General features: G+C 38.1%; 2 protein-coding genes across 4 annotated transcripts; both read right to left on the bottom strand.

Annotated features, from left to right (window-relative positions):
• Positions 1-25152: 25152 nt before the first annotated feature.
• On the bottom strand, positions 25153-29177 carry LOC113410350 (P2Y purinoceptor 1-like). 3 transcript variants are annotated; one of them, XM_087959352.1, is made up of 2 exons: positions 28961-29177; positions 25153-28196 (listed from the first exon to the last, which is right to left on the bottom strand). In XM_087959352.1, exon 2 carries the CDS (start codon positions 28178-28180, stop codon positions 27104-27106), a length of 1077 nt encoding a protein of 358 aa, XP_087815478.1. In that variant the 5' UTR covers positions 28181-28196; positions 28961-29177; the 3' UTR covers positions 25153-27103. The 3 variants fall into 3 exon arrangements, with proteins under 3 accessions (XP_087815478.1, XP_087815477.1, XP_087815476.1); XM_087959351.1 differs by having other exon boundaries at positions 28738-29087; XM_087959350.1 differs by having other exon boundaries at positions 28863-29087.
• Positions 29178-54143: 24966 nt separating this feature from the next.
• Positions 54144-67956, bottom strand: CCN5 (cellular communication network factor 5). The gene is made up of 5 exons (XM_026665026.2): positions 67797-67956; positions 64859-65075; positions 61764-62018; positions 58776-58966; positions 54144-56088 (listed from the first exon to the last, which is right to left on the bottom strand). Exons 1-5 carry the CDS (start codon positions 67839-67841, stop codon positions 56065-56067), a joined length of 732 nt encoding a protein of 243 aa, XP_026520811.1. The 5' UTR covers positions 67842-67956; the 3' UTR covers positions 54144-56064.
• Positions 67957-72089: the final 4133 nt, after the last annotated feature.

Genomic DNA, 72089 nt, shown 5'->3' with positions numbered 1-72089 from the left:
TTATTTTGGGAAATATTAGTGCATGCAACCTTATTTTCTCATTTCATAGGCCAAAATAATATATAGCAAATTAAATTTTAAAAAGACCTTTCACTTTCTCCTGAGCTTGACATGAATATTTCACTGACAGGTGTTTGTATAGTTTGGTGCTGAGTTTAGGAGCCTGCATTACTTTTCTTTGTAACAATGCTGTGTACCTAACAGAATATTAGAATTTGTGATTATAGTACCATTTCATATTTTACACTTATTTAGGAATAATTATTCATTGCATTCATGTCAGGATTTTCTGACAGAAAAAGATGGGATTCAAATTACTACATTCAAGATTGGAAATAGTAGAACTGCCAGAGGTTTTTTTTTAAGAATTATATTCATTAAATAAATTAACAGTCATGAAGCTTCATAAACAAATATACTGAAAAGTCAGTTATCAAAGAATTAATTAATCAATACATGAAAATATTAAGTATAATTATAACTGCCCAAAAAAACAAAAAGCAAAACAGGTCAAACTAGCAAACCAACATATGGGTTGAAAATTCAGTCTTATAAAGAACTTGAGAAGGAACTTCTGGAGCCATTGATGAAATTTGAGAAATAAAGCCAACATCTGTAGAAGAAAATGACAAGCAGAGCCAGGGGAAGGAGTCAAAGAGGGACATAGTCTAGAATCCCTATGTAGGCAACAAGAGGGAGAGGTCTGAATACACACACCCCTTGAATGCCATTGAACCTTATCTTGTCTCACCCAGGTGCAAACCATTGGACTGAGAAGATTCTTGTTTATAACCTTGAGCAATAAAATAGCTAATTGAATTCTTCAAGTATGGGTCTGGTTGTTCTCACATGACAATACCACCCACATGGGAAGAGGCATTCATAACTCTGATTTACAAAGAAAGAAATTGAATGTAGATTACAATTTTTTTATAACAATACTAGCTGCTCAGTTGAAGAAATGTGCTTCAGATATAATACTGACTGATAATACAGTCTCCATTCCAAAGAGAAACATCAAAGTCAACAGTAGGCTCACAATCAAGATAATAGAGCAGAAGGGAAAAGGAAGAAAGCTGCATTGATCTTTTTTGGTGTGGAAAAAAAAACCTTTGATAATTTGTAGTGGCAATTCCTGTTGGCTGTACTGAATGAGATAAATCCTGGAGAAGAGTTCCAAGTTTACACCAGAATCATATACAAATGTCAAATAGCAAAGATTACGGTCAATGAAGCAATCGCCACAGATTTTCAAATCAGCAAATGTCCAAGGCAAGGATGTCCACTCTTTCTCTTACTATTTATCATTGCTGTAGTATTGTTGGCAGAAAAGGCTTCAGGTGATAAATATCAATTCTCAAAATCCATGGAGGTAGAATATTATCTCAAATATTAGACAGGTGATATATTGTAATATTAACTACCACAATATCACAAAAATCAAATAATTTTATTCATGTTGAATATGGAATTATATTGAATAATATTGAAGGTGGATTTCATTATTTCATTAATGAAAAACAATTCATAGTTTTGGAGAATTCTCTGGGTACAAAATTAACATCCCAAACCCAAAAATAATTACAAGATATGCAGTGTAAGAAGTTACTTTCTGCAGGAAAAATCTAACTGTCAGATAGCCAGTCAGAGAGATAGCTTGGTCTTCATTTGACAGGTAATAATCAGAAAATAAAATAATTCTGTTAAATTATGGTAAGAGATCAAGAGAGGTCTCAAAAGGTGAAGGAACATGGTTAGGAACAATTGCAATAATTAAATGAATGTATGCCCCAAACAGATTATTTGTTCCAAATGGTGTCAATCTATAAAGAATTCAGATGAACATTTCTTTAAAATCACCTTGTGAGCTCTTGAACCCAGATTTTCTCTGAGTTCAATATTGCTATTATGTAATGTGGCTGTGGTTTATTAATTGGCTGGGTTTCCATAGTTCTTTGAGCTAAATTATGCCTTATGCCATGATTATATATTGAATGGATTAAAATTGATAAGATTTATTCATCATATTAAATCAGAACACAGGAGCTGGGTTCTCACAAACAAGACATTAAGCCACAAACAAGCTTAGTGTCTGGTATGAACTCAGCTTCAGTGTATGAAGGATTGCAATTTGTTAGCTATGGGTTATTAGTGTATTGTATAAACCCAACCATTGTGCTTTCTAATCATCAATGGTTAAATAAATTGCACAATGTATGAAGCCACTCAAAGGACTGCTGCTGTGGGGTTGTGGTGGAAAAAGTTCTTAGAACCAAATGCATGAAGATCTGTGGAAATGGATTTCCTTTTGATGGCATTTCTTCCCATACAAAAATCCTCTGGCTGATACACAAAACTATTTTTTCCCTTAGCTGCAGTGACAATTTTCAAACAAGCTATATAAGTCTGCTTGTTCTAGTGACTAGTCAGTTTGAATTTCCTTGCAGCACTTTGTTCTTTTCCTTTAAGAGGTGGGGAGGGGAAATTCCTCCCCACCCTTGCAGTGGCAGCCATCTGCTCCAGCCAGGTCACAGTGGGCTATCAGCAAAGTGGTAAGCAAATAATAGTAATAGAAAAGGACTCTGCTCAGCTTCCCTTCCCCCACCCTGCACACTGTCTTTCAGAAACTGATCTATTGCTGCTATTAGTGGAATTAGATGCGATGACACATTGACATCAAACCTTCTCCTGCTCCTGAGTTAATGGAATGGAACCAAAAACCCAGTGAAGCAGGCAAGCAGCGTCCTCTTGCTCCTTCTATTTATACTTAGTAAATACAGTGCTACCACAATTATCAACCGTTTCAATGAAAATAATACCAAAAGAACTCATTGTGTTTCTGTAGGAGAAAGATTGAACTGCAAGTTTTCTCCCACTCTTAAATGGACTGATTCTTCAAGGCCATTAAGAATTTTTCTGGTCTCTGATGCTAGATGAAATAAGGGGTACCCTTTAGAGGGGTATTGAAATGTTTGTTTGCTTTTTCCTTATGCACAGATGTGTCCTCCGAGCATCTGTGTCACATTAGACCTTCTGACTGAATTCATACAGGATGCTATACCACAGGGTGTTAAGTAAACCAAAATTGGTTGGATTCACACATCATGCTAAGCCATTAAGTTTAATTTACAAACCAAAATGGCTGGATTCTTGCAACACACTAAGCCGACAAGAAACGGACCACATTGTGGCTTATCACAGTATGTGGAACCAGCAACAAGATCATTGTCGCTAAAAATAAGAATACCAGCAGATGTATCAGATATGAATGCAACCATTGCATATAGTCTGGTGTGTGTGTGATCAAACACTCTGAATATTAACACTTTGGGAGTAGGCAGAAGCACCTCACTGACCTGGTTTGGGCTTAGAAATTAAGATGGGTTAAAATTTGGATGGGATGCTTCCAGATATTAAGGGTTGTAGACTGGGCTGACTAGTTCAAAGAATATTCTGGAAGAAAACACCAGCAAATGATTAATTCTGCCAAGAAAACAACAAGATTCAATGGATGAAATCACCACCAGCTGAACTCATCTTGAAGGAGACTGTACTTTATGTCAAAAAAAGGCTAGTAGAGAATTTCTCCCTCTCTTCATATAGGGAGGAAGCCGAATAGCTAGGGGGAAATGACCCACAAAGAAATGGGTTCAGCATCTCAACACTTCCTTTTCTCCATTTAAATACACCAACACTTACTTTTAAAATCAGAAACCATTTCCACCAAGAGCTCATGTATGGATCTGTTTTTAGTCTGCACTTTGAAGATGTTTTGCTTCTCCAAGAAGCTTCTTCAGCTCTGAAAATTGAGAAGTTGGAGCTGTGCTTTCTGCAGGATGTTTTCTGCCCTGTGTCCCTTCACTGTTGAAGACAGGCGCAGGCTGTTGGGGATGAGTTTGTGCTGTCTTCATCTCAAACTGAAGCACAAATGGTTCCTGTAGTCTGCAATTTTTTCTGGAAATCCATTCATACTCCCACACCACTCGAAGGGTGTTTCATTCCAAAAGGCATACACTCAGTGTCTATGGAGATTCTCTGTCATCCAGGTCACGGTTTACAACCATGAGAGAATATGCAGAACTGTATGATGTTAGCAATATATACACTTAATAAATATAATAAATAAATGATATAATAAATATAATAAATAAATGATCATGAAAATGGGAAAGGAAGATTCGCCCGTCCCTTCCCAGTTGGGACCATTCAAAATCGCCTCTTTTTCGAGCGCTTTCAGGAACTCAGGTTTCAAAGGACCAATTGCTCTAAAGAATTTACTAATTTGCCCTAATGCCGTTTGCTAAGCCACACCACATTTAAATATTGTCCCAGGTTCAAGGTTGAATTGAAAAATAGCAGAATAGACAAAACTCTTATTTTGAGCTACTGCATTGCCTATTGATGAGTTTGCTCTTTTCTCCTGGAATCACCATATTGCAACCTGGAGATCAGCAGTATTTCATCTCTCTGCTTTCTCAGCAAAGATGTAAGCAGCCGCTAGGATTTGTCCAATCTCCATGCAGTCCCTGCGTGATATCGGTTATGAGAAAAGCCAGGCAAGGCCAGAATTCTTTCCAACTGCATCAGCAAAATGTAAACTTCACTACCTGTTCCATATTTCAAGAAACCATTCTGCATTCAGGATTCAAATGTAATTTCCCTTTCCAAGCTAATAAAGAAAATTGTTCCTCCCCCTTGCTCCCCCCATCACTTCTTCTGCAGGAGAAGCGTACAGTAGATAAGATGCACTGCAAGTGCACTGAAAAACTTCAGTTTAATCTACTGCATTTATTATGGTGTAGTATCCAGGCTAAACAGCTCTTAAGACAGGGGTGTCAAACTCGAGGCCCGGAGGCCAGATCCGGCCTGCGGGGTGCTTAAATCTGGCCCTCAGGGCCTCCCTGGAAACAGCAAAGGATCAGCCCGCAGTGCCTCTGCCACGGAAAAGAGAGCTTGGGAGGGCTGCACATGGCCCTTCCAAGCCAGAGGTGGTATTCAGCAGGTTCTGACCAGTTCTGGAGAACCGGTAGCGGAAATTTTGAGTAGTTCAGAGAACCAGCAAATACCATCTCCGACTGGAGATTTTACAGTATCCTTCCCCTGCCATGCCCACTAAGCCACGCCCACAGAACCAGTAGGAAAAAAAATTGAATCCCACCACTGTCCCAAGCTCCGTTTTCATTGGGTTACAGGAGGCCATCACAGCTGAAAATGGAGCTGGAGAGGGGCACAGACAGCCCACCTGAGTTCTGTTTTCACTGGCAGAGGGTTGCAGGAGGCTGTTGCAACCAAAAACGGAGCTTGGGAGCCCATTTTCACTGGCAGAGTGCTTGGTCCACCACAGGCACCCCTGAGATGAGTGATGTTGAGATAACCACGCCCACTCTGGCCACATCCATCCTGCCCTCCCCCCCCCACTCCAAGGTCAAGCACAACCTTGATGCAGCCCTAAATGAAATTGAGTTTGAAGAGGTCCCATTGCCATTATTAAATACCTTTATTAAATTTAAAACATTATAAACTGTGGTACAATTCATATTTTGATACTTGTATATGAACATCATACAATAGATTTCTCATCTTAGAAGTTTTGAATTGACAGTTTAAGCCCCATGTACTTATTTATGTTTGTTTCATTACAGTCATAAGGTCAATTATCCTCTTAGCTTGGAAGAGAATTTCTCAGTTATTCTGCCAAATTTTGATCACAGTAATTGTTCTCTGTACAATAATAAACAAGAATGCACTGTATCTTCTGCCCAAAGGATAGGGTTTATAGTTCAGCAAAAGAATACATGAGCCATATCTTCAAAGCCCACCAATTCCATCCAGGTTTAAAATTAGAGGGAGGGGCAAGATGCTTTCGGTAAGAATTCCTCTTCACCTACACCTTGTTTCTATTTCACCTTCACAGCCTTCTCAAAATACAACTTAAGTTTTACTTGGGAATTCATTTTCAAATCATCAATCATTGTTGGCATTCTCTGGAATGTTTTCACTTTTCTGAATTTTTCTTAAACTGTGGGTGTGATCTAACCAAAGCAGAATCAAACGGTAGGATTCTCATGATTTGCAGGCTAAACATGTGTTTGACTTTGTGCTTTTACATCACATTACAAACTCATATTCTACTTGTGAGAAATTAAAATTTTAAGATCCTCAATAGTATTATCAAGGTAGTATTAGATTGTGGGGAATTCACAAAATTGTTGTTGTTAGTTGCGAAGTCGTGTCCAACCCATCGTGACCCCATGGACAACATTCCTCCAGTCCTTCCTGTCCTCTACCATCTCCTGGAGTCCATTTAAGCTCACTCCTACTGTTTTAGTGACTCTATACAGCCACCTCACTCTCTGTCGTCCCCTTCTTCTATTGCCCTCAATCGTTCCCAGCATTAGGCTCTTCTCCAGTGAGTCCTTCCTTCTCATTAGATCGCCAAAGTATTTGAGTTTCATCTTCAGGATCTGCCCTTCTAAAGAGCAGTCAGGGTTGATCTCCTCTAGGACTGACCGGTTTGATCGGCTTGCAGTTTAAGGGACTCGCAGGAGTCTTCTCCAATACCATAGTTCAAAGGCCTCAATTCTTTGGCATTCAGCCTTTCTTATGGTCCAACATTCACAGCCATACATTGCAACTGGGAAAACCATAGCCTTAACTATAGGCACTTTTGTTGGCAGGGTCAGTGGTGGGATTCAATTTTTTTTACTATGGTTCTGTGGGCGTGGCTTGGTGGGCATGGTAGGGGAAGGATACTGTAAAATCTCCAGTCAGAGGTGGTATTTGCTGGTTCTCCGAACTACTCAAAATTTCTGCTACTGGTTCTCCAGCACTGATCAGAACCTGCTGAATACCACCTCTGGGCAGGGTGATATCCTGCCAACAAAATATCCTCATATTAAGCCCTTGCATTTGCAAAATAAGCAAGGGCTTAATATGAGGATATTTTCCCATTTCCAGTGGGAACTCTTGAGTTGTAACCCACAGAATTAATTAGAAACAACAATTTTGAGAGCTACAAAAGGATTTGTCAACTCCAAGGTTTCTGCTTCTCTTCTCTACTTGATGTCCACCTAATCTGTTGCCATCCCAAATCTTTTGCAGAATATCGGGTTAAGAAGACTAGTTTAAACTCTGAATTCTGCTTAGGATAATCAGGTAGCAGATGGCAGAAACGATCTCTGCTTGAGATCCTGAAGAATTGTTACTAACAGTAGTCGAAACAAAGTTTGGATATCCAGATAGGATCAAAGTTCCATTCTAATTGAATTATCAGTAAACCATCCATACATCACATTGTCTAATTCTCAGCTGTTAATTCTGCTTGCTCTTTAGCTGTCCTACAATCATTGTTTATGCCCCCAAACCATTGGCACAAATCTATAAACTACTATAAAGCTTGAAACTTTCTATTATGTACTGTTTCTATAAACAGCTACCCTGTTATTACTTCCTAGTTCTACTAATGTGGGTGATATGTCACTGTGATTATTGTTCATTTAATTCCTGTTGTTATAGTTACTGGAACATTAACTCATCCTCTTGCATACAAATTTGAATCCTAAAATCATTGCTAATTTTTTAAAGAAAAGTGTAGGTCAAAAGCAGCCTGTTCTGCTACCTAAACAGATGGCTCAACAAGATGGGGGTAATATATTCAAAACCCAACATTGCAATGGATGTTATTATGTGGTATGATATGATATAGATACTAGTTTAAATGAACTAGGAGCACAGGAAGATACGTGTATATTTAAATATATTTTAGCGCAATGGATACGAGATGATGGATGTATCCTGGAAAATCTTTCCATCTTGCTTTGGTCCAGACCAGAATTTTTTAGAATCAAGATCTGAAATCTAAAAAAAATGGGCTGGAAGGACTGGGGAGAAAAGTATTCTTTGAAAATGGTGAAGTGATTCAAAATGAGTTGGAAAATTAAATAAAAGATAAAATAAGTGGACTGAAAATGGGCATTTTATGTATTCTTGGATGACCCGAAAGACCAGGTTAGGAATAGAAAAAGATGGATAAACATCTATGTGGTTGTTAAAACTCAATAATGATTTGATGAGAATGCTATTGTTTAAAAAAAAAGGAGTCACTATCCACTAAGGGTCTCTATAGCAAGGGAAGTAGGCGTAAATGACAAAAGGAGGCAGAGCAGAGCAGGAAACAGACCTCCACAAATTTGACTGGAATTCTACTTTACTGATGTCAAACTCAAGGACCGCATCCCACATCTGGCCCATGGGGTACTTAGGTCCAGCCCGCAAGGCTGGCCTTCAAACAGCAAAGGACCGGCCCGTGGTGCCTCTGTCAATGAAAATTAAGCCCAAAGGGGAGGGTGTGTGCAGGGCTCCCGCAGCCCATTTTTGCTGCCAGAGGGCTGCAGGAAACCACCATGGCCAAAAATGGGGCATGGGGGGGGGGCTCGCATGGCCTCCCAGGCTCTGTTTTTTGCTGGCAAAGGGCTATCAAAACAAACTAAAAACAAAACAAATGGAGAAATGTTTCCCCTTTTGCATTTGAGCATTCAAGAAGAGACAGGAAAGGAGAAAGGGAAAAAGGAAAGAAAAGGAAAAAGATGGAAAGATGGAAAGAGAGCAAAGAAGGAAAAATAAGGAATGAGGGAAAGGAAGAAGAAAGGAGAATGAAGAGGGAAGAAAAAAGAAGAAAACAAAGGAAGGAAGGAAGGAAGGAAGGAAGGAAGGAAGGAAGGAAGGAAGGAAGGAAGGAAGGAAGGAAGGAAGGAAGGAAGGAAGGAAGGAGATTATGAGAGTGAGGGTGGATCTCAGGGAAGTCCTGCCTTAGCACTTGGCCACCACAGTTGCCTCTGACATGAGTCCTGTGTCACGCCCACCATGGCCACACCCATCCCTGGTCATGGTCATCATGGCCATGCCTACTCCCCAGCCCTCCAAGATCAAACACAACCCTGATGAGCCTCTCAATGAAATCGAATTTGACATTCTTGATGTAGGCTATCACAAACAGAATCCTGAAAGCCTAAATAAGTTTTCCTTTCCCTCTCTCTTACACTCTATTCAATTAGGGTGTTCTATTCCAAAGTCCATTCTGCATTTTGTTCCAAAGTCATATCTGTGTCATATCATGACACAAAAAGGCCATGACTTCCATAGTTAAGTCAGACATAAGGATGCAAATACTAGAGATGGGAATTACATCATGATGTCACTACATGGATATGGTCATTTTGATGTAATCTTGGTTTATCTAATCTAACCTTGGTTTGTTGCAGATCGATAGGCTGGTGTGCATACTTGGAATGTTGAGAACATTGCCAAATGTTTGCAAAGGCTCTGCCAAGGATCCCCAACGACAATATATTTTTGACAGTCTGCCACCAACAGCTGAACTTCCTGCCACATTCCCTGTTCTATACCTTGACCTCCAAAATTAAATATAAGGGCGTGGTTTAGTTTACCAACTAAAGACATATTAAGTCTCCAAACACAATAAACACCCATTTCATGAAAGACAGACTGGATCACTAACCAAATTGATGAGTATTCATTATTCTCAGGATCATACACTCATAGGGCTGGAAGGGACCTTGGAGGTCTTCTAGGCCACCCCTACTCAATGCAGAAGCCTTATACCATTCCAGTCAAATGGTTGTCCAGTCTGTTTTTTTAAATCTTCAGTGATGGAGCACCCTCAACTCCAGGAGGCAAGCTATTTTGGTGATTAATTGCTCTCATTGTCAGAATGATTGATTTATCCACAGATATTCTTTCATATTAACTTATGTGTCCCAAAATGTTTTCACTCTCCTCAATCATCCCTTTGCTATTTTGTCATAACACCTTTGTCTGACATACCCTTTTTATTCATTTTCTTATTTTCCTTTTCCTCCTTCCATTTCCCTCTCCCCACCTCTCTCTCTGTCTCTGTGTCAGTTTCTGTCCCTCTGTTTCTCTGTTTCTCTGTGTCTCTATCTCTGTCTCTGTCTCTGTCTTTCTCTGTCTTTCTCTGTCTTTCTTTCCCTGTCTTTCTCTGTCTTTCTCTGTCTTTCTCTCTCTCTCTCTCTCTCTCTCTCTCTCTCTCTCTCTCTCTCATACACACACACACACACACACACACACACACACACCTACTATTTACCTTTCCTTCCTGACATTGACCCTCAGCCCTCTTCAACCTTGCTTTGGCCTCCTCATCTTAGACAACTCTTCCTGACTTGTCCTGATCTTTTTCCATTCTTCTCGTCAAAAGTATTGCCTATCCTTTCTGTCATCCTCAGCCAACCTGGTCATTGTTGCACTGGCTGAAAATGATGCTAAGATAATGCAAGAAGATGATGCAAGATAACATGTCTAGTATGCATCATTTGGGTAAAAGGTTGTTGGGTGTCCTAACTGGATGTAGTAGCCTGGCTGTGACCTGATTCACAGTAGTATGTATTGCAGCATCTTATGAACCCAACTATTATGGTTTGCAAGCCATAGTTTAAGACTTAGCAAAATGAACTTATACTACAAACCATGATTAAATAAACAATGACATGATGTGCTGTATAAATTGAGGCATCAGAAGAATCAAGATGTGTCCAAAACTACTCTAAGCCCTACCAAAGGGACAGGACTTTGAATATGAGGTTGAGACTATCATGTTGCCTTTGCAGAGACTCCTGACGTATTCAGTCACTGACTACTTTTTATGACATTTCTTCCACAAGTATCTGAGCTGTATGTGGGCTAAAGTATTGCTGAATAAACACAGGAACAAGGCTATTTTAGGTCTGTTTGTTTGTTTTCAAAAATAGTTAGAAAAGCTAGAGTGCCTTTAATCAAATTCCCTTCTCTGATTCATCAGTATAAACAAATTGCCTCTTATATCTGCTAGGTTATCCTGACCTGTCTGTCCTTTAGGATATGTAGTTACAAATTAGTTAGTGTTATTTCCTTCTTCATACCATTTACAAAGGCATCTTGCAACCTTGGCAAAGCATAAATAGTAGCCATATTCAATTACCTTCTCAGAAAGATCAAAGAAACCCAAAAAGACGTATTTCCAAAGAATTATTCTCTCTGCTCTTCCAGTTACTAGTTCCAGGAAACATGACACACCTCTCTCTTTGTTATTTATTATTATACAACTCAATTTTCTGGAGAGAATAATTTCAAATGATATTGGCACACATTATATTAGGCCACAATTTGGTTATCTGGTTCAGTATGTCTCATGAAAATTGTGTTATGACAAATGTCACAATGCTTGTTAAAAGCAAAAGTAGATTGAATTTGTAAGAATACAAGACAGAGTTCTCATGTAGAACTTTTCTATATTCACTTCTGGCATATGTGCCAACAAATAAAATATAGGACATCAAAACAGCTTTTCACATTCCACATTCCACCCTATCTCTATTCTTTATACTGCCAAACAATATTATTCATGCAAATGAAAACATAGCATAAATAAATCTGAAGACTGCAATAAATTCAAAACTGCAAAAATACCATTAAGTTTAAATGTCTTCCCAGTTGCCAATGAGATGTTTTAATTACACATCATAACAAACACATGAGGTTTGCTTAATTGTGGTTGGGGGGGATGACAGTTTCTGAGATACAAACAGGTAAAACTAATGTGTTTAACAATTCCATTTAAAGACTGGGTGTATTCACACACTACTGACTGTATTATTATTTTAACCATGACTTGTTAAAGAGCCTGTCTTGCGGACAAAGTAATGCTTCTTTGGTCAATTTCTTATTTGTTTTAGGTACATCCATGGATGGTTAAAGACTTGGTGGGACACAAAACTAAGCCAAGAATGCTGAAAGCTCTGCATCTTGGTTCATCCTGGTTAAAACTCCAAAACAGGTGATTCACCAACAGATGAACAGTTGGTCTATCTAGAAAAGTAGGCAGTGCTTAGTGGCAGTTAGCATGAGTTTCTCAAAAATAAGTTGTGCCAGACTTCCGGTGGCAGGACAGGGACGTGTAGAGGTGTAGAAGCCCGGCTGCAGTTTCAGTGTACCTCTTCTTGTGCTTGGTGCAATCCCTAGAGGATACCCGAATCCCGGAGAGATTCGTGTCGGTGTGGGGGAATCTCGGGTTGCAGTGTGGGGGAAGGCAACCCCCTGGCAGCGAAGAGAAGACCTCCAGAGCCCAGCGCGAAAGAGCCAGCCACCTGCCAATGGCGGCTCCAAAGTCCGGACTGCCTCCGATGTGAAAAAGCGAGTAAGTGACAGTTTGTAAGATTGGTGGAGAAAGAGGTGGCAGAAAGACTTTAATGGTGAAGACTGAGATCGGCGAGTGATTTTTTTTTCTTTTTTGTATTATATCTGTCGGAAGCCCGAGAGAAAAGCGGCTAAAAAAGCGAAAGTTTGACTAGCGTGGGTGGAAAGACTCGGCAGACGGAAGTGAAAGTGTGGATTATAGCGTTTGAAAGGAGAAGAGTGTGAACTGAAGAAGAAATTGTTGGAAAGACTAGGAGACTGGTGGAGAATTTGAGTTCTTGAGTGGATTGTTATATTGATAAATTTTCTAGGTTTAAAACCTGAAGAAGAGCGAGGCTGCTGAAGAAAGGGAAACCATACACCATACGAGATACATTGAATCTTCGAAGTTATTGCAACAAAACAACAGACACTATTTGCTCAATAGACCTTTAACTGATTTGGAGGAGAACTTTATTTGATTCTAAACTGACTGAGGTGAAAGCAGTAAGTGAAGGAGATTAAGATATTGAACTTAGAAGCATTGACAAAAAAAAAAAGGTAATTTGGAAGTTTTGGAAGAGACTGATTGCTGGCAGCTATTATTCAGCACTTTTCACCTCCCTCCTTCCGGTGTGTCTGAAGAAAACTACAAAATCCCAAAAACGGTGGATTTAAACCTGACTCTAAAATTCCATTTTCTTACCACTCTACCTTATTTCTTTGCTTATTTCTTTCCCTTGGTATTACTCTGTTAAACTTTTTATCCTGTCTATATTTACTGACTCTTTGATGTTAAGGCGAATTCCTGTTCTCTTTTCATTTTCTCTTTACAATAGCTATAAATTTATTTATTTAGAAAAGGTATAATGATTGCTAGACTGAATTGCTAACTGATTTAATTGTTGTGAATAATTAGTAACAATAAGGATTGTCATACTCTGACCAGTTTGATAGGGAAAATAGTAACAAGGTTAAGAATTTTATAATTAATAAGTAGAAGATTAAATGTTAAACAGTAATTATTAAATGTTAAAGTAGTACAATTTAGTGTGTGAATATAATCAACTTATTGGGGGAAGAGTAATACTATTTTGGATCAAAAATATTGGTGACTTAGAATACTTAGTATATTTAATACCAAGACAGGGTTAGATAAGATTAGATAATATATATATATATATATATATATATATATATATATATATATATATATATATATATATATATATATATATATATATATATATATATATTTACAAAACCTATAATCTTATAAAATTGAAATCTGGTTGGACTTGATATATTACTTGTTATATATATTTGTTATATATATTTATTATAGAGAATATTATATAGTGTTGGATAGTGTTCTATAGATTGTTCAAAATTACATACCTGATTGAGGACATAAGACCAAAAATAATATATATTTATATATTTTAGTTTCTAGTTAAGAGCACAGAATTCAACTACTTAGTAGATAAGTAGACCAAGTAATTAGATATTGAAATTTTATCATAAGGGTTATAATACTGAATGGTAATTTGGGACAACATAACCAATATAATTCAACAGCAAAAACAAATACTAAAAGAAATGACTTCTACAACAACCACGGCCCTGAAAACGGGAAGGAAGACTACCCTGACTTTAACAACCACTTTGGCAACAGCTTCCCCTACAATTCAAAAAACCATAGAAGAATCACTAACAGGAGAAAAACAAACCAATGTCTCGAATGCTAATATACAATCAACTTTGTTAACTTTGCAAGAATCAATGTCAAAACTTCAAGAAATAATGATTAAAAATCATAATGAAACAAGAGCTGATATTAGTGAATTAAAAGAAGAGATGGGAAAGTTAAAAGCCGAGATGAAAGTAGACATTCTTAAGGTAGAGGACAAGATTGGAACACTACAACAGGCTATGGAAAAAAATGAAATAATGATAAAAGAAATAGAGACAAGGACGGAACGAATGGAAAAGAATTTGGAAAGGGTAGACGAAGAATTAAAAAGTGTAAGCAAAGAAATGGAAGATTCATTGGTCTACCTAGAAATGGATAAGGCGGCTGCATACCTGAGATTCCAGAATGTGGAGGAATCTAAGGAAGAAGAACTGGAGCAGCTAATGGCAGAAATATTGGCTGAACTATTAGGAAAAGATAGACGACATACTCAAGGAATTTGATGAAGTCTATAGGGTCAGTACCAACTATGCGAGATGTCATAAATGCCCGAGAGAGGTACACATTCATTTTGCGAGAAGGAGTGTGCGAGACATAATACTTAGACTGTCTAGAGATGGAACAATAATGTATAAAGGCAAAGAGATTTTGATCCTTAAGCAAATTCCAAGAAAAGTAAGGGAAATAAGACGAGATTACAAATTTCTAGCCAGTTATCTAAATCAGAAAGGAATTCTATTCAAATGGTTAATCCCGGAGGGGATGTTAGTAACTTGGAAAGAAAGAAAAATCAAAATAGATTCTATGGAATGGGCACAAGACTTTTATGAACTTGTAGTAGGCACGGAAGATCAAAATAGGCACGGAAGATCAAAATAGTAAGGAGGAATTAAAAAGAAATTCGCAGGAAGACCGAAATCACCATAGAAATAAAAAAGAAGGACCCCCCCAAATCCAAGGGAACGACTATCCACCTCAGGAGAGAGAAGAATCTATTCCACAACAACCACAAGGAGAGAGCGGAATTATCACAAGACAAAAAGCGAAACAGATCTAACTAAATGTATGAAGAAAAGAAACTTCTATCCATCAATATAAATGGTTTTAATTCGACAGCTAAAAGGAAAAGGATAATAGCTAAATTAATTAAACAAAACACCGACATAATATGTTTACAAGAAACTCACATAAGGAAAATAGATGAAAGATATTTAGACTGCCCTAAACTAGGGAAGTTATTTACGGCACCAGCAGATAAAAAAATAAAAGAAAGGAATTGCAATATACGTGAAAGATGACTTAAAAGCAGATCTAATTTGGTCAGACCCGGAAGGAAGAACTCTGGTTTTACAGATCTCGATTAATACTATTTCATATCTATTGGTAGTAATTTATGCCCCAAATGAAGACCAGAAATAATTTTTTAAATATTTACACCAAAAAATAATAGGATTTGAAAAAAGGAACATCTGTATTATAGGTGATTTTAACTCTATTGCTGATTACCAAAAGGACCACAGTAATGCGAGGAAGAACAAAAAAGGAAAAAGAGAGTTTCCCAAGACATGTAAGGAAATGATGAAAGAATTAAATTTGGTGGATTTATGGAGAAGATTAAACCCAGAAGAAAAACAATTTACATTTTACTCTAACCCGCATCAAATATGGACAAGAATAGATATGGCGTGGATGAATGGGGAAATTGCAAATGAAATCAAAGGAATCGAAATTTTACCAAATGAATGGGCTGATCACAACCCAATTCAAATAATTTGGAAAGGTAGGAAAAAACCAAAGAAAAGATGGACATTAAACATCCAATTAATAAGAGAAAAAGTGTATATTAATAAGCTTAAAGAGGAATTAAATTATTTTCTAAAGGAAAATGATAATGATGTAACCTCGAAACAAAATATCTGGGATACATTGAAGGCAGTTATAAGAGGTATAACAATCTCTTATAATGCCATGAGAAATAAAAGAAAATATGCTCAACAAAATAAATTACAACAACAAATTAAGGAATTAGAAACTCAATTACAAAAGACCCCTAAAGATCAAAGAGTACAAAATCAGATAATAACAGCCAAACATAATTTGAACTTAATGGAACAAGAAAAAATGGAAATAAATTTGAAAATGACTAAACAAATTTATTTTGAATATGCAAATAAACCAGGAAGATGGCTATCTTATAAACTTAAAAAAAGGAAAGAAAAGAGATTTATATAACCAATTAATAGATGAGAAGGGTGACATACAACAAGAGATAGAAAAGAAAAAAGACATTATACACAAATATTTTGAAAAGTTATATAAAAAAGAAGTCAATGAGGATAAAATAAGAAATTACTTAGAGGAAACGAAAGACAAAGTAATTGGAGATGAACTGATAGAATTATTAAACAAAGATATTACATGATCCGAACTGAAATCAGCAATAGAGAATCAAGGGAATAATAAAACCCCAGGACCAGATGGGATCCCGGCAGAATTATATAAGGCAATTGCGGAACAAATTGGACCACTGATGATGGAAGTGTTTAATGAGGTATTACTGGTAACTAAGATGCCTGACTCGTGGAGGGGAGCATTGATTTCGCTGATCCCGAAGGAGGAATCTGACCATAGATACATTAACAACTGCAGACCAATTTCATTCCTAAGCACCGATTATAAAATATTCTCCTCTATTATAGCTAACAGACTAAAACAAGTTTTAAATCCATACATACATGAAGACCAAAATGGATTTCTCCCGACTACACAGATAAAGAATAATTTAAGAACAGTAATAGATGTTTTAGAATTTTATGAAGCCCATCCTGAGAAACAATCTGCACTTATGTTTTTAGATGCAGAAAAGGCATTCGACAACTTAAATTGGCATTTCTTAATTCAAAAAATTTATAATATATAATTTAGGCACCAAATTTGAAAATATCATAACAACAATTTATGATACACAGCAGGCCAATATCATAATAAATGGGGAACACACTGGTCCAATAAAAATAGAAAAAGGAGTCAGACAGGGTTGCCCTCTTTCACCTCTTCTCTTTATATTCGCTTTAGAAACACTCTTAACATGAATTAGGCAAAATCCTGAAATTAAAGGACTGAAGATTAAAACAGAAGAATACAAATTGCAAGTGTTTGCCGATGATATGGTTTTCTTTTTGGAGGAACCAATAGAAAAAGGATATAAATTGATAAAAGAACTAGAACAATTCGGTGCAGTAGCAGGACTTAAAATCAATAGAAAAAAAACAAAATTAATGACTAAAAATTTAACAGAAGACCAGAAAAAGGAATTAGAGGTAAGTATGGGAATACGGGTAACAAAGAAAGTTAAATATTTAGGAATATGGCTAACACCACATTGTAAGACACTCAAAGAGAATAACTATGACAAATTGTTGAAACAAGTAAAGAAAGATTTAGAATCATGGAGTAGGTTGCAACTTTCACTATTGGGCAGGATTGCTTCTATCAAAATGAATATTTTTCCAAAATTCTTATACTTATTTCAGACGATTCCAATTAAATTGCATAATTTTTTTTTTGAAGAACTTAATAAAATAATAATCAAATTCATTTGGCAAGGAAAGAAATCTAGAATTAATGTAAAGGCATTACAGGATTTGAAGAGTAGGGGGGGATTGGCACTTCCAAATTGGGAACTATATTATACGGCAGCTGCTTTAGTATGGTTAAAAGATTGGGTGAACTTACTTAACAAAAGAACGCTATTATTAGAAGGCCACGACTTGCAGAGAGGTTGGCACGCCTTCTTATGGGAAGTGGGGAAACCCAATCAGTCATATTTCCATAGACACTTAATTAGAGATTCACTATTAACCAATTGGAAAAAAGTACGGAAAAAACACTATTTAAAAGTACCGATTTGGTTATTGACAATGGAGGCAATGATTCACCCAAACAATCTGGACATTACTAAAATGATCAAATATAAAGATTTATTAGATGCACAAGGAAAATTGAAAACACGAAAAGAACTACAAGAGTGGGCATTTAAAATAGATCAGTGGGTATATCTCCAAATTCACAGTAGATATAAACAAGATAAAAAAGATTTTGGAATTAATAACAAACTCCAGTACTTAGATAAAATTTTACTAGGATCAAACAAAAAAAATATAACTCAATTTTACAACTACCCACTGGAAGTAGAGTTAGAAGAAGAGACAGTCAAAGGGAATATGATAGCTTGGAGTAGGAATGTTGGACGGAGTATCACATTAACAGAATGGGAAAAGATTTGGAACAGAAACAACAAGATCACAAAATCGGCAGCTTATAAAGAAAACGCTTACAAAATGTTTTACAGATGGCACCTTCCTCCTTTGAGGTTAGCGAAGATGCACCCCAACACGAGTCCAAAATGTTGGAAATGTAAAAGTATAGATGGAACCTTTTTTCATATGTGGTGGTCGTGTAAGGAAACCCAGAAATACTGGCAAAGAGTTAGAAAGTGGCTAGAAGAGATAACAAAAGAACAGATTGAATATAAACCAGAGTCCTTCCTGTTAGGGATTTTTGATAAACAGCTACCTAAAAAAGTGAAGTATATAACAATACATATCTTAACAGCGGCCAGGCTAACGTTTGCTCAGTGTTGGAAACTACCTCACATACCTACAGAACAGATGATCATCCAGAAAATCTCAGACTGTGCAGAAATGGACAAACTAGCCCTAAAAAATAAAGATTCTTCAATATATTATAAAAATTGGAATTGCTGGTATAAATGGTTAGACCAAAGATAGACTTTATATTATAAAGCAAAAAAGAATGGGAAAAACTTATATGAGTGTAATCTAAATATAGATATGGATAAGATGTGCGTATATGATATAAATTAAGAAGAGAAAAGATCTTACAAACTGTCAAAAATGAGAATGTTTTTAAGTGTTCACTTTTTCTTCTTTCTTTTTCTTTCTTTCGCTTTTCTTTTCGCGTTTCTTTCTTTTTTCCTTGCTCTTTTCTGCTTTTTCTATTTGTGTATGTGTTGTTGATTTGTTTTTAATTGTAAATTTAATAAAATTTGTTTTTAAAAAAAAGTTGTGCCAAAGTAACCTGAACCTTTTTGATAGAGTGATTTATTTAGTTAATAGAGGAAAATGATGGGTGTATCTAGAAGACCTTGGGAAGTCAATGGAAACATATGACTAACTTAACCAAAAGCTTTTAAGATTTTTCAAGTCAAAATCACATCTCCAGAATCTCAGTCTTGTCAGGGAAGACAGCATTATCTGGATGGAACGAAGAAAGGCCATCCAATAAAGCTGACCTTGATTTGGGATATTTTTGGTCTCTGTCTCTAGGAATTATTGGCTAGATATTGGAGGGCTGATCATATTTTAGGTTCCCCTTTTCACACAGCTGATAAGTCCAGTCATTTAGTTCCTTAGGCATTCTTCAAGGAATGAAATCTTAAGGAATGTCCTCTTTGTTGATATAATTGAAAGAGGACATCAAAAGTCTCTTGCTGAAATATGCTTCATAACAGAAGAAATACCAAGGGAGAATCAAGGGAGAATCTTCAATATTTCAGTGGGCACTTGTCATCTATCAAATGGTATTTAGAAATCATGGAAGTTGAAAAGTGCTTCATTTCTTAAGCTAATGTTGAAAAATGAACATTTAAAATGGAATTGGTTTTTAAAATTCCATTTGCTTTTATTGAGGCAAACTATTTTTTAAAAAAATCTCTGGCTCTCAATTACACATGTGGTTTTATATTCGTATGACCTTGTTTTTTGAGGAAGTTATAGTCTTCAGTATTTTTTTTATTACAATTTCACTCTGTTCCTCATTTTCTGTTCTACTCCCTGCTCCTCTCCATTTTTTCCTATAATTAAATTGGCCCTACAAAAAAAACTTCCTCCATTAAACTTAGTTTGTTCTTCTCTGGTTTATATAATATTAACCATAACAATTCCTTATTGTATTAATTTGGATTTTTTAGGGTGTACAATATATATTTGATTATTGCCTATCTTCACAATTTATAGATTTGTTTTTAATTTTATGGCGATATTTTTTTTAGAATAAATCTTATTCCCCCACCCTCCTTACTTTTCTGGCTTGTTCTTATGGACTTATGTTCTTATGGGCTGTGAAAGGATATAGAACATGATTTATTTTTCTTACTTATTTTCCTAATATTACGAATGTACAATGACAGTATCCGCCGTAACATGCCAAAGACCTGGGATTTCTTACCAAGTATAGAGGAATCTTATGTCTCATGAGCACCTCTGGTTGCTATTGTCTAAGTATGTCAGCAGCCAGGCTGAGGTGAAAGGAACGGATGTTGCTCTGTACTCACACCCTCCAGTTGTAAATAAAAGCTCTGGGCATAGTTTCCTGCTGTGGTTTTACAGTCATCTTCTCTCTCTTATGAGCACTTTGAGCCTGTGTTATCTGGTATATATTATTTCATTACACACTAAGCCTAGAAGTTCATAAAGTACATACATTACAAGGAATGCCATTTCAATAGAATCTACTGTATAATTACCATCGTTTACTTAGTATTTTCAAACCAGATTTATTGTTCATGGAGCAATTTTTTTCTTTTCTTTAATGACTACTAAGCTGATTTTACAAGTACTGTAGTCCATGTTTAGCAACTGACTTGGCCATCAACTGTTCATAAATGCAATAGGGATTTTAAAATGTAACTTTGTGGCCAATCCTCTCATTTACAATCTTCACAGATCCATAAAGCAAAGGAAAGCTGAAGTAAGGCTTTAAACGCTTTGTACTTGCTCATTTATTTGTCACCACATCAAGACTGCAGCTATGACAATCCAATATCTGTCTGGATTTTTTTAAAAAAGATGTGTTGTCGAGCTTCAGTTGGGGAAAACAGAATTTTAGACAAGATAAATGCTTAGTCTGATCCACTGACTAGAGCAATTGTGTTCTTGTTTGTTAGCCAAGTGACCAAATAAGTCAATTTCTTCCCTATGTAAGCTGGATCTTGTAACACTCTATAGAAACCCAGACCAGTTGGCTTGTATTCATGCAGCTTTGAAGCAAGTGAGGCCCAGTCATGTTGCTCCATAAATGGTAAATATTTATTTGGTTACTATTATTCTCTGATATGAATAGATCTGGTTTATTTTCTGGAGACCCAAGGAAGATCTTATAATTCATACAACGACAGCTTGATATGATGAATCTTCACCCAGTTTCCCAATCTTTGGGGGTGTTGGAAGTTAAAACCCACCCCTCTCCTAGAAAAATGAAATATTTTGGGATATATTAAAAAGGCAGAATATTTCCCCTAAAAGAGATATAGAAATTCAGAGAGGCAGAAACTCACCCCCCCCCCCACCTTTGTTAATGGGCTATTAAGGTCTGGGCCAGTCTATTCTACATAACAAAGACCTACCTGCTTCAGGCAGAGCCATTTAATTGCCCTTTTTGCACCACACAGCAAGTTTCACCCAAACTGTGCACACAGGCAATCTACAAAGCTGGCTATGACCTCTGCCAGCAACCAATCAGGATACTCTTCCTGTGCCCCAGGAAGTTCAAAGCCCGCAGACGGCATATAAAACCCAGGCACTCTCAGCATCTCTGCCCTTTTTTTGCCCAAGATCTCCAAGGCATGTGATCCTGTACATCAATAAACCATCTTTCCAAGCAGTCACCATGTTTCCAGTGTCCAACTCTGATTATCTCTAAATTGTGTCTTTTTCCCCATTTGGAACTGAACCCAGAAGGATATTTCTTCCAACAGGGGGAAATAGTTTGGTAAGAATTATTGGTTTAGTAAATATTTACCATACAAATTTCTCCTGATGTTCAGAGCCAGCTGTGGAAGAAAACTTATAGGAAAAATCAAACATTCATCACGGACTTCAGTGTCTGCTGAATATTGCCCTATTATCTTTTCCTTTCTGTCTTTGCAGACAGTTTATAAAGTTGTGGGTCTTATTTTTCCTATCACGATGATGTGGAGAAGGCAGTTATGAAGTCCCTAAACACCCTTGCCTTATGGCCTCTAAGATCACTGTTACTGAATATTTGTAGCATGGTTCCCATCATTGGGATGGATGATGAAAAACAAAGGGACAAGGAATGTGACTTTTGAGAAGACGATCAATGTTTTACTTGATAATTTATTATATAATGTTCCCCTGTACATCAGTGTTTCAGTCCATGTGGAGACATGAAGAGCCACATGCTCCTCCGTTCTACCTTTAAAGGGAATCTTGGTTGACAAGGATTACAGGAAATCGTTGTAAACCAGAAGATTGGTTAGGTACAGGAACTCAGTATAAAGAAATCAATTTCCTCACAGGATCAAGAAAAGACAAAACTCTTTTAGTTCTGTACAGAAGCAAATGAGTATGCCTCTGCATTTCACACCAGGGAGTATGACAGAAAGTTATTTTTGTACAATTTGCCACAGGAAACAACAGTAAGAGCATTGCTGATTGATTACAAAGTTATTTGATAGTCACACCAGCACATAAGGCAAAGCCATCCCATAATACTCTATTAGATAGATCTACTTCATTTTCCATATAAGCTCATTATCACTGGGTGTGTTTTTTACTATAATAATGATAAATTGTGTTCATTGCCATACTGTATGCCCCTAACCACTGCTAGCTAAATATCCTGTCACCTCCCTTAATTCCAGTAGCAACTTACTTGCAATGCATCGTAGCTGAGTATTAAAATCACATCCTGTCAGCTAGTTTGTGAGAAACATTTGTCTATGGAGTGTTTATGTAGCTCTCCCTGGCAGATGTTAAAGAAATTTTACTTCTTACAGTCAAAGAAAAAATTAATCTAGCTAGCTAGCTTACAAAAGTATCTAATTATTTATTAATAAATTAATAAAAATTAGACAAATATACAGTTGTCCTACACATTAATCTACCCCATTCTGAACACCCTGGCATAGACTCCATCGCTTATATTTCACTTCTATCTGATTACGACTCTGATATATCTTCTTTTTGTTCTATTACACTTATAGTAATCTTGTACTAATTGTACTTTGAATTGTACTAATCTAATCTTGGTGAATCCCTTTATTATTTGTCTATGATGTTGTTTTATAAGATTGTTTTAAAACAAGATGGATCAACAATATCAGTATTGCAGGTCCAATTGGCAAAAGAAAGCTCAGGACGTATTTATTCTGCAATGTTTAGGCAAGGGCTAAAATGATGATGATTGTATGTTTTTATTTATATCTGTAGATTTATATATCTATGATATATAAATACGATATGCATATTTTCCTGCTTGTCCTACCAGGACCAGTAGAAGATCCCTATTAAAGATTGCCATCTGGTGGGACCAAGCAAGATAGCTTGCTCTGTCATGGTACCTGTGAAGCATCATAGTCTTTACTTCTCGGAGATCAGACATGGTTCTGTCCCTGGGAAAGGAGGGTTGAAATGTATGATAAAACCTGTGGGTGCCAAATATCATGAAAAACGCTACACACCCTAAAGTTGCCAACTATATGAAACTGTCATTTTCCTGACAACAGTGCAGAAGTGTTATGCTATTACTTATTTGTCAATTGTTCTTGTTATGACACAGGTGGTCTAGGCAAAGCAGGACTCTCTAGAGCAGGGGTCCCCAACCACCAGGCCCCGGATCGGTCCCAGTTCATGGATCATTTTGTACCGGGCTGCCTACTTTGCTTGGGCGCTGCCATCTTGTTTCAACGGCGCTTGAGAAAGTGCTTCCGGGTGAGCTTGTCAGTCGTCGGTTGGAAAGCGGCGTTTGGGTGCTGAAGGAATCCTCACGCCTTAGTTTCGTCAAAGGGGGGGTGCGGCTTCGAACGAAGAGCCATCCCGATGGCGGTGGAGTCTCGTGTTACTCAGGAGGAGATTAAGAAAGAGCCCGAAAAGCCCATCGACCGCGAGAAGGTACAAAGGAGGAGTTGAAGGTGGCAGGGAAAAGTGGGGGATGGCTGGCTGGCCGGTCGCTTGGCTCTCCTTGCCTTGGTCGTGTGTGCTGATGCCGGTACTGGTCCGTGGATCATTTTGTGATGCCGGTACCGGGCCGTGGTACAAAAAAGGTTGGGGACCACTGCTCTAGAGAATCCTTTATTAATCTCAATAAATGGTCCGACAACTGTTAAGACTCCACCCTGCACTACCCTGAAGGCAGCCACCCTCAGTCCCCAAACAACAGCCCCTATGTTACAAAGAAGTTCTACAGAGTAGGAGCATGCACAACAGTGCAAGGTCCAAGGTTCCAAGTCCAATCCACCAGGCTAAGTGATTCCACGAGGCAAACTGTAGTGTATAGGCAAAAGTCCAGGCCCAAGACAAATGGTAGTCCCCAGGGCAAAGATAAGGTATAAGGCAAAAAGCAGTTTTAAAGGCAAAGCAAAGCAAAGAGTCTATAAGACAGTCCACAAGACAAGGGCAAAGTCCAAGACAAAAGGCAGATCACGGTTAGATAAACCTCTCCAAACATGCCAAGCAGAGGTGGTGTTCAGCAGGTTCTGACCAGTTCTGGAGAACCAGTAGCAGAAATTTTGAGTAGTTCAGAAAACTGGAAAATACCACTTCTGACTGGAGATTTTACAGTATCTTTCCCCTGCCACGCCTACCAACCCACGCCCACAGAACCGGTAGTAAAAAAATTTGAATCCTACCACTGGTTGACTAGGTTGTCATATAACAAATCAAAATGTGGCTTGTAGCTTAACTCAATTTGGTCATGGAAAAAAACCCACTCCTCTGTTTTTTAGTAGTTCAGAAAACTGGAAAATACCACTAGTAAAATCTCCAGTCAGAGGTGGTATTTCCTGGTTCTCTGAACTACTCAAAATTTCCACTACCGGTTCTCCAAAACTGGTCAGAACCCGCTGAATACCATCTCTGCTAGTCAACATGTCACAAGCCCCAATCATGTTTACAGCACTGAAACTTGAAGCTGCCATAAAGTTGTGTGGAATATAACAAAACAAAATAACAAAAAATAATTTTTCTGAAACAGTTCATCTGATTTGTCAGACTTGGTTACTGAAATCCAGATTTTATTCAGTACTTCAGAATTAGAAATTAAAGGCAACCACACTGGATACCAAATGCTAATATAGAAAACTAGGGGTCAGGACGGGGGAAAAAGTCAATATGGTGGATTTTGTTGCAGGATTGAATGGCAACTTAATTTTTTTGACCCCTCCCCCATGCAGCTGCAGCTGTGCTAAAGGCTCCTGAAACTAAGAGGATTGGGTTGAATCTCTAGCATTTTATTCACTTTACTGGTTTTATTAGAGCCAACATTTACTGATACACTTATTGTCAGTTTAAATGTTAACTGCCTAGTGATTTTTTGAGACATGTACAAAATTTAGAGAACGAATAGGAATAATATGAAGAAGCAATGATGAATTACATGCATTATTACATCCTCCTACAAATAATATTAATTATGAAATTTGTGTCATTTGAGCCATGACATCATACCATTTTATCACATATTACTACTCACCCATCCTATAAACTTCTGTGCCATTTATGTATTCATGTACATTGATCTGATCTATGTTTCTCAACTTTGGCAGCTCTCGTGCTTCCAGAATTCTGGGAGTTGAAGCCCATACATCTTAAAGTTGCCAAGGTTGAGGAACACTGATTTAGATAAAAATCCTGCCTTTGTATTACCCAGGTTAATCATTTCCTTTCTTTTCCAAACTTTCATTCTATCACTCTAAATTCTGTTTTATGATTCTTTGTCTAAACTGACTCTCATATTTAATTTTGGATCCCTAGGTTAACTCAGCTCCTTAAAGGAGCAGAAAAAGAGTGCAACTGAAAAGTTATATGTAAGTCAAATTTAATTCTTCTAGTCACATCACCTTGAATTGTTATTATCTATTCATCACAGTCTGAAGTTGTAGCTGCCAGTTCTTTAGCTGTTGTTGGCCATTGTACACATCAAGTTCTTCTAGTTACTAACTGCCCAACTCTAAGCAATGTACAACAAAAAAGATAAAACAGGTAAAATGTTACATCAAAAAGTTATATTCATTAAAATGAATGATAGGATAGTCACCGTTTCTTTCTTTCTTTCTTTCTTTCTTTCTTTCTTTCTTTCTTTCTTTCTTTCTTTCTTTCTTTCTTTCTTTCTTTCTTTCTCTTCCTGTCTGTCCATGTATCTATTTATCTACCTACCTACCTATATCTATCTCAAGCAAATTCATTTTAGAATTTTTCTAAAGATAACAAACTATTCTGTTACAGTTTTGTAGTTTACATTTTCCCCCATCCCCACCTTGATATACAGTTCAAGATGGGATTAAACTATTAATCATGGAACAAGATAATACAGTATATGTTGCAATACTTGTGGTTAAAGAGTGAAAGTGATATATGCAGAAGTTTGTTCCTCCAAATACCATAGCTACTATTAGTGTAGTCACTTATCCATATATATATGGATGTGTGTATGTGATCTATATTAAAAGGTATTTATGTGTTGTGATTTTGTGTAATATACCATAATGTAGCCTTTCAAAAACACATCCATACATTTCCAGCTTTTCATATAAGCCATTTTATACAATTTTATACAAGCCATCAGATACCAAAGTTCATCTCTCCCAGCCTAAAACAGTTTTTAAAAAGTTTTGCAGATTATACTGGGTACCTGCCCCCAGTAAGGAAAAACAGACATTTCATTGGAAATGCTAACTAGCCAGCTAGGTAGCAATAGCTATAGCTATATAGATATACATTAATGGCAGCTGAATAAATCTTCTGGTTTGAGTTTTAGCAAACACATACAGAGAGAAAAAAGAGTACTATTATACATAACGTATATGATGTTTTCAATCCAACAACTTTTAAATATTCCAATCTCTTCAGATGACCTCTCACTGAAAATGCATATATAATAAAGTAATAAAGGCAGGGCTATGCATCAAAGTTAAAGATTAATTCAGGCAAATAATAAAACCACAGGCCCATAAATGTAGTTGTTCATCTTTCATAGCCTGTTCCATGAAAATCTATTCATTCTCACTCCACATCTTCTGCAGGTTTGCATAGCGCTTCTAAATTGTGCTCCAAACCCAATTTTCAAATTATTAAAAACATTAATACCTGAATCCATCAAATGATAGAAACGTTGGAAAAGAGGGAGCAGCATTCAGATGGTAGGCATTTATGATAAGTCCCTTTAAATCAAAACAATCATTCAGACATCACTGGATAGTATCTCTTCACATTCTTTATCAAGCATCATATTTGATTGACTTAATTCCAAATGATGTTGGACTTTGCCCTGGAAAGAAGTCTTCAGACGCAGTCTAATGCTTCTACCAAATTTCCTCAACTGCACCCCTAAATCCTCGCGGGCCAGCAGGTATAACAAAGGGTTCAGGGCACTATTTAGGCTAGCCAAGACTCGAGTCACTTGGTAGAAGATATAAATATTCTTTAAAGTCTGGTTGCAAATTCTCTGATGTTGCCATCTTCGAGACAACAAGTTAAGGTTCCTAAAGACATGATACGGGAGGAAACACACATAGAAAAGTGTCATTACCATAATCACCAATTTGATGCTCTTCTGCTTGAGGTTAGGATCCATGTTTTTGTTCCTCCTGAGGACAATGACCACATGGCAATAGCACCCAGTGACAATGAAGAAAGGTATAGCAAAGCCAGTCACTGTTAAAATTTGAAAGTACAACATATAAGACTCCAGGTTTTTGTGCTCTGTTGAGTCATGGCACTTCTCAGGCTTGAGACCCCTTTTGTTAAAAGTTAAATCAGGAGAAAGTTGAATCGTGACCCAGAGCCAGACCAAAAGACTCAGAAAGACAGAAGAGCCAAGGGTCTGACATCTTCCAATCATTTTCATTGGATGCACAATGTGCAGGTAACGATGGACGCTGATGCAGGTCAGAAAGCCAATGCTGGCATAAAGGTTGACATGGAAGAAAAGTCGAGTAAGCTTGCACCAGCTTTGGCCAAAGAGCCACACGTGTCTCTGGAGATAATAGGACACGAAGAAGGGCAGTGTAATCACATAAAACAAGTCTGCAATTGCTAAGTTGCACAATAGCACATTGAAGGGATTCCAGCTCTTCTTCCATGAACTTCTGCATAAGGTCCACAGGCCCAGTGTATTCCCCAAAAGGCCCACGAGGGAGAGAATGAGGTAGAAAGTGGGCAGGAACCATTCAGTGAAATCTATATTAACTGGGCACAGGACATCAATGTCCACAGTGGAGTTGTCTGTAGAGTTGACTCGATTACCCACTTCTTTCATCTTGTCAATGTTGAGCCTTGGAGGAGACAAGAGAAATGGATCTATGAAAGGGGAGTGTTCGGTAAGGCCGGTAGGGAGAGGAACAGTTTACCTGAGTGGGTGCAGGATGGAAGTGAGGAATTTCTCAAAAGGAAATCATGGGGAGAGGGAATGCCTGGAGGAAGAGCAAAGGAAAATGGGGGTGTCGACAGCAGAGGGACTTTAGACTTTAGAAGACCAGGGAATTAAACAGATTAAACAGATAATCAGAGTTGGAAGGGACCTTGTAGGTCATCTAGTCCAACCCCCTGCCCAAGCAGGAGACCCTACACCATTTCTGACAAATGGCAGCCCAATCTCTTATTGAAAGCCTTAAGTGATGGCTTAAACCTGGGGGTGGGTGGTGGATACAGAAACGAGTTTTGCCAGCGGAAAACTATCCACTATTGACCTCACCCCATTCCTAAGAGTCTGTAAGGCACGTGCATAAGTGCACCACCGTGCCTACCGTCCCTGTCCTATTGGCCTCATTTATTCCTACCTATTTCCTGTATTCTTACTCATGTTTATACTTTTACCTATTATCTTGTCAGCGATTGACAAATCAAATCAAATCAAATCAAATAAAGAACGTGACGAGGCTTCAGGAGACATACTAGTCTGAAGGCAGTTTGCAAACTTGGCGAAGAGAGGAAAAAGCCACCTGGAGTCCCCTTCTCCGCCGAACGATTGTGAAACCATTCGAAGGTGGAGCAAGCGAAGGACGAAGAGAGGGGAAGATGCAGAAGAACTCCGCGGTACCGGTTCTGAGATGCGTGTCTGCCGTCGACCCCGGTCTTCGGGACGTCTTGCGCTCCGGAGAGTTGGACGTGAGTCCGTCTGGCTCGGCGAAACGGGGAAACTCCGCGACTGAGACGGCCGCGACCCCAGGATCCAGCAGCGCTGAGCTGTCTGTCAGGCAAGCCGGTGGCAGCTGAACGGCGCTCGGTCGAAGAGCCGCGGTCTAAGAAGGGCGGGATGGGGTGGGGGGAGCCGGGACAGGACGGAAGATGAAAAGTGAAGGGTGGAACCGAAAGTGAACGCGGTGCTAGTCGTGGAGAAAGAGAAGGAGAGGAGGGAGTGTTGTAATAGGGCTACAGTAGCATCCTTGTGAGTTTCCCTTTTGGACTGGGTGTCCCGGGGGTGGGGAAACTAGCTGGACTTCAGGAAAGGAAAGATGTCCTCGGCGGTTCCCTCTAAACAACCAACTATGACCGCTGGAAAAAACGTCGCCGCGTTTTACTGAAACTGAATGAATGAATGAATGAAAGAAAGACTCCCGAGCCAAGTCAGGCCAGAAGAACTGAAGCTTTCTCCCAGTGGGATTGGACCTCGTCTCACTCAGAGGGATAATAGAGTCATCTATTGAACTGGTTTCCCTGTTCAATTGGGAGAACACGTGTGTGAAGCTTTTTCTTCCGGTCTGCGGTACTTGTTTAGATTAACGAAGTTGGAAGGGACCTTGTAGGTCATCTAGTCTAACCCCCTCCCCCGCCCAAGCAGGAGACCCTACATCATTTCTGTCCAATCTCTTCTTGAAAGTCTCAAGTGATGGCGCTCCCATAACTTCCGAGGACAAGCTGTTCCACTGGTTGATTGTTCTCACTGTCTGAAAGTTTCTCTTATTTCCAGGTTAAATCTCTCCTTGTTCAATACTTGACCAACCCAGTAGAGGTGAACAATACTTGAGCATTTCCAGGGTATTTTTAAAGAGAAAGTGAGATTAAAGTAGTCTTTGGACTACTACAGGTTGTCCTCAATTTACAACAGTTCATTAAGTGATGGTTTGAACTTATGGCAATGAAAAAAATGACTTGTGACCTTTTTTCACACTTACAACGGTTGCAGCAGCCCCACAGTCACATGATCAAAATTCAGATGCTTGGCAATTGGTTCATATTCATGACCTTTGCGGTGTCGTGGGATCATGTGATCACTTTTTGCAACTTTCTGACAAGCAAAGTCAATGTGGAAGCCAGATTTATTTAACAACCGTATCACTATTTTAACAATTGCAGTGATTCACTTAACAAGTCAGGCAGCTTCTAAATCTAATTTTAAAAAAGCATCTAATTAGATAGAAAACTCTTTTCTATCCATATCTCACATAAATAACCTCACATAAATAGTTATGTGAGAAAACATAATTATTTGCAAGTGTGAATCTCTGTGAGTCTCTTGGAGGTTGGGGGATCTTTTGTTACGAGGCCCAATTTAATTTGTAGCACTTTAAAAACTATATAAACTACATGCAATGAAGATTTTGTGCCCTATGAATATTTATCTGCTAGACGCTGCAGAATTAGGCAGCGGTCTGTTGTAAATCTCTTGCCCCTACAACCTACTTGTCTCCAAGGTATGCTTTTGGTCCATGAGTTTATGCAATTTCCTGTTTAAAAGCTTTGCATTTTCTAATTATATTTAAGAAGCTTATAGGGCTGTAGTTTGCTGGCATGGTTTATCTCCCTTTTTTGAAGATTGTAACACTACTGTCACACTCCAGATTCTCAGGTGTAAGCAATGTTAGTAATAATGACGAGAGAACTGGCACCCTCCATATATATTGGCTATTATTAATTCTACCATAGAAAGTTTCAGCTGAGGCTTTTTTTTCCTGATTTATCATCTTCCTTACTTTAATGATTAACTTCAAAAATGTTTATTTATTTATTTATTTGATTTATTTGATTTGTCAATCGCTTACAAGATAATAGGTATAAGTATATACATAGTTATGAATACATGAAATGGGTACATAGAAGAAAAATAAAAGAAACAATAGGACAGGGACGGTAGGCATGTTGGTGCGCTTGTGCATGCCCCCTACAGACCTCTTAGGAAAGGGGTGAGGTCAATAGTAGGCAGTCTAAGGTTAAAGTTTTTGTGGGTTGGGGAAGAAACCACAGAGTCGGGTAGAGTATTCCAGACATTGATCACTCTGTTGCTGAAGTCGTATTTTCTGCAATCAAGTTTGGTGCGGTTAACCTTGAGTTTATATCTATTGTGTGCTCTTGTGTTGTTATGGTTGAAGCTGAAGTATTCATTGACAGGTAAGTCATTGCAATGTATGATTTTATATACCATACTTAGAACAGACCGAAGACGAGTAGAGGAGTGGAGAATTCTTGTGAAATATTTCTGGACTTTCTCAACTGTGCTAATATCAGATACGTAATGTGGGTTCCAGACTGATGAGCTGTATTCGAATACTGGTCTAGCAAATGTTTTATATGCTCTAGTTAGTAGTGTGATATTACCAGAGAAAAAGCTACATAGGATTAGGTTAACAACTTTTAATGCCTTTTTGGCTATGTAGTTACAGTGGGCTCTAGCACTTAGATCATTAGAGATGAGTATTGCAAGGTCCTTTACAGAGCTTGGATCATCAACAAGGTCTTGACTATTCAGCTTGTATTTTATTTTATTTTATTTTATTTTATTTTATTTTATTTTATTTTATTTTATTTTATTTTATTTTATTATTTTATTTTATTTTATTTATTTTATTTTATTTTATTTTATTTTATTATTTTATTTTATTTTATTTTATTTTATTTTATTTTATTTTATTTTATTTTATTTTATTTTATTATTTTATTTTATTTTATTTTATTATTTTATTTTATTTTATTTTATTTTATTTTATTTTATTTTATTATTTTATTTTATTTTATTTTATTTTATTTTATTTTATTTTATTTTATTTATTTTATTTTATTATTTTATTTTATTTTATTTTATTTTATTTTATTTTATTTTATTTTATTTTATTTTATTTTATTTATTATTTTATTTTATTTTATTTTATTTTATTTTATTTTATTTTATTTTATTTTATTTTATTATTTTATTTTATTATTTTATTTTATTATTTTATTTTATTTTATTTTATTTTATTTTATTTTATTATTTATTTTATTATTTTATTTTATTTTATTTTATTATTTTATTATTTTATTTTATTTTATTTTATTTTATTTTATTATTTTATTTTATTATTTATTTTATTTTATTTTATTTTATTTTATTTTATTTTATTTTATTTTATTTTAATTTTATTTTATTTTATTTGCCAATATGTAAGCCAGAGCATTTATTTGTTGAGATTTGAAGTTGTCATTTGTTTGACCACTCTGATACATAGTCAAGATCTTTTTGAAGGGTAGCATATTGTCTGTGGTATTGAACAGCTTTACATAATCAGCGAAGAGACACTCCCAATTTTGACCATTTGTTGTCTGTTTGACAGGAATGCTTCTATCCAGCTATGCAGTTGTCCAGAGATACCATAAGATTTTAGTTTTAGGAGTAGTTTGTCATGTACTACTGAATCAAAGGCTTTACAGAAGTCTATGTAGATTGCGTCTATTGCTTTGCCCTGATCGAGTTGTGTAGTCCATATGTTTTTGCAGTGTAAGAGTTGCAGATTACAGGATAGTTTTTTTCTGAAACCAAATTGTTTATTGGAGAGTAGGTTGTTTGTCTCATGGGGATGACCATGGCTTGTGACCATAGGTTAGGCAAGGAGCTGGTCCTGAAAGATTTTTCAAAGATTATGCTTAGAGATTCTGCTATGGCAGTGGGTAGCTTTTTAAATAAGTAGGCAAATATTCCGTCGGGTCCAATAGATAGAGATGGTTTTAGATTGCGTAGTGCTTTTTCAACATTGTCTTCTGTAAAATCGATATGTATTAGATCATTGTAGTTTTCTGTGGTTTGGCTAGGAAATACTGGACATGATCCATTGCTGTTTACAAATACTGAGCCAAAGAATGTGTTAAAGATGTTGGCTTTAATGGCGTCATCATTGTAGTCTTTACCATTAGGCCCTATCAGGGGTGGGATGGACCTTGAGTCTTTTAGTTTGTTGTTTACAAAATTGTAAAAAGCACAGGTGGAATTGGTGTGTAGAAGGTTTTCCTCTTGTTTAATGTGATAATTGGTGCACTCAGTCTTTATCTGGTGGCATAAATTTTTGTATTGGCTTTTGAAGTTGGCAACGTGACCAGATTTGTTTTTCCGCCAGAGTGATCTCTTTTTGGATTGAAGTTTCCTTATTGTTATGGGTAATCTGGTTTTTTTGTTTTGTTTTAGGAGTTGTTATTGGTACATATAGTTTGATGACTCTTTTGACTTCAAGTAAAAATATGCTGTAATGGTCTTCAACAGTATTGCATCCAGTGAATAGAGATTGCCAATCAAGGGATGAGAGATCGTTGTCTATAAGATCACAGTTGCCTTTTTTGAAGTTACAATTGGGGATTACATCATTGTGGTGATTTTTGTGTGGGCGTATGTTGAGACAAAAGTCAATCATATTGTGGTCACTGTTGGAAAAGGGTTCTTTAGTTTGTATTCCATAAATTAAATTCAAACTATTGCAGAAAATGAGATCGAGGCAGTTGTTAAGTCTAGTATTGTTGGTTACTAGTTGTTCCAGTCCCAGATTTGTAACAGCATTGTAGAAGGTTGCATGTATGGGTTCAGTTGTACATTTGTTTAGGGCCCAGTTAATATGAGGTAGATTGAAGTCACCAAGAAAGATAAAAGCGTGTGGGCAGGATGTTGCCCATGTTAGTAATGAATTTAGCTTGTTTACATGTTCGATGTATTTCCATACAGGGCTACGTGAGGTCAATACAAGCACGTGAATGTTTATATTAATTATGAAGCTTAAGGCTGGGGAAGCCCCTTTCTTGATGAGATGAGAAACATTGTATCTGGTATGGTTGGTGACATGGCGACATCTGCATTACATGGGTTTTGTTGACTGATGTCACTGATTAAAACATTCAGCTCCCACCGTAATACATCACATATAACATCACAAAGACCCGTATTTGAAGTGATGATGGTTCTATTGGGCCTTGCTGTGGTGTTGGAGCTAATGGTATAACGCTGAACCATCTGACTGTCTGGCTTATGCAATGTTTTAAAGATTGCTGCAGAATGAAAAATACAAAAGGCCCAAGCTCTATAAATCAATGCCTGGTGAGAAGAAAACATCATTATGACAGGGGTAACACTGGGGTTACCAAGTTGTTCCAATGACACCATAAATAATTTGTGGGAAAAGACCCTTAGTCCAGATTTACTGCATGTCTAAGAAGCACACAAGGCTGTACTGTTTAATGCTTGTTTAATTAAATGCAGGGAAGCTGCAATCATTTGCATTGTATATGACTGTTATTTATCCACCCATGAAATGTGCACAAAATGAACCCTTTCCCATTTCTGAAAGAAGAAACTTATTTGATTTCCAGATAACACCTGCTTCCTGCCTGAGGAAGGAAACCTCATATTTTAGAATAGAGCTAATCATCTGGTGCATCTGCAGAAAGAACTTTGAGGATGGTAAATGATGTCTCATTAATGGTGCTTCTGAATTTATAGATGTTCTGATATGGCCACACAGCCATTCTTATAGTTTGGAGAAAAGAGTACATATTTTTTGTACTATTGCACTTCAGCAGTTTTTGGAAATGTGTCCTCACTAGGGTTGTATTTCACTTTGAATTCAGTCTCAAAAAAGGTGGTTTGGAGGAAGTGAGAAATGTATTAAAATTGTCTGCAACACAAGAAAACATCTGTGCACCTTCCTGGAATCACACTGCAGTTTTAGAGGACAGTCACATGATCCCTGCAAATGACACAGCTGCCTTAAAGTCCTGCAAACAGGTTATTTTCCCTCTATGCACACATCACTCATCAAAGCCCCACAGCTCCATAGGAAGTAGGGGGGGGGAATCTGACATTGTAACTCTGTGTTGCCTGCAAAAAAGGATGGAGAGTGGGAGGGAGAGAGAGAGGGAGGGAGGGAGGGAGAGAGAGAGAGAGAGGGAGGGAGAGAGAGAGAGATTTAGTGACTAAAATTACTATGAACCTCCCCACAAGATATTTATGATTCAGTTCTGGATTTCTGATGGCAGTACACACCTCAGCAGTCACATGACTATATTTGAAGCAGTGGAAATTGATTTGCCTTTATGGTCAATTGCAGCATCCCACAGTCATATGACATGATGTTTTTTTTTACTGCACACCAACCTTTTTGCCCAGTTTCCTGCAGAAAATGCTCATATCAATGCACTGACTCAATCAATGAGCACAGCATTCACTTCCCAGTCACCACATTCAGTTCACAACCACAACATTCACTTTACAACAGCCACAAAAAAGGTCATTAAATCAAGTTGGTCACATGGGATACCTCAACTTATGATTGTCATAACTTATGGTTGAAATTCCAGTCTCCATCATGGTCATCAATTGAGGACTGTCTGTAACCTGAAGGAAGAGCTGCAACCAAGACAATGGTCAGATAAAAGAACTGGGCAGAAAGATAATCTGAGAAACATCTCAGACGTGATCTTCTCTTCTTCTCATGAAGATAAAAGGAGAGACAAGGGAAGCACATTTACACTTGAATTTTATTTTTTTTACTGTAACCTTATAATAAAAGTAATCTACCTTCCAAGTTAGGTCTCCCTGGGAGCGCTGACATTGATTGAAGAAGCTTTCTATTGGTCCCCCAATTTGGCTCGAGAGACTGCATCAAATGCACACTGGAGATCATGGAATCACAGAATTGGAATGTGTCTCAGAAGTCATTTAGCCTAAGCCCCTGTTTTGTGCAGGTCCTGCTGAAGCATTTCAGACGGCTGGCTCTCTGGCCTTTGTGAGAAGATTTGTGTTAAAGGGGAACCTTGTGTTATCCTTTTGCATCAAGAGTCTTCAAACTTGGCAAGTTTAAGACTTGTGGACTTCAACTTCCAGAATTCCTGAGCTAACATGACTGGAGGAGGAATTCTGGGAATTGAAGTCCACAAGTCTTAAAGCTGTCAAGTTTGAAGAACCCTGCTTTGCTCTCATGAATCTTTTGATCGTGATGGCAAAGGCATGTCAAAGGAAGGGTCTTTACACACACAGCCTGGCCTATTAATAAAATTAATCTCTGTACTTTCCTTTCTCCTATCTTATCTTCCAAGATGTAGTTCATATGGAAACGAGAAACCTGCTACTTATTTATTCAATACCCTTTTAGTGCTCTGCATATGCTCAGGGGACATCTTCTAAAAACACACTTGCTGAATTTCAGAAGGCACTCAATCAGAATTCTTTGAGTGCCTTACTTTTCTGCTTTTTAAGATGCAGGCTAAGCAGGCTGCATTCTGTACAGTATCTAAATGGATGGCAGCTCTCAGGCAGGAAGCAAAGGAAGAGAAATCAGAAGCTGCCAGAGGAAAATTGCCATGCAGAATCGGCAAAAGGAAGAAATGCTAATGGTTGGACTTCAACCTCCATCTGTGCTAAAGAAACACTCCCAAACTGAGCAACTTTTATTATTCAAGGAAGTTTTTAAAAGTTCTTCACTTTCTACTTCTAATAAATCTGAGGTGCTTGAATGGAACTTCAAAAAGAATTAGACAAATTACCTTAGCTAGAACTCTCTGCTTTTTTTCAGAGATAACTCAATTGAATGGTCCTAATAATTTAATTATTAATAATTTAGTTATTAATAATGTTCTGCTTGTTATTCTCTGGATGGTATAAAGCAGACAGAGTAACTCCACAAAACATCCATAACGAAGTCTTTTTTATTGGTTCGTCAGGTATCCTCATAACTCACATTTGTGATGGAGTTCTTCTTAATGTCCAATCCTTTGCATATCTGTCTTGTACTGTAGAAAGATAAAAAGGTCTCAACCCCATGATGATTGAAGCAGCTGCACGGTATGGTGGTTTCAGGCAAGAGTGAGGGAGCCTCCCCCAACCCAATAAGGGTCAATATAGTGACCAATCAGGATTACAGATGTGGTCACGTGACATCGACTACATTTCCCCGGATACCTTTAACTACATGTACCATGATGCATTCCCTTAAGGGGACAGCTCACAATTCCTAAGTAACTATCCCAAATCCCATTAACTCTAAACTGTCTGGACAGCACAAATAATTTAATTGAATGGTGCTAATTCCATCCTCCCTTCATGCTGCTTCACATGCATGCGCACCCAGCTTTATAATTCATGGATTACTCTTGGAGAAAATAAAGTCCATGCATAGTCAGACAGGGAGAGACTGTTCCCTCAGGGTGACTAAAATGAGTTTATGGGTAAATGAGGTTTTCTTACAGCAGAAACTGTCGGTGTTCAAATAACTCAAATAATTCTCTGTGTAAAATGTTGGTCTCATTAAAAAGTATCTCTGAGGTGTTTGCTTAGAAACACAGGGGAATACATGGGATTTGCTGCCCACAGACAGATCTGTTTAAGCAACCTTATTCAGAAATGAAAACTAAGCAGTTCCTTCGATTAGAAATAGAATATTCTTTATTGGCCAAGTATGATGGACACAAGGAATTTGTCTCTCTCCAGTGCATGAGCTCTTAGGGGACACACAAACAACAAAGTAATATAATCATAACATATCAATAGGAAAAAGTAATAGAAAAAATGAGAAGGATAGTAGTAATATAGCCCTACGGGTGTCAAACTGGATTTCTTCAAGGAGCAGATTAGCATTCAGATTAGCCTGCAGGCTGGCGGCGGCAGTGGGGTGGTGGTGGCGGGGGAGCAGGGGGCAGCCGGGGCGCAGGACATATGCCTCCTGCAGCACCCTGCCGGCCAAAATGGGGAGTGGGGGGTCCTGACACATGCCCTCCTGTGCCTTGTTTTCGCCCCCCATGGCCTCCTACAGAACTCTGTCAGCCAAAAATGGGCTGTGTGGCCCATTTTCAGCCCATTTTTGGCCTGTTTTTGGCCTGTTTTTGGCCCATTTTTGACCTGTTTTGGACCTGTTTTTCAGCCATTTTTGGCCCATTTTTCAGCCTGTTTTAGGCATGTTTTGAGCCTGTTTTTCGGCCTGTTTTGGGCCCATTTTGGCCCATTTTTGGCTGGCAGAGTGCTTCAGGAGACCATAGAGGGTTAAAACAAGGCGCGGGGAAGCTGCATGTGGCCCGTTTTAGCCACCAGAGGCACCACTGGCCGGTCCGTTTCCAGGCCGATCCCGCAGGCTGGATTTAAGCATCCCATAGACTGGATCCAGGTGGTGGGCCTTGAGTTTGACACCCCTGCTCTACTACATGGGTAGGTATCCTTGGAGAAAAGACAGTGCTGGGGGATTAGGTGTTCAGCAGACTGATCAGAGGTGGTATTCAGCAGGTTCTGACCAGTTCTAGAGAACCGGTAGCGGAAATTTTGAGTAGTTGTTGAACCAGCAAATACCATCTCTGACTGGAGATTTTACAGTATCCTTCCCTTGCCACACCCACCAAGCCACACCCACAGAACCGGTAGTAAAAAAAATTGAATCCCACCACTGAGAGTGATGGCACAAGAGCTATTGTTTGATTAAAGAAATAATGTGAAATGTTAAGACTGAAGTTACATTTCACTCATATTTAATCATAGTTTTCTATATATTGGTTTAAATTTAAAATGAGAGGATATTTGTAATGTTATATTGAATATTGATTATTGGTATTCTTTATTATATTGTTTTATGTATTCTTCATTATTGGAAAATTATTTTTGGAATTTGTTTTGGGTTGAAAAAGAGAAATACAATTTTGATTTTGGGATTCAACAATTAGATCAGTTTTGGTTAGAGAAATTGTGAAGTTCTAAAATTCCATATACATGTTTCATTTTCATTTAATAATATTTTATCAGTTGGTTACATTAAAAATGAGTTATTTGAACTGTATTATTTTATATGGTTATATGGTTTAATGTGTATTGATTTAAATTTAGAGTAAGAGGTTACTATATTGTGTATTTGTATGTTTACTAGAAAAAGTCAGAAATTGCTCATTTTATATATTATGCGTTTTTTCTTTTAATTTTTTTAAAAAATTTTAAAGTTTAAAAAAAGTGTTTACATTAAAAAAATATTTTAAAATTTCCCCCATTTTTATTTACCTTTCCCAATTTTTCCCCTTTGTGTTATTTTGGATTTTATAGTGGTTTTTTTTTTGTTTTTTTTTTGAAACTCAATAAAATTACTTGAAAAAAAGGAAGGAAACAAGAGCAAAGCAATTCCAGGCCCCAGACCATGCCTTCTGACTGGAAGGATGAATCTCTTGCCTCCAGTAATGGTGTCTGGTAAATTCTGACACCTCAGTCTCTGGAAACCTAACCCCTAATTCTGTTGATCCTAATTCTTGTCTCATGTTCTAAATGGATATTGTCACAGAAGCACATATACAGTCAGCTTATTTAAAGCTCTCACTAGTTTGAAGCTCTGTAGTAATGGAGGCTGTCCCCATCTAGGCCTAGGTTCTTTCCAGGTCTCCTGTCTCATCTTCACCTACTTTAATTAAAGATTAAAGGGATTGTGATTGCCTTCCACTGTTCAACTGCTCTTCAAACTCTCCCCTTCTTCACTTAGTTCCATATCTCTCTGAAGGTTCAGTCAGGTCATCAGGTGAAGTCCCTGATGATTATAATTTAATATTCATTCTCTCCTGGAATATTGCTGGCTGGAAAGTGAAGAACCCAGATATTAATTTCTTATATTGCATTGCTGCTTTATGTCCTTTTGCAAGAAACTTTAATTATGGATGATCTATTTATAGCTGGACATATTCCTTAGACCATTACTTAGTGTAAAAAGCAGGAGACTCTTGGGAGGGTTTATAATGGTTCCTACCAAATCCAGTATTCTTATGATTATTTTAGAGAAATGTGCTAACACAGTCTTAGCCTTTCTTTTCCAATTTCAGCTGTGCAATATTCTGCTTATTAACATATGCTTCCTTCTCCCTTGTAGACAGTCTATGACATCTCCTTGACAACAATTAATAATTTACTATACCCAGATGTTCCAGTAGTTATTGCCAGCAATTTGAATGCACTTATTGAGAATAATGATGCTTCACTATGAGTTCATTTTAAGTAGCGTTTCTCCCCAAAGAAGGAGCTTATTATTCTCAGCTTTGGCAATCCCAAGAGAATCGTGGTAACATAACAGATTTGTCATTCTAAATGGCAATGCAAGGGAAGATTTTAATGGATAATTCACTTTTTGAGACTCAATAGGAATCAGTGTGACTGATTTCATCCTGACTTCACATATAGCCACGCTTCTCTAATAATTCATTTTTCAAACTTGCCTTGGGCAATCACTTCCCTTTAATCTGCCTGCTGGACTCCAAAGCAAATACCAAGTTCCTGGATGAAGCACTTGTACTTGTTGTTCAAATATAAAAGAGTATATTCAGAGTAACAAAGAACATTTTTGTTCTCTTGATCATGTATCCCTCTTTCAATTTCTCTCCCAGATCTGCCTCTTCTAATTATTAATACATTATTATACCATTATTCTTATTCTCTACACTCCTCTATCAAAATAACTTCAGAATGTTTTAGTTTTTCCCATATCTAAATTCTGGTTCGATAATAATTGTATTAAAGCAAAAGAGAGACCCAATTGTGGGAATTGCTATCTGTTTCCTCGCGCGCGTGCAAGGACAACGGGCCTTCTGGTAGTTGTTTGTAACACGAGGCGAGGGACAAGGTCGAAATGTTGCCACTTCTTACCCAGAATTGTAGCAAACTTAAACTTTACAGCTTTGTATTCTCATATGGTATTTTGTGTGATGTAATGAGTTTGTAACAACACACTAACAAAAAATTGCAAACGTTAACAAAGATTGCTTCTAATAAAAGAGGGTGTCAGAGCTTGCCCTGGGCTCTCATCCCGATTTGGCTTCAAGACGACTGCCTCAGTGTCTTCATTCATGAGAGACCACCATAACTGGTGACCCCGACGTGATCATCTGCGAGGTGGTACGTCTTTGGACCATCCATACTCATCGGCTGGCATAGCCTTGGTATACCTCATCCCTGATTCGATCGCAGGCGATCGCCGTGGATCCCTTCGTGAGTATGGGTGGAGGATTCTCTTGGGACCAGAAATTGCACATTGAGGAACTAAGAGAATCAACCAAACAAAATTTTTTCCTTTTTAAAAGAGGGGGCTCTCTTGAAAAACCCCTCAGTAAAGCCTCTTTAGACACTTCCGAAATGATGGCTGCAGCTATCACCAGAGGTAATAAACCATCTGGTAATTGTTACAATTGTGGGAAGCCTGGTCATTTTAAATCACAATGTCAAGCCCCGGCGGGGGGGCAGCAAAGCCCTCCGCCAGCAGAGATGCTCGACAGTAGAGGGGCCGGCAGCTAGCCCCTCTCCCAAGGCTGCCCATATACCATCCACTGTGTATGAATTATCAATGGCAGAAGATGTGTTCATATCCTTTCCCCATCTCTGTCAGCACACAGCTTCCTCCTTCTGCCTCCTTCTTCTCCGATAAAACTGCTCTTACAATCTCACCCTCATGCCCTTCTCATAGGAATCTCTGTGGTTCCCGTTCTGCTCTATCCTTCCTCAAAACTCTCAGCCTCTCTCTCTTTTTTTAACAAACTTTGTTAATTTTTAAAGACATGCAGAACATGGATACACAGAAACACAAAACATAAAAGCATAAAAAATCTCGTTTCTGAAAGTTGCTCAGTCCCAGGTCAAAACTCTTGGTACAGACACAGATTCAGATTCGTGTTCATTTTGCATACCATTGGCATTTTGCATACCATTGGCATTTTGCATACCATTGGCATTTTGCATACCATTGGCATTTTGCATACCATTGGCATCTTATTGGCATTTTCAATTTTCTACATAGCTTCTCCTCTCTTTTGAATTTTCTCGGTTTTATTTTGTTTATCTCCTCTCAATTCGAATCATAGTTTGTTATTCTTTGTTCTATTTCCAGCTATCCATTTATCTTTCTTCTTTGAAGAAAAACTTCTCCTGTGCACTGAATGGAGTGTGATGCCTTTAACTCTTTCCCCTATATTTGTAATACTTAATATAGAACACATAATTTGCACTGGGATTCTATCTGGTGCATTCTGAAATTGTGCAGTATTGTTATTCATTAGTGTTGATGTTCATTTGTGTCTTGAACATTTGGTACATTGCTTTTCAGTTAAACCACATCACATATTATAGATCATTATTTCATTGCAGTGTTCCCCCCTTCTCCTACTTCAGATCTCTCATTTCACAAAAAGTTTCGCTGGGATAACATAGTCTAATCATTGATGTTGACAATCATTTATGTCTTAAACATTTTACCCCTTTCGGTTAGATATCATGCCTTTGTGGAAACACTTATGCTTTCCGGGATTGTTTTCCCCCCCCACATCCCATGTCTTAAATCATTGTTTCATTACAGTACTCTCCTTTTCTTGGCAAAGGTTTCACTAGATTATACTGAGTGTTTTGTCACATTTTGAATTGCATGTTGTTTCCAGTTTTCTATGGTTATTTCTGGATGCAGGTGTAGAAATGCGGTCTTGTGTGCCTTTCTGAAATCCCTTTTTCAGTGGAATTTGTCTATTATCTCTGGAGAACTTTTGCTTAAGGCCTCTCATCTCTTCCTTTCTCCCTTGCTTCTTGCTTCTTCTTGTAAAATATTGGAAAAGAGTGCCTAGGACACCTTTCCCTTCTTGCTTTTCTTTTTTTAAATTTTGATATACAAGTTTCAGTCCATCCACACGTGATGCCATTGTGTAGACGTCCCTCGTACAATTACAACAATATTTAGGGGCTATTAATTGGACCCATCCCTATTTTGGCATCACTACACACATGCTCAACCCCCTGTTTGATGTGTTAAAGGGAGGAACCACTCCAGGGGATAAAATTACCATTACAGATCATCAATTAAAAATCACCCAGGACATATACCACATTATGCAGAAAAGGTGGGTCAACCGATGTCACAACAATGCTCCTATTTCCTTAATCTTGCTCAATACACCCCCTCCTTACCTACTGCTGTATTAACCCAAAAGTCTCAGCACACTAGCAACCTCCTTATCTTAGAATGGATACATCTTCCTCAACACTCCTAAAAAAATCTCTTAGTCTGTTAAAACTGGTTGTTGAAAATGCAAATGAGGATTGCAAGAGGATTCTGCAGCCTCTATCTGCCCGAGGGGGGGCTTCCCTCTCGGACTATCTAAAGGCTTGCAGAATCGTGGGAACTGAGGACCATGATTGTTTGTTGCAAGTAGGTGGATGGGTCAAGCAGGGTTGAAGAAGGAAAGAGGAAATCAGGATTTGCAGTCATGATAGGAGCAGGGGGAGGTCATAAAAGGGCTCCCTCCCTTCCTTCATGGTCTGTGCAGAAATGTGAGTTGTTAGGATTGGAAACCTGAGGAAAAGGAGAAAGATGAGTTGGGAAACTGAGAAGGGGTGAAGGTGGTTTCTGTGAATGCAAAGTATGTTTGAAAGTAAACAAGAAAGTAGCAAGGAAAAAAGAAATGGGAGGGCGACCCCTGATGGGCTGGCCTTTCCAGAGAACACAGATTGATTTCATCGAAGTACTAACTCCATACGCATAAAATGCTTTCAACTACTGCCCATCCTTCACTTCAGTCTCTGTCTCTAAAAATCTTCTCTCTCTTTTTGTTACATTGCAACACCTTGTTGCACAGCACCAGCACCCGCTCTTTGTAGCACACATTCGCAGCCACCAACCCTTCCCAGGAATTCTCCAGGAAGGCAATGATATGGCTGATGCGGCAGCTGCAGCTGCAACCGCAGACAGCGCCATCTCTTGCATGATTCTTTCACAACAAACACCCTGGGACAGTCATAGTTATTTTCATCAAAATAAAAAAGCCTTGGCCAGACAGTTTAAATTCAAATTTAAAAATGTCACAGGGTTGCCAGGACTTCAGAATGCATTGAATGTTTGCTTGTTTACTCTTAACTTCCTCAATGAGTCCGGATCCCCCCCATGCACAGCAGCATCACGTCATTTCGCTTCCTCGCCTCATCCTGAACCCAGACCAACGGTATCAGCTTCCAGATCCTCAGTGGAAAGGTCCTGCTGAACTTATAACCTGGGGACGAGGGTACGCTGACAACAACACCACCATCTGGGTCCCTGGATGACACGTAAGGCCTTTTCTACCCAAACCAGCCTTGCCTACATCAACATCATGAAGCTGCCCACTGCATTCATCATTTGCTTCCTGGGTTTCCACATCGTTCCTGCCGATATGACAGCCACCCCATCCTCCTGCGATGCCTGCATCAAAACTACTCGCAGCGGAACGAAGACCCAATCCACCCAGATCTATCATACTTTGAAGCCTGAATGCAACTCCATGACAGTCTCCCCTTGTCTGCATAACAACACTCAATATGCACGATGCTACACCAAACAAGGTATCCAATGCTACGAACCAAAGGCTGTGGGGCCCATCACCGCCTCACTGTATGTCTATGCCTACAAAGGAGGATCCAGCTCTGACCTTGCCTCAATGTTCTCTACCAGTCAAGCAAAAAATGGGTACATTACCCATAATGTCACTCGGGGGGTCACCAACACTTCTGTGTGTTTTGATGCTTGTTTTGCCATCAACAAAGGCCAAGGTCCTAACGACACTGCAGGAGTCACCTGCGGCTCACACAGCTGGCAAAGATCTTATCTACAGGAAAAGAAATATCTCTTCCAAAAGGTGTCCGGGACTAACGTGGGGGCCACCACTGTTACAACTACTGATACACCCCACCTATTGACTCTGCTCAAGTAAGAGGCCCTCAAAATATTAATATCACTGTTAAATCAAGCTCTACTTCATGTACCACTGACAAATGTAATCCTATTTGCTTGTACACTCACTTACCTGAAACAAAGGGGTACCATACCCCCACATATATATGCTCAATAGAATTATAAGGTTGCAAGCTGTATTAGAAATTATAACCAATGAAACTGCTCTTGCTTTGAAAACACTAGCTAAAGAAAGTGCATTGTCTAGAACATATATCATGCAAAATCGTTTGATCTTCTTGCCAAAGAAGGAAGAGTGTGTGGAAAATTTAATCTTAGTAATTGTTGTATTGAAATAGATGATAGTGGAAAAGTTATTCAACAAATCACTGATAGAATGATCAAGATTGCACATGTACCTGTACAAACATGAAATGGTCTTGATTTTAGAGACATGTTTGGATCCTGGTTCCCAAAATTACCTGGTTTGCAAGCTATTGTAGCGCTTATTGGTATGATTGCTGCAGGATGTATTATATTGCCTTGTGTATTACCTATCTTTGTATGCACTATTTCTAACAGTTTATCCCTTTTGGCTGAGAAAAAAGCCACTGCACAGGTAATGGCTCTCTGGAATCGACAAATAACTACCACATATGAACCACTGCCATCCGAAGAAGAAATGGGAGAGCCAACCTGTGATGACCCAGACAAGGACGAGATGTTTGTGATGGTCGAAGAAGTCACGAACGCCATGGATAACATCAGCATACACAGCACTCTTGCCTACGCGCCTAACAAAGGCTGCTGTTGGAACTAAAACACTCCCTGTCTTTTAAAAAAAAGAAAAACAGAGGAGATGTGGGAATTGCTATCTGTTTCCTCGCGCGCGTGCAAGGACAACGGGCCTTCTGGTAGTTGTTTGTAACACGAGGCGAGGGACAAGGTCGAAATGTTGCCACTTCTTACCCAGAATTGTAGCAAACTTAAACTTTACAGCTTTGTATTCTCATATGGTATTTTGTGTGATGTAATGAGTTTGTAACAACACACTAACAAAAAATTGCAAACGTTAACAAAGATTGCTTCTAATAAAAGAGGGTGTCAGAGCTTGCCCTGGGCTCTCATCCCGATTTGGCTTCAAGACGACTGCCTCAGTGTCTTCATTCATGAGAGACCACCATACCCAATGAACACTTTTCCACTTAAAACATTCCAAGTATTTATATAGCAAAAGGAGACCCACAAATTCAAGAGGAAAGAGAACTATGATAGAGGAGTGAGGAAACTCAATTGCAACTGCTTGTTGTGGTCTGCTGGCAGCTTGCAGAAACGGCAGCAGAATTGGACAGTGGGGAAGAACATGGGCCACTCCGGGAGTCTGGGGAGGACTTGGACGAGGGTCCTGCGTCTGATACAGAGATGGGGCCAGGGGCATCTGGGAGCTATGTGCTGACTCTGGAGCCTCCAGTATTTGATAGCAGCAAGGCAGAAGAACAAGGGGAGCACGTGTGCGCAGAGCTGCCAGAAGGCAAGAGCAGTTAAGACAAAAGGGACGACTCGGAAGTAAGGCTTGGAGGTGATTGCCCCTCCCATAAGATATGAAGGAAGTGCAAAGGGACAGGAACCTTTGCAGGAAGCAACATTGTTCAGATTAAACCTTGAAGCTCTGTGTGGACTTTGTATTTCATTTGGCTTTTTACAGTTAATTTGGCACTTTAGTTGTTGGCAGCAATTCAAAGCAGATAAAGGCAGGTGCTTATCTCGAGAGACTGTTTGGAACTCATTACGGACTGGGAATGAACATAATTCCCAGTGTTGAAATAAAACAAGAGTTGTTTGGACTAAGTGTGTGCTTAATTATGGTCTCAGGAAGCCTTGGTCAGAACACTGCTAAACTTAAGAAATCATTTTGATGATTAGTCAGCAACTCCCTTAACAATAAGACACTGCTCATATCTGCCAAATACCCACAGATTCTTGGTAGAACTATTTCCATAATCTTTTCACAACTGAATAAATGAATCAATAAATGAGTACTGCTGCTATTTTATTTTAGTTTCTAAAATTCTGTAATCTAATCCCTTTTTCCTGATATTAAACCTGATTAATGAGATCCTGTGTGAATCTTGCTTCCCTGATTGTACACTGCTGTTAAGGATTTGACACATGGGGTTGGGCCTCAGTGGAGCCTATTTCCTTATAATTGGCCTCTGAATCAGAGTTGAAATCAGACAAGTGAACTGCCCTATGATACTTGATCCAGCTGTGGTTGCATTGTTAGTGCTTGGATTGTTAGAACATTGACAATTATGCAGTGTGTCCTTTTGGAATGGCTTGAAGGGGATTGGTACCCACAGTGCTGTCATTGTACGTAGCCTTAGGGTTTCTGAGCAGGAGACAAAGACAGTGCTGAGTCCTCAACAGCTGTGAGCAGTTTACTTACTTCTGCAAGACCTTATACTTATAACTCTAACTCTTCACACTTGCCAGACCACAATGTCTGCTGAAACTGCTGGAATTCAGCAAAGCCATTTCCAGATTGTTTGCTGGACCATGAGCTTGTTTCCTAGGAAACATGATCTCCAAGGTCACTTTGAAGAGAAAGCAACAAAAACTTTCCTGTTCATCATGGCTTCATTACACAATTGTTAAACATTCTGGCAGTTTTCACTTTGTAGATATGATTGAACTTTAGTGGAAGGGTACATCACACATTCTCAAACACTTGTTCTGTCTTCTTTTCCAGTTCTCTTCTCTGTCTTTCTTCTTGTTTGCTGCAGTGTCTTCTGGGACTTGTAATAGTAAACTATACATACCATATTCCATCCCAATTAAGTACATTGAATTTAAAAGCCAATGCCATGGAGGTTGGGACTACTTTTATTATAACAGCTGTAGTAACAGAATCTTGCAAATCTGAATGTGCTTCTCCCTCCTTCTGTCTATCTTTGTGTGAACTATGGAGGGGCTTGTCCGAGATGTTTTCTCAAGTTGTTTTGTTGGCCTGGCCTGAAGTCCCTTTCATCTGACCATTGCCTGGGTAGCAATTCTTCCTCCCCTTCAGGACAGGTATGACCTCCACACCATGCTAGTATCTGTCATGTGGATTATAGTAGATATTTGAAGTCCCCGGACCATCATTTTCCATGTAAGCTCTGCCTCTAGATATTATTATTCAATCTGGTTCAAGAAAATGTTTGTTTTGGAGTTCATTGGTTTGGAGTTTGTTAGTTGGAATGCTGACACATGGACCTTGGACTTCTAGTAAAATAAACACAAATAAAGTAGAAACTTGCAGCTACCTGATTTTGTAGTCTCTCTAACCCTCTGAAAATGAATTATTGTTTTGGGATTTACAGTTGATGAACAGGCAGAAATATTTGTCTTCACCACCTATCTGGTCTTCTTAAATAGCTATTAAATAGCTATTTTTTAAAGATTTTTTTTATCCTGCCTTCATTATTTTTGTAAATAATTTAATTATGGATGAACATACCTAATACTCCTTCCTCTTCCTACTTTTCCCACAACAACAATCCTGTGAGGTGAGTTGGCTATGTCAAATAGAGTCACAAGCACACATCATACTAAGGTATAATTCATTTGCTTTGCTTACAGAGCAGAGGTGATATTCAGCAGGTTCTGACCAGTTCTGGAGAACCGGTAGTGGAAAATTTGAGTAGTTCAGAGAACTGGCAAATACCACCTCTGACTGGCCCCGCCCCCATCTATTCTCTGCCTCCTGAGTTTCAGCTGATTGAGTCTTCTTTTATTGCCCTGCACAGGAGAACGGAGCTGGAAAGCAGGTTAGTGGAGTGGGGTGGGGTGGAGTTTGCTCAATAAACCACAACTGAAGAAACCATAGCACAGTACAATATACAAACTCAGTTTTAAGTGTGAATTACAAATTTTCTTCTGAGAAAGTCTAAAATAAATTTATTTCTACAACTTACTTTTTCAGATGTCTGATATTTCTTCCTTTTCTCATCCACTTTAGTTAGAGAAACAAACAAATGCCTGAATAGAAAAGGCAGTTTAAGGATCTAGAAGTTATACAGTTATACTGTTAGGGTTCCAAGTAATAGATCCATAGCAAGCAAAACTCCAAGCTTCCAAGATGGATCCCAGTCCGGTCAGCTTCAGGGCTGACACATATGTGTGTAAATGAACATCAGGTAACCCAAATCCTAATTTTGGATAGCAGATTGAATGCTGAATGCAACAATACCTTCGAATTCCCCTTATTTTGAATGTTTAAACTCATTTTTTACTTACTTAAGACTTTTAAAACTTACATTTAACAGACTGAAGTTACAGTAAAACAGATCGTTTTAATGTCTTTTCCCCAAGGCCAAAAAACCTAAAACAATATCAAATAAAATCAAACTTTTATTACAATCAAAGACCAACATAAACAACAAGAAGACAAGATAAGACCAGGTTTAAGAAACCCTGACTTCATTCTGATGCTGTACTGTACAGTACAGCTAAGTCCAGCACCACCTAGTGATTAAGCGTTGTAATAGCTCTGTTCCTTACAGTCTCTTCTGTTCCGTTTCTTGATAGGGTTTACACGTTTGGCAGCTCTTTGGACAGTGATTGAAGTGGGTGTGACCAAAGCACAGTAACATAGAATAATTACTATTGGTAATTTGAAATTATACTTCTGTTGATGCAGAAAAAGTTGCATTTGCCTTCTTTGGAGCCTCATGACACTGCTAACTCATATTTAGCTTGAAGTTTCACTTGTTTCTGTTATGAAATACTACCTCTTTTCTCTCCCTTTTATTACAAAGCAATACTGCCTCCATTCTTCCTCTATTAATTTTTCTTCTGCCTTTTTAAAGCTAGTTTTAATAATTCCATGGTTGAATGCGCTCAATTCTAATGGCTTTATCACGCTCTCTGATAGAGAATGCTATTTTTTCCTGGCTGACCGTGTGTGCAGTTCAGTGCATATTTGTTTAAAATTAATTATGCACAGAAGATTTGCACATAGGACACTTTCACAAGGAATCAGGTTCAAACTTCTGATTCTGAAATGTCAGTGCATCTGTGTAATGGGCCAATTTATTTCTGGTTGAATTTCAGTGTGTTTGAATAATAAGAACAACAATAACTTTTTTTTAACTCTAATTGCCATTTGCAAGAATTTGTGCTTCATCTAGCAGTTTTTTTAAGGGGAAAATGTCTTGATGTCTTTGCAGCTCCTTCCCTCCCAAAAACCTATTGACTTTTTTTTAGTTCAGCCACAGAAGCATAAAATAGGCTTTGGATTTATTAGGCTGAGCATATAAACTGTTTCATACATATTTGCAATAAGTCACAATTATGTCAAATGATAAACTATCTTTTCAAAAATAGTTTTATAATTTTATTAATGAATTATAACAAAAATAATATGTGATAATATAGTAAGAAACTGCATGCATAATACTGATTCAAGTAAACTGAACATGAGGGGGGGAAAACTGGAGAAAAAAGATTCATATGACAGCAATATAAAGTCAATTCATTCCTTAAATTTATTATAGCGTCTAGACTATATAGAAACATATTAATCCATCTTTTCATTTTTAGAAATGATGGACTAGTTTATCATTGTTTGAGATTAATATGTTTAGTTATGTCACAGAGCAAGCTCTGTCCACTGTAATGCAAACTGTGTTGGCTTCTTCTGTAAATGCATGAGCTATTTATTATTTCTGTTTTCTATGAAGCAGAAGTGAGATCTTGTTTTTTCCTTTTCTCTATAACTTGCAGTAACTCAGGGTGGAGACAAGATTCGTTTTTCTTGCCATGTACATGGCATCCAAACTAGACTATGTTATTACTTTGTGTTGTATAATATATGTGAATATATGCATAATTTTGTGTTTATTTATTTATTTTGTCATGTTTATGTAATATATATTAGAGGTGGTGACTCTTTGAGAGCTGTATGCAACAAAATTTCATTTTAATGTATGCCAGTTAGTGTACATTTAAAGTGACAATAAAGTTATTCTGAGTTTTCTAAATCTAATAAGATTTCGGGATCTTTTGCTTCTTGTGCACAGTGTTTTGAGGGGAGAATGCATAAAGACCTTCATGTGAAGATTATCGTGGATTGGTATTAATTTAGTATTTGGGGAAATCCCTAGATTTCATTTCATTTCATTTTATTTACATTTCACACTTATTAATGTCAATTCATAAAACATTTCTATGCCCGTTTTATAGTTGCCAACAGAAGCGGGGGAAGGAGTTTGAAGGAGCAGTGCAGCAATTTGGAATTGAAAGTGCATTCCATTCATATTTTGCAGAGATTATACTAGGCAACTGGGGTTTCTGCCAGGCGAATCTCTAATTGGAGAACGTGATTTATGACTCTTCGCTATGGACATGTTTTGGTTGGAGAATATGAATTATGATACACCCAGAAAGGTGGGGGGGAAACCAGGGTCAAGGGTGACAGTGAATTACGTGTCTCAGAATCAGCTACATACAGGTCATCCAATATGTTGCTCCTAATGAATTATTTGAAGTTTTTTGAAGTTTGGCTCAAGGCTCAATGATTTAATTAGGGCAATCGTTGGAATCCTGACAATTATTTTATAAAAGGTCAAGGAGGCAGACTCATTCTTTCTACTTTCCCCATAATAACAACCTTGTGAGATGAGTTGGGCTGACTGTGTGTGTCTCCCAGCCAGCTTTCATGCTTAAGATGGGACTAGAACTCACAGCTTCCTGGTTTCTACCTGGTGCCTTCACCACTAAGCTTCAAACATGCTGAAAGGCACTGGAAACTTTTATGCAAAAAGCCTGAAATGGAATACACACCCCCTTCAATCTTTTAGTGGGTTGAGATCCTACTTAAAATTTGGGAAAAGGGTGCAAAAACACACGGGCATGCCACAAAGGGAATGGAATAGAACTAAACATGTTGCCACAGTGAAAACTTTCTGTTTTACCCATTTTGGATGTGGAATTTTTTTTAAAATTATGCTGAGGTAGTTTTTAAGAATTACGCACCAGTTTGAATATGTCCCATCTCTAAACAGTGGGAAACACACTGATTTTTAGCAATTGTGTTGGTAGCTTCATCAAAAGAAGGTCTCAACAGGAGCATCTTTTAGAATAAAAAATGTCAAGATGTCAGTCACAATCATCCCATCAAAGTTCTGCACATTTAAAAAAAAGGATGAGGCTATGTTGGCATGTTGCAGCCAAGGTCTTGGATTTTGTTGACCACTCCCAGAGATACTCTAGGGATCACAGATGAGCAGTTTGACCAGACACACATACACAAACATGCATCAGAATAAATGGCCAAAAGCTTTCATTGGGGCATTGCATTTTGTTTATAAAATCAGCCTGGATTTCTTTAGCATAATATAAATCCTATAAATGCAAAGATTGTGTAGTTTCCATAATTGATGCCAGTTCCATTGTTCTTGGCTCTGATCCTTTCCCTTTGCAAGCTGCCTTTCAATTTCCTCATCCTTTAGTCCATAAATCACAAAAACCCCTCAAAATATCTCTTAAATATGTTGTTAAATGATCAGTATCCCCCATTATTTAAATTCAGTCACATGCTGGCTGGAGAATTCAAGGAGTTGAAGTCCTCACTTTATCTAGGTATGTATTCTGGCTTTATTATTTTTTACAAGTAACTCAAGATGTATCCAACACATCTCCCTCCTTCTATTTTCCCCACAACAACCACCCTGTGAGGTGAGTTGGGCTGACTGACACAAGCTCACCCATCTGGCTTTCATCACTAAGGTGGGGTTAGAACTCACGGCCTTCTACTTTCTAGCCTGACCACTAGACCAATCTGGCCCTTAAAATTGCCCAGATTGAGAAATGCTGCTCTACGCTTATTCTATATTATTATTTTCATTGATGCCCATAAACCTTGGAAGTCTGTAGGCAAATATAAAAACAATAACCTTCTCCTATTTTTTCTCCAAAAACATGCTGAGAGCAGTTATGTACTGAGTATAGAGAGATAACATAGTAGGACTTTCTCATCCTTTCACGAACATATTATTAGCATTAATTTTTTTTCTAATACAAACATTGGAAATAAATGTATGATTAATTTTAGCACAGACCTTTTGTTTCGTTTACTGTTAATTTTTCACTGCTATTCGGGTTCCACAATTTGCTGCCTGTCAATCGAGAGACAGGCCATTAGAGGGCAGGTTGACTTCATTCTTGAGTCCAGCTAAATGATTCAGTGGGAAAACCTCTTGTAGAATTAAGCAACAAGATCAATTAAAAAAAAGATTTCTCAGATTTAATTTTTTGGATAAGGAGGGTGGTCTGTTTCATTCTTTTATTTTGCCTCGAGCCTATAAAATATTTGTGGTCTTATTTGGCCACCACGCTGTCTGCCTGGAGTTCTTTATGTGTGGGGGCTTATATTTTTGGAATAGCTTAATCAAAAACAATTAGAGATAAAAATAGAATTAGCATCAAAACAAAACAAAAACAAGTAATTTTAAAGTACATCTTAAAATATCTCACAAAAAAAGAAAATTTGCCAGTTGGAGAAGAACTGTCATTGGATATTAGAAGAATGTCAGATTAAAAGTACAGGAGAAAAAGAAACCTGTTTATTTTAATGTCAGCTTGACCACTTTCTGTTTATTTTGGTATCTGCTGCTTACAACAGGATATTTGTTGCTTTATTCTCTAAAGTCAGCCACAAAATAATTTATTTTTCCATAGAAATAAGATGATGATGCTTTCAATAATATGTCTTTCCTTGGACATACTAGCAAATAAGTTCTGTTCAGGTTTGGTGCAATATTTTGAAAGCATTGTATCCTGCTTTGTATCCTACATATTCCCAATCCAAGACTGTATCAAATATGCAAGGAAGTGACTCTGAACAGAATACTTTCAAGCTGTTTTGGACTCAGTATTCGCTGAAGAGAGAATCTCACCAAAGAAAGACAGAAAAAAAAGAAACAAGAATTTAAATCTATGCTTCCAGGGACAGATATACATAAAGAGACTTTAATTTGACTTGGATCCTTTCTCTATTATTCAATAATAAACATGGTTTTGTAACCAAGCAAACATGCAACAAGAAACAGTAGCTGATCTCAGGTCTCCAAACAGTATCAGACTTCCTCCGTAAATTTCTACAGAGGCTCAAGGGTGAACACTTTCAGTAGTGTCTAAGACAAGGGTCTTCAAACTTGGCAAGTTTAAGACTTGTGGACTTCAGCTCCCAGAATTCCTGAGCTAACATGACTGGAGGAGGAATTCTGGGAGTTGAAGTCCACAAGTCTTAAAGCTGTCAAGGTTGAAGACCCCTGGTCTAAGAGATTGCAATTTTGGAAATTGTCTGACAAGAAGGTATTAACAGTGGATAGGTCATTTGTTTTTTCTTTATTTATAACATTTATACTTTGATTGAGAGATAGGATATTGGCTTTTACTGGATGAGACTGATTTACTAAAGGTCCAGAATAACTTTTCTAGACTGATTATTAAGGTTATATCTATAGTACATAGTATCCATTAAGTAGTTCAGGATACTGTGACAGTTTCTAACTGATAGACATAATCTGGCAAAAGGTGGCATTTACCTACAATGCTCTGGAAGTTAAGTTTTGAAAACTGCTGCCAGGCTGCAAATTTCTATATATCAGCTTTTATCCCAGCATAGATCAAATCTATATTTTCTGAGCCCTGGACAAATAATTTACCATCGTTTTTTTCTTCCTTCTCATCCATAAATAGGCATCATAAAGATGACAAAGTATTTGAAAATGAAATGTTTCCTGACTATCAAGTTAAAGTATTAGACACATGAGAAATAATCATGAAAATACATGAGTGCCATGTATGCTATACAATATCACATGTCCAGAAGAAAAAGAGATAATAAAAATGTAGACCATGTATTACTTCTAAATTCTTATTTAATGCCTTTTAAAACGGGTTTCTAACCATGAGAACTTTAAGACTTGTGGACTTCAACTCCCAGAATTCCTTCCCTCAGCATGGCTGGCTGAGGAATTCTTTGAAGTTGAACTCCATAAATCTTAAAGTTTAGAAACCCCTGTTTTAAAATCTGTTTCAACTCTTGTAGTCTCTTGGTAGAGGCCAAAATGTATGTTGGTACACAAACACTTTCAGTACTGCTGAAAAGAAATTCCAGTGGGAAATGAAGGTGATACAACTTTTCATCCTATTCTTAACAAAGTAAAACTTCATAAATGGTTTCCAAACTATATATAATTGTCTATGTATAAACTGGCAACACTATATGATTTTATGACTCGGTTCCTAATTAGTTGAGAATCGTCATGGGACTAGCCAGATATAGATTTTCCCATCTTCACTGTTTGTTTGTTTTTGAGTATACAGCCAATCAGACTTACAGTATTTCACCTGTGCTTCAGAAAACTGTATATTATTGTTCTGTTGAAGCCTGCCACATGTTTTCATTCTGTAGTTGTTTTTTTAACAGTATCATATTTTTTTCCCATGCAAACAAAGGCAAAAGTTACAACATCACCAAGAGACAAGCTTCAAAGAAAACTTTGATCTTTACTCCAAATCTACTAAATTATTAAAGACTCATCTCTCTTTCTCAAGTTACACTTCATCCCATGAACAATGTTGTTATGAAGACATTATTCTCCTTTATACACAGAGAGAGAATAATAATAATAGTATACAATGCCTACTTTGTTCTTTGTATGTCACTAACATTTGCCTTCAAACATTACATACTGCTGTGATCCCTAAGACTGGTTAGTCTGGCTTCAGGCAACTAAGCATTGTGATGATTTATTTATTTCTAACAAGAACATAAAAAATAACCTATATTGAACAATGGATGATGATCTCACTCGCTAGATTCCTAGAACTATTATTTGGAGAAGGGATAATGAAGAAAGAATACCACAACATGTTTCTTTCAATTACTGTAACTGTAAAGTGTCATGTCATTAATTGGATGGATTTATAATTGTAGTCTCAAGCTGGCAATAAAGACATCACCACTGAATAACATTAAAACACATGGCCTGGAATTTTTCCACCAAACATTAAAGCTGTCTAGTGTCACTGGCGTGGTATTGAGAAGGAAGATGATTGTCAGCTCAGATGTGGGAACTCTTATTTGTTACGTCCCCCCTCTCAGTTGAGGACAATCCGTTTGTCTCTCCATTCCTCAGAGGTTCTCTCATCACCACAGAAACAAGATCAGCATGGGCTTCTGTTGTTCCAGTTGCTGGATTGAAGCCAGCATGTCAACTTCTGAATGGAGTGGACTGGTTTATAAGTGGCTTCCTCTTCGACTCTGGAGAGATAAAACACTCAGTTTAAATTCCAACCCTGTCTGGAAAAGTGTGGCCAAACAAAGAGGCAGACGGTCAAATTAGACATTACCACGGAAGAAAACTGATCTTCCAATTTATTTTAAACTGAAAAAGAGCCAGAGAAAGCTGCCAATGTGAGTGGAAGAGCAGGGGTGGGAATGGGGGCAGGAAGACTTGTTTCATTCCTTTCATTTTGGTCATTTTGTGTTTTAACTGGGCAAAAGAGCCCTATATTTTTTTCCTTCCTGCAAAGGAAAGAAGGGAGATTTGATACATCACAGACAGAATGATAAAGGACTGAGCAGATTTGCACCATGTTCATATTGGTAGCTTCTCATTAAAAGACTGTATGAATTTTCATCACCATTTCTAATTTGACAGTCATCTTTTCCACACTTCTCCAGATAATGGATGCTGATATATTTACCCTTTGTCTGATATAATCTGAAAAAATGGATAGTTTACTCAAATTCATCAGCTTTCTCCAACATGATGCCCTTCAGGTGTGTTGGAACTAGAATATCCAGAATCCCCAGCAAGAATGACTTAGGATGTAATAGTACTAAGACATCTGCTTGAGTTATTTGGAATTTCAGAAACTTCCTGAGTAAATCCAACAACAAGCAACTAGAAATTGTGTTAAAATGATGTTTGTCATCATTTTAAACCTTTCCACACAGTGACTGAGAGCATCATGCAGTTCTTAGTGTGGTGACATGTTTTCCTTTGGAATAGAATGTATTACCATATAGTGGTATGTTGTCCTGTGAAATACAAAAATGCTGTTTCCAAGTTTACAACTTGTTAATCAAATGCATATGAACATGTGCACATTCCAGGGGAATATAGGTAGCCAATGTCTTACTGTCCTAATTAAAGATATAGATCTTCCCCTCCAGGATTAATATCATACATACATTGTTGTTTTCCAGTACCAATCAATTCTGGGCTGATCAAATGTTCAAAGCAGAGTTAGAAGCAGAGGTGGTATTCAGCAAGTTCTGACCAATTCTGGAGAACCAGTAGCAGAAATTTTGAGTAGTTTAGAGAACCGGTGGTAACCTTCCCCCAGGGCTGGGGAGGGAATGGAGATTTTGCAGTATCCTTCCCCTACCACACCTAGCAAGCCCTGTCCACAGAGCCAGTAGTAAAAAAAATTGAATCCCACCACTGGTTAGAAGTGCTATGACATTTTCCAGCCATGGTGCTGTGAAGACTTAAGAATGAACAAATATTTTGAATCAATCTGTTTAAAAATGTAAACTATAAATCAAGAGCAGGAGAAACGATGGGTCAATATCTTTTGGCCAGGTTGTGTGTATAACATTGCTTCAAGATGCCAGTAGGTTTCTCTCCTCCTATTTTTTCCAGCCCCCTTTCTATCCAGTTTTCCTCATGCTACGTTCCTAATGCAAACTGGAGCTCCATCATCTCCTATGTCCTACTTTCTTTGTTTGGGAGAAGTGCGTTTGAAGAGCAGTAAGAATGTTTGGATTCTCAACAGGGGTACTGCAACAGGCACATTGAGTACTTGCACAGTAAATTTAGTTTCAACTCTTCATACCCTACATTTTTCCCCTACAGGGAACCTGTGAAGTGTACACCATTTCAGGCAAAGCTAGATGCCTTTGGTGAAGTAACAACAAAATCACCTCCTTAAATAAAATAGCCCACTTCAAATGCAGCCAGGTAGTTCAAGCTGCATCAATAAATCATGCTGCCAAATTGGGGGTCACGAAAGGGCCTTTACTATTCTGGGATTCAATTGCTTACAGTCTTTTGCAGTCAAATTGCTGGTATTGATTTTGTTGGAAGAATTTATACTTGACATAAGGAGATGCTATTCTTGACATGCTCTGCCTTTAATCACACAGCTTAGTGGTCCACAGTGTGTGTATGTAGAAGAGAGACTGAGATGGATTATAGTACCAATCAGAGCTTCAACAAAAAAATAGTTTAGCAAAAAAAATAAATCAGAAGAGTTTATTAAAAGGCATAACCTTTCATGATTTTTAGCTTACAGGTAATAGCAGTAGCAGTAGCAGTTAGACTTATATACTGCTTTGCAGTGCTTTACAGCCTTCTCTAAGCGGTTTACAGAGTCAGCATATTGCTCCCAACAATCTGGGACCTTATTTTACCACCTCAGAAGGATGGAAGGGTGAGTCAACCTTGAGCCTGGTGAGATTTGAACTGCCAAATTGCAGGCAGCCTGCAGTCAGCAGAGGTAGCCTGCAGTACTGCATTCTAACCAGTGTGCCATTGTGGCTCATAATACTTGATTTATGGTCACAACTGAGACCAGGATTTCAATTGCTTACCAAGGTGGTTGCTAAGTGAATTGTGTCTGATCTTACAGCCTTTTTTGAGATGGTTTTAGTAATTTTATAGATTATTTTTTTATGCATGCCTATGTGCTGATTTTGGGTGCCACCTCTGTGTTCCCAGGGAAACTTTGTATTGTGACAGGATTTTCCCTGTCTGCTATTATTTGAGCAGGTTAATTAGTTTAATTATTGGAGCAAGCGGATTAGTGATCTTTGCAACATTCTATTGACTTTGTATTATGTTGGGATTTCCATACGGGTGGAAATGGCAACATAATTTTCTCCTCACAATTTTAAAAGTTCTGGAGCTGTCTCAAATTTCAAGAAAGCCTCTTCCTTACCATGTTGCCTACTCCCATGAGGATTGGGCAGGGTCCAAGGATGCACAATCGTTTCTGGCTTTCAAGCCTGCAATAGGGATTCTTGTTAGACACCCGTGTGGAAATCCCAAAGCCACAGGTGGTAGAGCAGGCAGACCACTCAGTGCTCCAGTCTTCACACAAATTGGGGAAGGCTATCCCAGATAACCTTTCTGGAACAAAACCAGGAACAAAAGAAGGAAGTGGGGGGTGTTAAAACTTGGCACACATGATCATAACAACATCCAGAGACATACAATGGCTACAACTACAGCAAGTTATAGAATTTAAGAACTTCAGAGCATCTGTTTTCAAGGACCAGATGTATTAACGGATGCGGTTTTATGGGGAATCAAAGTTCTGACTTCAACCTAGTTTAGGAGTAGTTAAGTCAGTACCTTTTTGTTTCATGATTCAGTATACCAAACTATATGCATACTGTTAAATTCTATATAACTTAAATTTATGAACAAAATGCACTTTACAAATAATATTATCTCTATAACCATTGTTGTAGGACCAGCTGTTCATTTTTAGTGGTCTAGACCAGTGGTGGGATTCAAATTTTTTTACTACCAGTTCTGTGGGCATGGCTTGGTGGGTTTGGCAGGGGAAGGATACTGCAAAATCTCCATTCCCTCCCCACCCCACTAACCGGCTTTCCAGCTCCGTTCTTCTGTACAGGGCAAGAAAAGAAGACCCAGCTGATCAGCTGGGACTTGGGAGGCAGAGAATAGATGGGGGCAGGGGCAGGCAGGGTGGTATTTGTGGGTTCTCCAAACTACTCAAAATTTCCACTGCCGGTTCTCCAGAACTGGTCAGAACCTGCTGAATTACCACCTCTGGTCTAGACATTAAACATAACATATATACCAGTTACCTAACCACCATGCGGGTTTCACAGGGTCTTAAAAAGATATGGAGAGTCATATGAAGCCATGGGACACAGATTGCCTGTCTCACACCTGTGAGGTTTTACAAAGCATCTCTTGCATTTCAGAAGCAAGGTTGAATTTTGAATGTGTGTGACATTTTTAGCTCTAAAAAATAGTTTTCTCTGAGTCAAGCATGACTCCTGATGACAAATTCATGCAGTTTTTATGGCATTATACAAATGATTTGTCATTGCCTTCTTCCAGAATGTTTTTCCCCCACTTCCCAGTTGCATCTATATAGGTCTAACTACCCAGATGGTTCCCATTCCAGTAACTACAGTTGACCCTGCTTCACTTTCAGGATCAAGATGTCAAGATGCTGTCATGTACCATCTAATGTACAGTAGGCTTGTGTGACACATCATCCCAAAGGTCACATGCAGCCCGCCAAGTCATCTTGTGTGACCCCAAAGGTCACATGCAGCCCGCCAAGTCATCTTGTGTGACCCACTGATTTATTTTTAATAAAAGACATACTGAAAGTACCTCCAGTGCCCCCAAGGCTCATCACCACTACCATTGACACCTCTCTACTAGCTGCCAAAGAGCTGAATGGTATTTCAGGTATTACTTTGAGGACTACAATGCTTTTTAATTTATTAATTTACCAATTTCCTCTCTACAGATTGCACAGTTATGGTCTAATACAGGTAGTCCTCACTTACTGATCACAATATGGACCTGCAATTTCATTGCTAAGCAACGCAACTGTTAAGTGAAAAGTAATGTAACCACACCAGACTTATGGCAGTAGTTTTCCTGCAGCCATTAAGCAAACCACTGTGGGTCATTAAGCATGACACGGTGTGACCGTGACTTGCTGTACGGATTCCAGCAATCGCTCTAATTAAATCATGATTCTCGAGCCAATCTTTAAAAAACTTCAAAGGATTTATTAGAGGCGACATACTGGCACTGCCTTGTATGAAGCCAACTCTGGCATATGTAATTTACAGTCACCTGTGACCTGTTTCCCCCCTCCCCCCGGGTGTCTCATAAACCAGATTCTCCAGTTGAGCATGTTCACGGGCTGGGTGTCATCATTCACGTTCTCCAATTAAATATATTCACGGGCAAAAGCTCTGGTATTTTAGTTACAACCCTTTAAAGGTAAGAGTTGGAATGCACTTCCGCTTTCAAGCTGCTACAAAGCTCTTCCAGATTTCCTCCCCCCCCCCTTTTTTTTTAATGGCAACTACTAAAACAGGCATATGAATGTTTTATGAGTTGACACTTGCAACTTCCTACTGGTTTCCCCACTGTCAGAAGCTGGCTGTGAAGCATGCAAATGGTGATCAGGTGACCCTGGGATGTTGCACCTTTTGTAAATATGTGCCAGTGACAAAGCACCCAATGTGTGCCTGTTGCACTCACACAACGTAGATACACTATGACAGCTGCAAATTTAAGGATCAGTCATAAAGCTGCTGTATCAGTGCCATTGTTAACGTTGAGTGGTTACTAAACAAGACGGTTGGTAAGCAAGAACTACCTGGAAATGGATGTAATTCATCCACATCTTCAGGCTTTCTTATCCTCTAATGTCTCAGAACATTTTTCTGCTCATAATCAATCATACTATCTTTCTTTCTATTGACCTTGAAATGCAGAAAATACCTATGAGATGCTTTAAGTTAGTTCAACTGACAAATGGGAGAGTACAAAAAAGACATTCAAATGCCTGGGGTTGGCTTTCATGCTGAAGGAAGGACTAGAACTCACAGTCTCAGAGTTTCTAGTCCAGCATATTGACCACTACAACAAGCTGAAAGTTTAAAATGAGCTTGCATTTTAAGCCCGACTGGCACATAATTTCACAAAGTGTATTAGAATGAAAAACAATTTATTTAGTTGGTGAAAGCTGAGGAAAAAGATGGGCTCTGTCCCATCTTCAGCAACTCATGAAGGAAAACACTGGGATACTCAGTGGCTCTCCATTCATCTGAATGGAGTTCCAGGCACACATGGTACCAACTACCAAGGTTTTACCAATAAAAAGACACTGAAAAGGGGTGTCAATATCTGTGGGTTTTACCTGCCATGTTTCCTTGCAAGATCTGTCTGGGTTCTCTATCACAAATCCATTCTTGACAACACTTCCCTGGGATTTCCACACGCTTTGGATATGGACAATCTGGGGTGGGGAGACGAACATCCTCACTGCAGAGAGGAACACATATAAATCCTCCTCCTGAGCAGCGACATTGGAGCTTACAACTTGGCTGGAATACTTCTCCATCTTGATAGATCTTTCCATTCACTTCACAACTGTCTTGGTCATCTTCTTCATCTGCAGCCAACATTGGGAACCAATGAGATAAATCGAATGTAAATATTTAGAACTCGGATAGAGTTCACACCTAATATTAACACTGGACTATGATTGTTTCACAGTCTGAAAGGCTACCTGCAGCCTTAAGTAAAGAAGATTGAAATGGGATCTGATATTACTATTTAAGTACACAAAGGATCATCACATAGAAGGTTATCCATTCTTTTTTATCCATGGGTGTAACATGAAATAAACAGGTTATCTGAGGGACCATCTCTTGCCGGTCATATCTACGGAACTGACTAGAGCAGAGAGGCAAGGAGTGTTCCGGGTCCCATCCCCTAGACAGATATGGCTGGTGGGACCCAGAAGAAGGGCCTTCTCTGTGGTGGCTCCCTCTCTGGAACATTATTCCCCCAGAGATTAGAATGGCTCCCACTTTAACACTTTTCCGGAAGGCGCTAAAGACCTGGTTCTGCCAACAGACCTGGGGAACCCAGAATGGGATGAAGCCCATTAAATGGCTTATGTAATGTGTTGTTGTCTGGGTCATTATATTCTTTTATTATTTAACTATTTTCTTTTATTACTTTAAATGTTTATATATGATGCTTTTATATCCCTGTAAGCCACCTTGAGTCACCATGTGCAAATAGGTGACAATATAAATTTTCTAATAAATAAATAAAATAATTGGTATAATTATAAATAAAGAGCCACTTTGGTCCAATAATTAAGGCACCTGGCTAGAAAGATGGAAACCTTGAGTTCTAGTCCCACTTTAGCCAGCTGGGTGACTTTGGGCCTGTCATTCTCTCTCTCTGCCCAACTCACCTCACAGAGTTGTTGTGAGGAAAATAGGAGGAAGAAGGTATGCTGGATATATTCAATACCTTCAATTATTTGTACAAATAATAAATATGGGATATAAATGAACAATAAAACAAATAAAATAAGAAAGTAAGGTTCTAAGTGAATATTAGCAAAAGCTTTCCAAAGATGAAATAAGTTTTATAGTAGAACTAGCTACCCAGAAAGATGGTGCACTCTTAATGTACCATCTTTCTGAATTTGCAGACAACTATCTATTTACAGTAGTTTAATTTGGATTCTTGCATTATGTATGGGATGAAATTAAATGGCCTAAATGATCCTTCCAACTCTACAGACACTGGCAATTTTATCATAGTAGAAGAAATCACAATGAGACTAAAGAATAAGGGATGTGACTGAAGAGAGGAGACATCTAAGAGGAGAAGCCATAGAAATTTATATTGAAAGGTATCATAGGCATTGTAGACTGACTCAGGTCTAGAGACTGACAAACAATTTAATCAGCAATTACCTGAGGTTTTGTTATTGTTGTTGTAAAACTTATGTCGTTATAGGGAAGGGCAATAATAATATTTATCTTTGACTAGTAAGGACCACATCTCTGTTAGATCAAATAATTTGCCTATAAAAGAAATCTAGTATCATCTACTTTCTCTTATTTTTAATGAAGGACAAGATATGAAACATATCTCCCTAAGACTTTGATATATAATTTTAGTGAGGATATAAAATATTGGATTATTTCTCTCATTTGTTTTTAAGAAGTCTTCAATGTATCAGGATAGGATAGGACAGGACAGAACCAAGGCCTTTCTTAGATGGAGATGAATGTCCAAGTGTTGATCATAATTGTTCTATTTTTCTCTCAAAAATCTCCTAAGGGAAAAAAGAGATTTTCTCCTAGTTAGATTTTACTTTGTGGGGAATTGATATTTGTTTACATTTCTGCCAGCTGACTTGCACTCTCCAAGTGAGATAGGAAATTGAAGCATATTTGCTAAGCTTTGCTTGCATTCCTTTCAGCTACCATGAGAGCATCAGAGGCAGAACAGAAAAGAAGCTTAGTGTCACAAAAATCAAACCAACATTATCTGCCTACTTCCTGGACTATAATCATGATCTTTATGTGTGTGATTGCAACTGTAATATTCTTTTTTCAGCAAGATCTCTATTGAATGATGGGAATGTTTGACATAAAAAACATGGCTCTAATATGCTGCTTGAACTTCAAGCATATAAAGAGCCATGGTAGTACAGTGGTTAGAATGCAGAATTGCAGGCTGATTCTTTCCACTGCCAGGAGTTAGATCCTGACCAATTCAGAGTTGACTCAGCCCTTCATCCTTCCGAGGTTGGTAAAATGAGGATCCAGATTGTTGGAACTAATATGCTGACTCTGTAAACTGCTTAGAGAGGGCTGTTAAAGCTCTATGAAATAGTATATTAATCTAAGTGCTAATGCTATCAAATGCTTAATATTTCACACATTTCCTATATTTTATTTAGGCTTTACACAAGAATGATTGTAAGAATTCCAGAATATGAAATAAATAAGATAATAAAAAAATAGGCAAAGCAGCAGTAAATGCTGGCAGGTTGAAGAAAGTTTCCAGAAGGACTATGAGCCTATTCTCTTCTTTCTAACTCAATACCATTTCCATTTTTTTCTAGTTCAATCCAGGTCTATAGTTTAACTGAGGTAAAAAGCCAAAAGCAAGAGTTAAAAGCCTTATTTTCCCTCATCCCATTATCTTTCTCAGTTCTCCCTTCTTTTAGTTGCTATTAACATTTTTGAAGCAGTGAACATTCATGAATAAAATCCATGTCTAATTTGACCCCAAATCTGTATGGAAAGTTTGTAGATTTAGGAACTGAGCTTTTGAGGTCTTAGTCAAATGAATTACCTAATCACACTGTGTTATTCTGGCATGCATTAAAGTCAGATAATTCCATCTATTTTTAGGAAGCTGATGTTCTCCTCATACTTGGAAACATTTCTATTGAGAATAACAAAGATCGCTCACAGTTGCAGATTCCCGCCCTTTGTGTGGGGGCATTGCTGTAGTCACAGATAAGTCCCTGGTTCTGATCACAAACAGTAAGGTGGTTGCATGGCTCCCCTAGCCTCCGAGCACATATGTGGCAACAGCCGCATCCATCCAGAACCAAGCGAGACCCAGGTGGACAACGGGGAGGGAGCCATGGACAGTAGCATGGAGTTTGACAGTGCTGGAAGTTCGCCTGGGAGGAAAGAGAATAACATTATAACAAAATGCCCACTTTATATCTATTAAAACTGACATTTAAGGAATCTTCCATTAGAACATCTTCCCCCTATCAAATGTGTTCAATTCTTACATAGAGATGGTTCTTGACTTACAACTAGAATTGAGCCTGGAGTTACAATTATAAGTCATTGTAGTTATAACTTGAGGCATCATGTGAACGGATTCAAAGTTACAACCATTTTTATAATGGTCATTAAGCAAACATGGTGATTGTTAAGTGAATTTTCCCCCAAAGTTTTTTTGGGAAGTAAACAGATGTAAATACCTGAAACTGGCAAAAAATAAATACATCACAAATTGCAGTCATATGACCATGGGTATGTGCAGCTGTCATAACTCTGAAAATGAGTTGTAGGTAGCATTGGGGAGGTCCATTGTAACTTTGAATGGTCGTTAAGTCAAGGACTACATGTAATACTATTTTTTTAAAAAAGATGTGTAGATATTCCAACTTTCCATAATTTCTAAGTGGTATGAGAACATGGAAGCATAAATAGATGAAGAATTGCCTCGGCAACATGGGCGTCATAGAAGTTTAATAATTAAAAAATGGGGAGAGTTATAAATAGAAGATGGTGGACTATAATAATCCTGAGAAAGAGTGAGGGTGGTTGATTGCTCAGAGCCTGATGCCCACTAATCTCCAGACAGTCTTTAAAACAACCATTCTCAGATTAAATTTTCAATTAATGTAGAAAAGATAGGATACAAATATCAAAAATGTATGATGTCCTTAAAGAATATCACACAGAAGGGATATTTATTCTTTAATATTTGATTTAGAATAATAGATACAAATTACAGGAAGGCAAATCACTTTAAACGTTAGAATAAAACCTTAGCAGTAAGAAAGAGCTGTCCAACACTAGAACTGATGACATGGAGAAGCAGAATGCATCACTGGATCCATTCAAAAATGGCTGGATAAGTATCTGACTATGGGTGCTTTAATTTAGTTTTCAGCACTGGAGATTTAATGCTCCTCCCAGTTTGACAATCCTATATTTTCACTGCTGAGTTTGAAATGCAATCCACCTATTAGGTGAGCAGAAATTTATGCAAGAGCAAGTCCAACCCAACACTCTTGCTGCCTGCTCAATGTCACTGAAAGCCAATTCACCTTCTTCTCTTCAAGCTAATAAGTTACAAACTCTAAAGGATTTTGCATATTTTGAAGCTGCCCTTGAATAATATTAGAATAAGGGGCCAGCATATTCTTATGCAACTAAGAATGACTTAAAGTTGTCTCTTTCATGGGCTGGGAAGGAGATGAAAGCAACATCATAGGAAATGGCAGAAGTGGTATAATCCAGTATGAAGAAAGCTTAGTCCTGTGACTATAATTCTATTAGTTCAATAACAGCTAGGGCTACTTTGCAGTAAAACCAATCCTGTCACCCTGTACAAAGAAGAAAGAATGCATTTATTAAAGTTCCAAGGGAAGTCAAGAATGAAGACATTTGCTTTTCAAAAAATGTAATACCTGTGGGTGCCACTTGACATGTTTCTTCCTTTCTGGATGTTGTCTAACAAGCTTGCAGGGAAACATACACTTGACATTTGATAAAGGGCAACAATTAGACTTTACTTGCTTAATAACCTGCTCGAGAGCAGCTGTGCAACAATGCTCCTCTTCCTCTTATAATTCATCTGTTTCCAAATCCCTTATTTCCTGATTCCTGCATCTATCCAATTAACAAAAAGTTTTAGGACTGAGAAAAACTTACCCAGTTTCATTCAACTAAGAATTTTGAATGAGTAATGGTGAATTATTTCTTATATCAAAGCTTAGCTTGTAGTAAAGGAAAGGTTTTTATTTTGACTCTGATAATATAAGATTAGGAGCTATCATTTTATCAGAAAAGAAATAAAAAATTTCAATCACTAAGAAAGAATGGCCTTCAATGAATAACTGAGAATGTTCAACATATTAGTATTTTCAGCTCTGTTACTTTTGTCCAATACTTGCTGTTTGTAGAGGCTGAAAGGTGGGAACAAATATTTCTCTGCCTTGTCTATTGTAGATTTTTGTATAGTTAGGTAACATTGTGTAGTTAGGTAATCTTTGTTGCAAAGCAGTTTAGAGACAATCACAGTAATCTGAACTCTTTTACTAAGTCCAAAATTTGGAATTCAAGGAACAGTCCAAAACTACTGGGACATTTATCAAATGTTTGTTTTTCCATATATGTTTTGTTCGTATAAATGTGTGTATGAAAAAAAGATTGTGTTTTAATTGTACCATGTTGTTCCTCCTGCACATTCCTGCAGGAAGCATTGGTTGAACATGACTTTTAGATATTTTATAGATCCAAAGTTGAACAATTGAGAAATCTGAAAGGAATGCCAGCTAGTTGGCTTTCTGCCTATGGTGTAATACCAAAAATTGTTTATGAAAGAGAAAACTATTTGATTTCTACACAAGACATGAGCCCATGTTATACTGGCATAATTAACAAATAATTCACAGATCTGGCTGCAAAACATGGGTCCAGTCATTGTAAAGGAATTGCTTACTCCTATGATTTTTTAAAATTGGATTTCCACAGTTCATTCAAAGCAACATGTTATCCTAAGTTTTGCTTACATGTGATACTTAAGCTGAGCATGCACAATGAACATTATTTTAAACATTCCTTATTGTCTCTAAGTTAGCATTTTCCAGTTTCCTTACCTTGGAAAGGAGACAGAGGAAGATCAAAAGAAACTGGAGTTTCATTCTGACAGTTCAGCATATCCCTCCTCAAGCTGTTTGGAGGCAGCAGTATGTCTGCAGTCTTTAGAGCCTGCGAGTAAACTCCTGCAAGTGTTTATACTCTTCCCTCCTCTGATGTCATTCCTAAGTTCCAGTATAAACACAAGTTGGTTTGGGCAAGAATCAAGGAGTTCCATTCTCTCTCTCTTTTTCAAATTCTCATTTCCACCCAACATTCCAGTTAATCCTTCCACACACTTCAAGGTGAGAACATTGCAGCCCATCAAGAAAGCAAACAATGGAGAACAATTTGTTGTATTATCACTGCAGACCTTTATTGAATAAAAGCAATAAGTAATAATACCAAATAGATAAAATACATAATCTAAGGATTTTTATACTAACAGGATGTTCTGGGTACTACAACTGTAGAATGGATCATTTGTACCAGTATCATACTGTAGAAAGGATGGATGGCTGGAGATGAAAAAGATAGATAGAAGGTGGAAGGAGAGACAGACAGATAGAGATAACAGTTGCTGGATCATCACCATGTGTGCCATGCTGAAGCTCACTGGAAGCATTCCTCTTCCTCAGACATTTGTAAACTGTGACCACTTACTACCCTCAACTCAACTTTATGAGCTCCGACCCTTTACACATCATCTAAACTCAAAAAGCCCCATCTTTCCAATATCCTTTGATATCATTTGTCAAAAAGCTGGAAAAAAACCAAGATTGCGTAGGGTTCTTAATCCTAGCTATTTAAATGTAGGTTCAGCTATACCTGTAAAGGCTTACCTCTGCAGGCCTTCTCTAAAATGAACAGAAAGTGGGTGTGGAGGGGTAGGAGAAGTAATAGGGATTGCCCTCTTCCCATTCCTTACATTCACTCTACCAGTAAAGCAGGGGTGTCAAACTCACATTGTTATGGTCTCATCACGTGAAGTATCAGGACTTTTTTCCCTTTCGCTAAACCGGGCGTAGGCGTGGCCAGTGAGTGACACATCTGGCTCACAGGCCAGGACTTTGACAGCCCCGCAGTATTACTTACCTGTAATATTACAAGACCCATAAGGTCTTGTCAGATAGCCAGTTTTGTGTAGTGATGATGGCACCAGGCTAGAAACTAGGAGACCAGAACTTTTAGTCCTGCCTTAGGTACAAAGCCAGCTAGGTGACTATGGGCTCTCTCTCAGCCCTAGGAAAGAGGCAAACCACATCTGAAATCTTGCTAAGAAAACTGCAGATACTCGTCCAGGCAGTCACCAGGAGTCAACACTTACTTGAAGACACACACCAAAAGGTTTGACATCTATGCATTCAATGTGGTTGTTTGCAAATAATGTTTGAGCTGCTATTTGTAGAGAGAGGTTTTATGTGACCTGAATTTCTGGCTGGAGTGAAATTCCAATCTTGCAAAATCCCTACAGGTGAACAACTGCTGTTCAATACATAAATGCCATCAATAACATGAGAACAGGACCAAAAGTGTCACCTTCTTCCTCTTTAACACAGTACATCTTACACTTCCCTCTGCAATCTGGGTGCTCTCCAGATACCCAAACATCCACTACAAGAATTCTTAGCCAAGGTCATGGTGTTCGGGAAATCCTTCAAATTCAAATTCAAATTTCTGAAGGATGTTAAGTTCAGGTTAGGAAAGATTGTCACAACAGACTGGGCTGAGGGGGGGGGGGGGGGAAAGCCCATCCTTTTGATGTATGAGGCAATGGTGGGAAATCATTCTCCTGCTTACTTAATACATAGAGAAAATTTGCTTTTCTCCAAATGATCTCCAATCCTGCCTGCTGGGGAGAAAAAAAACTCCTTTTGGATAGACATGCTTCAGATTATATTAGAGGAATGTCTTGTTGGATGCTTACTTGAGAGAAACAGAACTGTCTGTGCTTTTTAGAAACAAAGAGGAAAGCACCTGGATCATCCCTTGCCTTTTCCCTACATACAGATAACATATGAACAACATATTTGTAAGCAAATATGAACAAACACATCAGGACTAGATTCAGCAGTCCACCTGCATTTAAAAGACAAATGCCACTCTTTTGAAGACAACAAAGTCTACATTTTGGAATGGTTTGAAAGAGGGGTCAAAGAGGCCATCTACGTCCCCTTGAATTGAATAGCCCTCTCTCAACAGAGGGGGGAGGGATACAACACCATCTATCTCCAATCTACAACACAGTCCTTTCAACAATTCCAAGAAGGCTCCACACCCATTTGCACCACTTAGGTGACCCTGATGACAAATATAAACTTCCAGGGGACCTTAACAACTCTCTAAAATGGGTGTCAAAGTCATGGCCCGTGGGCTGGATGTGTCACATGCTAGCTCCGCCCCCACCTGGTTTGCAAAGGTCCCAATACGTCATGTGATATCGCCGTGACGACGTGAGCTTGACACCCCTGCTGTTAAAGAATGCAAATGACCATCTGTCTGCAAGGAGTATAAATCCTTCCATTCCCCACCATCTAGTCAGAGATGAAAAAGCTTCTTGGATGAGAAGTGAAATGTCTTCAAAGAAAAAACCAGAAAGTCCAGCTGCCTCTTGAAAAAAGCACTCTCACTCATGACATACTCTGTCATGGTGTCTCAAGTGGCAACAATTCAGTAAACGTTAGTTCTTCTTGCTACAGTCATCACATAGTCAACATACATAGGTCACCTGGTCTTCCTACTGGTTTGCAGTCTTCCTTGCTTAATTTATCTTGTCTCACAATGCATGATGGAAAATACATTACAGTTCAGTGATCCCTGCTGATTTACTCAGAGCCTGATGTGCCTAGGCTAAACCAGACTTCTTTAGTCTGGTGCCTTCCAGATGTATAAAACTCCTGCTCAAATCCCTTGCCAACACACTTGAAGAGCATCTGATTGGGAAAGACTGTGATAAATGTACAGGGTTAGTTATAATGAAAACCAACAATAAAAAACAAACGAACCCCAGAATTGGTCAACAGTTTGCAAGCTTCCAGACTCTCTAGAATTTTCCATCAGTCTTGAAGATAAACAAAGCAGTGAAGGGAGAGGACCTGGCCTGTATTGGGCCCTTAGCATCTGTATTTAATTGCAGTTATACATTGGAATGTGGTTACAGACATTCAAGTAAAGGCTTTGGTGATTTCCAGCTGCACCACTGTTTCTTTACTCCATCAGCCTTAGATACAGTTCCATATGCAATCAAAAACTGGACTAACATCAAAATGACAAACTAAGTCTAACATTAAATATATCATTTTACGAGATGTGCAGGTTTTTTTTTTTAAGAATAAAATAAAATAACATTGGTATGTCTCTCTCTCTTCCTCTGTATGTGTGTGTGAGAACAAGACAGAGAGGATGTGGAGGACAAAAAAAAAAAACCCAAGGAAATTGTTCCACTGAAGCTGGTATGTATTGATTTACATCTTTATTTCTGGGCAGGGCTTTCTCTGCTGGGATTTTAAAAATTACCAAAAGCTGAAGCTTTTGGGATTTTTAAGAAGACTTCACATTAAATGCAAGACTTTTCTCATGTCGTGTATACATCTGGCCCTTATGTTCCCCTTGTTCACCTGCACTTTTATTCTCCCCAATCTCACATTCAGAACTTTTTCAATTCTTTGCAAAGAATTCAGACCATGGCATCTCTGATTTATCTCTCTCACCCCTAAGGAAGAGCTCCACTACAACCCAACCTGCCACAAGAGGAGCTGCATAAAAGCATAATTCAGACCAGCATAACACACTGCAGCAACATGGAATGCCAGAAAGAGGAACTATACTACTTTCAGAGCATCTTGCAACACAATGAATACCCAAGAAACGTTGTCAAAAGGTGCATGACACACAGCCTGCTACAACACAATTAATAACTTATGAAAAGGATAATACTCTTATACATCAAAAATATCTCAAACAATAAACAGATTATTACAACTACATGGTATTACTGTAGCATACAAACCAATTAAAGCTCTCCAAAATATTTTAATTAAAAGACCCAGTAGTCTCAGCTACAAAATACAAGGCCAAGGACTGTAACAGTCACTATGTAGGACAGCCAGCCAGAAGACTAGCAAAGTGCATCCTCACAAACACAAACTAGCAGTCAGAAGACATGTCAAAAACTCCTTACTTTTGCAGCACATATACAGGTTCAACCACAGTTCAACTGAGAAATAATAATATTATAGATAAGCCTCATACAAAAATGCTAGGAAATTCCTGGAGGCTAAGATTCAAACAAATCAGCCATCAATAGACACATA

Source organism: Notechis scutatus, chromosome 3 (assembly GCF_049901735.1).
Source record: "Notechis scutatus isolate UNSWTSFEM ecotype Mainland chromosome 3, rNotScu1.2, whole genome shotgun sequence".
NCBI lineage: Eukaryota > Metazoa > Chordata > Lepidosauria > Squamata > Elapidae > Notechis > Notechis scutatus.
Note: the sequence above shows the minus strand (reverse complement) of the source record. Positions and strands in the feature narration are given on the sequence as shown.

Coding starts and splice junctions, on each gene's coding strand:
- LOC113410350 (XM_087959350.1), bottom strand. CDS start 28,900: ATGGTTTCACAATCGTTCGGCGGAGAAGGGGACTCCAG. Junction 28,197..28,862: donor GGCGGAGAAGGGGACTCCAG/GTGGCTTTTTCC, acceptor GTCTCCTCCAAG/GCTCAACATTGACAAGATGA.
- CCN5 (XM_026665026.2), bottom strand. CDS start 67,841: ATGAAACTCCAGTTTCTTTTGATCTTCCTCTGTCTCCTTTCCAAG. Junction 65,076..67,796: donor TCCTCTGTCTCCTTTCCAAG/GTAAGGAAACTG, acceptor CTTTCCTCCCAG/GCGAACTTCCAGCACTGTCA. Junction 58,967..61,763: donor CTTGCAAGGAAACATGGCAG/GTAAAACCCACA, acceptor GTTTTGTTCCAG/AAAGGTTATCTGGGATAGCC.